The sequence below is a fragment of the Trachypithecus francoisi genome, unplaced genomic scaffold, assembly GCF_009764315.1.
Source record: "Trachypithecus francoisi isolate TF-2019V2 unplaced genomic scaffold, Tfra_2.0 Contig00181, whole genome shotgun sequence".
Taxonomy (NCBI): Eukaryota; Metazoa; Chordata; class Mammalia; order Primates; family Cercopithecidae; genus Trachypithecus; species Trachypithecus francoisi.
The window spans coordinates 284,638-356,726 of NW_022680500.1; the positions used below are offsets into that span (position 1 = coordinate 284,638).

A 72,089-nucleotide genomic window follows, 5' to 3' on the forward strand; every position below is an offset into this window, starting at 1 on the left:
TTCTGTTGAAGAAGAGTTCAAAGACCTAGATTTGGTTTAGGTACACACACACACACACACACACACACACACACACACACACCATATATCATCAAGCTAAATTCTCAGCCTCTTCCCTTAGCACAAAATTTCACATTCCATAATTGTCTTAAATACTTTCAGAATGCCCTCCTGAAATACACCCTTTATCAATAACAAAAAAGACTACAATGACATTTATTCTGGTGTTCTTACATCCAGAAGATGATTATTAGCTAGGTTTAGGATTGGTCTTAAATTTTAAAAATCTAATACACACTATTACATGTCAAATTACTTTTAATTATCTTCATTGTCACTTGAATGCAGCGAACAGTTTTTATTCAAAAGAACAACTCTAGACACTACCTGGAAAGAAAGTTGATGCCTTTTAAAGCAAGACCTGCATGGTGATATAAAGAGGATGAATAACATAAAATATAAAAATCAGAGATCAGGAAGGCACATGAAACAAAAGAAAATGGAGTGATGAAATTGTTCACTGACTCCATACTCCACTGAGTGATTAAGTGACCAATGCTTAACTACGTTCTTCCTTTAACCAATTATAAAGAAGCTTAGGTTAAAGGAAAACACTTCCCTATGGTTAAAGTCAAACAGTGAGAACGTTCTGGAACTTTCTAGATGCTTACACAGACAGGAAACATTAAGAGTGATTCTGGCATAGATCTAGATACTAAATCATATGCTAGGATATTTCCTTCAGACCCTCCCTAGGCTGACAAGATGTGTGTGTGTCTGTGATGAGGGTAGGGAGCAGAGAACAAGAATGAGAATATAGGAAAGTGTATACTATGAAACAAATACATTATGTATACACAGCTCTATTTTTATAAAAGTCTGTATAACTTCCTTTTCATTTAAATATATAGGTATATATGTTTGACAACATTTCATATCAATAAAGATAAATTTCTATAACTTCCATTCCTAACCAGGTACATCCTATACTATTGTAATTTTATCTATCACTACTACTCCTGAAACAATGGGGAAATACATGCATTAATTAGTTTATAGTTTCATCTTAAGCCTGACTTACCACAGGCTATCTACTCATGTATTTTCATATATCTTTCCAGATATATTTTATATGTGTTTTATATAATTCAAAAGCTATATGTTCATATGTGCAAATACGTTTTTGTTCAAATTGAGTCACATTATACATACTACTATTGTCCGAATGTCCCCCAAAATTCATATGTTGAAACTTAAGTGTTATTAATAGTATTAAGTGGTAGTGCCTTTGGGAGGTGATTATTTGTATATCTCAATGTATCTTTTTATTTGTCTTTAATTTTAGTACTGTTGAACAACTGTGGATGTTTGCCATTGCTTCTCTCTTTTGAATCATTTGTTATAAAATTAAACATTACTATTATACCTGGTCAGATTCATTCCTATGTCAGTCATTATACTTATATGCTATTAAATTCTGTTTGGATTATTTCTCCCATTTTCTGATGCCTTTAAATGCATTGTGTTTGTTGATATGGCTTTTCAATTTCCCCATATTATTCCAAATGAGGTATATTATATTTCACTATAAATATAGTGAAATGACCACCGGTATACTTTTGTTTTTTGCTGATTTCTCACATATGCAAAAATATTCTCTTTTATTTCTTTTTAGCACCTCTACCCCTACCTTACACCAACTTCCCTCCCCTAATCCCGCCCTTGTTTCCTTTCTATGATTTGGGGACTGGCAGTTGAAATTCATTTCAATTAATACAGTCTCCTCCCTGTGGGTCAATGATATAAACAGACCATTTTAATCAGTAAGTAAAGAACCATGGAGAAGTTATTTACACTGATGAGACTGAGTTTTGCATTTTTTTAAATGAAATTAATGAGCCCAATATAACATCACTGTTGTGAAAGACTGGGTAATTCTAGGAAACGTCTGGTCCATAGCAGGCTTTCCTCAATTGCTACTCTCTGCTATATTCCACCTCCTCTTTCCTGTGAGATAAATTACGTTGGCATTCACTTAACAACATTACTGTCCTAGAGAGCAATGATAAGTGTAAGAGGAGGAAAAGGAAGTGTGTGCTTATTGTCACAGTGCATGACTGAGGTTTGGTGGCATTTTCATGTTATGGCACGTCACCAAATGCAGTTGAAGGATGGGGAGAAAATTAATAATTTTATTTTATTTTGTGTATTGTCCTACCACTTCTTTTTACTGTTAAAATGGCAGAGACAGAATTTTCCATGGATCCTAAGGACAAATAATTCCATAATAATATATATTTGTTGACTGATAAGTTGTTACTGTCAGACAGAGGTCAGGGAACTGCAGAAAACCACTGCAATCTCACAGATCCTCCAAAGTCTTTGAGTACAGACTTACAGAAGAATGCTAGGACCATGAAAAAATTTGTTTTATATCTGCCAGATTCCACATAAAGAATGGTTTTTATTTCCTATGTAAAAAATATCATACAAATACACAGCATTGGTGATACCTAAACCATATCCTGCTGGCAAGAAGTTTAGGAAATGTAATTCATAGGAATCCAGCTTCTGCAACAAAGGAGAGAACATAGAAGAGGATGAAAAAGCTCTGCAACAAAGGAGAGAACATAGACGAGGATGAAAAAGCTTCCAACTGCCAGATAACCTTATCTGCGTAAGTCTCCTGGATTTTACTTCTTTAACCTTTCTGATTCTTTCAAGTACCTGATATTCTACATTAAATATTTTCTGTTTGAAATATTTAGTGTAGTTTCTTTTTTGCTGACTGAGTCTTGAGTGATGCCCACTCCTCCAGAGATTCTGATTGAATATTTCTTACATAAGTGGACTGTGATTCATATTTCAAAAAACAATGTTTTTGAGAGATCCCTCCATATCAGAAGGAATAAAATCACACCCCATTTGTATGCTTGCCTTGTCCTACTAGCTATTTGAGCAGATTATTTCTTGTGTCTAGCCTATCCAGTAATTTCCTTGACAAGTAAAATTTGATCTAACTTACATAAGGACAAGATAGAAGACTAGAGAAGCTACCCATTGACTCAGGTAATCTTGGGTAAATTACTGAACCACAAAAATCAACATAAAGATAAGTGCTTAAGAGCCCAGCACTCCAAGTCTCTCTAATTGGTTACTCAGTTCTAGCCAACTGTAGCCATTCAGGAATGCACAACCAGTACTGCCAAATCTTCGTGTTGTTAAAAGACTTTTATTTTGCATGAAATATCCCTTTCAAGTGTTGATGAGGACATGAATAAACAATTATGTATGTAGAAGAAAACATATCATAAGCCAGATCTAGGGACTTAGAGACCTGGGCCTAGGGATCCCTACCTTTCAACTTCTGTCCTAGGACTTTACTGGCCTGGAGCATGAGTCATCGAAAACAGACACTGTCTTTTGTCTCAATGGCCCCAGGTTATCGAGAAGTACAAAGTATATAATTCATTACAATAAAAAAATGCACCAGATATAGGTGTAGCACAAAAGGTGAAATTAAGGAGGGACAGAACAGGTTACCTGGTGAGGTGAGGTGTTGTCTGGATTTCTAAGGGTGTATAGGATTTCATTAGGCAAGTGCCTAATGTGGGGAAAAAGGTGTTTCAGGAAGAGAGAACATATACAATAACATTACATCATGAAATAACATGGTCTTCTCAGGAATCTAAGAAGACTTAGGGATTGCTAAATCAGAGTAAAAGCAGAGGGGAGAGATGGGGACAGTGGAAAGAGATGAGGTCAAAGAGGTGAATGGGGACACTAATAGTGCAAAACTGTGTCTTTTGACTTTGTCCAATAAGCGTTGGACAGCCAGTGATGACTGACAATATGGTAATAGATTGGAGGGATTGAGATCAGAGGAAAGAAGACCAGTGGGGTAGATGCCATACTGCTGACCATACATCATAAGTACTTGAAATACAGCAATGGATGTAAGACTGGAAAGGAGAAAATACTTAAGGGAGACTTGCACAAATGCACCAGGAGGTGTGCCCATCAATAAGGAAAAGGGTGAAACATTCTACAGCATCGACAGTGAATAACCACAGCTACAAGCAACAACACAGACGAATCTTAGAAACAGAATGTTGCGTGAAAGAAACAAGTTCCAGGCCAAGCATGGTGGCTCCTTCCTGTAATCCCAGCTACTCCAGAGGCTGAGGTGGGAGTATTGGTTGAGGGAAAAAAAAGCAGAAACAAGTCCCTGAATGCCACCTAGAAAAAGATTAAATGTTTGTGAAAATAATCAAAACTAATCAACACTATTAGGCACATATCTATGTGACAAGAATACATATTAAAATGCAAAGAATAAGAAATATAAATCAGGATATTGGTTTCTTTGAGAGGGGAGGTTGGGGAACAAGATGTAATTTAAATTATCAGTAACATTCCAGTTCTTCTATTGGGTGCTGAATCACAGGAATTTATTGTAATTAAGATGGGCAGATCGATAGATAAGCAGTCCTTTTAGAGGCCAGGAAAACTATGTCAGGACAAAAGATTCTGTTCTATTCTCTGTACTAAGTGCTTTAAGAAAGCCAGGGGCTGGGCGTGGTGGCTCATGCCTGTAATCCCCAGCACTTTGGGAGGCTGAAGCAGGTGGATCACGAGGTCAGGAATTCAAAACTAGCCTGGCCAACATAGTGAAACCCCATCTCTACTAAAAATACAAAAATTAGCTGGGCATGGTGGCACATGCCTGTAATCCCAGCTACTCGGGAGGCTGAGGCAAAATTGCTTGAACCAGGACCCAGGAGGCAGAGATAGCAGTGAGTGAGGTCGCACCACTGCACTACAGCCTGGGCTACACAGCAAGACTCTGCCTCAAAAAAAAAAAAAGAAAAGAAAAGAAAAGAAAAGAAAAGAAAAAAGAAAGCAAGCCAGGTGAAGATATATTGCAGAGATATTTTGGAAGTGGAATCAATAGGTTTTCAGACACTTTTCCCTCTTAAATTGGTTTTAGATTAGCTCTCCAAAGAAGCCTCACTGTGTGAAGCCCACGTGCTTTTACATCCCGCGCTTTTTGCCCTTTGCCCTTGGCCGTCATTGCTTCCCCTCCAAAGAGAGGTGGGGTGACGCAAGGCAGTGGGGGCGGGGGAAACGGCCGGCGGCCCTAAAGCTCTCCGATTGGTGGACTGAGGAGCGAGAACGAGGCTCGAGCTGAAGCGTTGAAAAGAGGGACAAAGGGGGTGGGGCTAACAGAAGGCGGGGCTAAAGGAGCTTAACGGAATCCAGACGCAAGTGCAATTGTCCGCGCGCCTCGCTGCGATGGCCGCGGCGCCGAGCACAGTCACCCCGCTGGCGGCGGAGTCTTCCCCTCAGGAAGCTACCGTCTCTGCCGCCTCCTCCTCCTCCTACACCGCCTGCGAGGCGGCGGCGGCGGCGGCGGCGGCAATAATTGTTCCTGCCTCCTCCGCCACCTCCGCCCCTGCCTGCCCGCCTGCCGGTGGCTGTGGCGACGGCGGCGGCGGCGGCTTTGGCTGCTCCACTATGGCGGCGGCGGGGAGGGGGGGCAGTAGTTTTAAAGTAGACACCCGCCCTTGCCTCAGAGAGGTGGTGTTCCCGTCCCGGGTGCGGGGGCGGGCCCCATCTCCTTCGCTGCCTCTCTTCAGCCCGTGCGAGATCGGGCTGGGCGCGGTTCGCCACTGCCCCACCCCCCACCTGCCGTGGCGCAGTAAAGGCCAAGCTCGCCCCGCCCCGCCCTGCCCTATTAGCCCCGAGTGTGCAAGATGGACTGAAGCAGAGAGGGCCTTCCCTACCTCTCCCACCTGTAAAGGATGGGGGACCCCAGGCAAAAGAATTGCAGGTACTCACGAAGCAGGAGTTTGAAGGGAAAAAAAAATACCACATAATTTATCTCCCAGCCAGGACACCTTAGTGTGCTGTAGGAAGCTGAGGTGTGATTTGGAAGAGAAGGCAAGGTAGAAGTGCTGTGGGCCAAGAGGGTCAAGGATAAGGGAAGGGGGACCGATGGAGAAACGGGCGGAGATAAAAGAGGAAATACCAAAGAAATAAGGGGGAGTAAACCCCCTTTTGGTGTTCAACGTCCTGCAGTGTAGAAACTTGAGGCAGAATACAGAGAGATGGCGTTAGAAATTTGGGCAGGTTAGAAGTGTATAGGTTTAAAAGATCTGTCGGATTTTAGGAAGGTAAGGTCTGGTGGAGGGCACTCTACTAGGGAAAGAGGAAGAGAGTGTGACAGAAGTACAGATTTCAGAAATCACTTTGGAGAGTTTTCTTTGGCTATTTGAGAATGTGACCTGGTAAAGCAAGGTTTACAGGTCCATCTTTAAGGTGGTTTGGCTTTTAATAAGTTCTGTTGTACCTTCCAACACATAATACTCCTAACATAAAAAGATATTTCTTGACTGTATCAATATAAGCGGTATTCACACAAAATTCTGTATACTTGTAAACAGCCTACTAATAGCAAACTGTAAAATTTGCCATTGAAATGTGTTTTAAAGCAGTTTGGGAAATGTTCTTAGCTGATGGAGACCATTCCACTGCAGAGCACCCCAGTAAAGCATTTTGCCATCGTAAATTTCGTAATTTCCAGAATTTGCTGTGTTACCTTATGTTGCTAACTTGCCTCCAAAGTGAAAGATTGTGGACACCAAAATAGAGGAAAATAAATTCCTTTTTCTTAGGAAGATATCCCATTAAAATTATCCCATAAAAATCTCTTCTTCACATTCTTCAATGATATATCCCTATGTGCTATTCCATAACCTTTCACACCTTTCACTTTGGAGGAATGGCAAAGTAGAAAAAAAAATCCCTTACAATATTTGTATAGGCACATTACATAAATGCCACTTATTAAATATGGAAGTTAGAAGTACACTGTAATGTTTTATTTATCAACTCTCTTACTAAAGTCAACCTTTGAAAGACTCCATTTAGTGTCTTCATTCAGCCTCAGTGGATGGAAACATGAAATCTGGTTTTTAAATTTTTATATCAACCTTTATGTCCATAACCACCTAGTAGGCAAGAGCAGTTTTATAGGCATCAAGATCACAATTCAATTTGGCTCTCATCGTCTGCTCACAGTAAGGTTTAAGACCAGTATCTCATGAAAAAAAAAAAATGGCTTTTTGCCTGGTGGTGTAAGTGGTTTGTTTGCAGTATCTTTGAATATATGCAAATAGTAAAGGCTTTCAGAGAGCTAATTTCATAAAGTAGGAGCAATACCTTACCTATATTATTGCGAGGCAGTAAAATGAGGAGCATCCTGGCATAGGAGTGTGATGCAATTAACGTAGGTTCAGTTGCTAATTAATTCACTGGACTTTGTGACCCTGAATAGGCCCCATGCCCCCTCGATTTGGGTTTTGACATTTTTCAAGTAAGGGAATAAAACTACCCACACTCCGAGGGTTGGTTTCAGATCTGAAAATATCAACCATGATTTTGCATTTCTGAATTGATATTCTTTCAATGACATTTCCATGGCTGTGCACTAGAACAATAACTCATAAATCGTAAGAAACCTGTTCTGATAGTTACCATCTGACATTCAGTGAATAATGAGATCTATGTTGAGTTAGTGTTGAGAAAATTTACTGGCATATGAAAAACCAAACATAATTGTTAACCTAAAAATTATCTCTTACCATTTCATTTTAGCTAAATGTCCTTCATTCACTATTCAGTCCAAACTACAATTCTCTCACCTTTTCACTTAACAAATGGCAAACATTTCATATATTGCACTGTTCCAAACACTATTAGGCCTCAAAATATTTTTGTTTATATGTATATAAAGGCCATAAATGGTTGTCAATTATGATGGTGGATAAAGGAGAAGAAAGGAAAATGTTACTTGGTGGTGTACCAGTATCTTTTGCTTAAATCCTAGTTAAGAGATTGCTCTAAAAGATGTCAAAGAATTGTCAAGATTCAATTATTGCAAGTCCACTCGTTATAGATGATTAAAAGTGGTTTGGAAAAGCATTTGCTGATCCATTTTGAACTGTAGCTGTTATTCTTGAGTATTTCATCTGTCTTGGGGTGAATAATGAACAAATGTCAGTGGACATTAGAAACTAGCAAACAGGGAATATTAGAAGCTTTCAAAGATTACAAATGGGACATTGAGCAGTAAACCTAGAAATAGAACAAAGAAAGAAAAGAAATGCCATGTGAAAAGACACATATACACTCAGAATTCACAGTAAAGGGAATTATGAGATTTTGTGGGACACTTCATCTTTCATTTTTCAAAAATGTTTAATGGCTCAAAAATGAATTTCAAACAACAATAACATTCTGGTATATTCATAGTAAAAAAAAAATTCTTGCTTATTTACCTCTTCCTTTTAAGAAAAAATATATCAAATGCATCCTGTTTTAGATTGGAAGACCTTCTGGCTTTTTATTTAGCTATTAATCCGTTTGTGTAGCAATTACCTAACAAGACTATCATTTGTCTCCATATTATTCAGTAAAGTTTCAAGTCAAATGATAGTAAGTCCACCATAAGAAAATCTAGTGAGTAGGCTGGGCGCGGAGGCTCACACCTGTAATCCCAGCACTTTGGGAGGCCGAGGCGGGCAGATCACGAGATCAGGAGATGGAGGCCATCCTGGCTAACATGGTGAAACCCCGTCTCTACAAAAATACAAAAAATTAGCCGGGCATGGTGGCACACGCGTAGAGTCACAGCTACTCGGGAGACTGAGGCAGAAGAATCACTTGAAGCCGGGAGGCGGAGGTTGCAGTGAGCCGAGATCGCGCCGCTGAACTCCAGCCTGGGCAACAGAGCGAGGCTCCATCTCAAAAAAAAAAAAAAAAAAAAAAAATGAAAGAAAGAAAGGAAAAGAAAATCTAGTGGGTTACCTTTCATGTATTCAGGAATTATTTATTGAATGTGTGTGCCAGGCACTATACTTAGTGTTAAGATTATACGGACAAACACAGCTATACTAAACAACTCAGTAATAGTGCTTGATAGTAAAATTATAAAATACTTAAATAAGGGAAGGAATGCAGTTTTAAATGTTACTAGTCAGAATCCTGAGCCACAGGACCATTCCATTGTTTATTATAAATCTGTACTCTGTAGCTCATAATATATACTACAGGCACAGTAAAGCAAATTATACTGTAAATCTAATGTTGATGTGAGGGAAGAATAGTAAACTGTTACAGAATTAGTTTTTAATTCTCTGCATTTGGCAGGTTGAGATGTCTGGAGAGAGGTAATTATTATTTGTTTGTTTCTGACCCTCTGTTAGATTTCAGTGTGTGAAAATACTAACTAAGCTTGTTTTAAAGACTAACTTAAGCATACCCCCTACTGTATTTATTACATATCGGTTAGGATAAAAACTTTGATTCTTTCCCATCTGAAACCAGCCTTGCAGATTCATTCACATTTACTAACCTGTTGGAATGAATGCCATGTATTTGGTGGCTTTCTGATGCAAAATAGCTGTCACGTGATCGAGTGTATTAATGGATTTACACAGTACCTTAATTCAGTTTCTGACTTCACAAGCATGAACCCTGAGCTGGCTAGCCACAAAGTGCTTATGATTATGAAGGTAGAGGACTTGGTTTAAATAAAGACAATGTAAATGTTAAACATATAACTAGTACTCCCAATTATTTTGTTAATTCTGTTGTAATTTGTAATTGTTAACATGCCATGGGAAACCCTTCATTATTTGATTGTGATAACTGTGTAAGGTAGCTAAAACTTGGCAAACTCATAAGTCAGGTGTTAATCTTATAAACTGAAAAACTAAGGACACTAGATAGCATTATAGCTGTGAGTGGTCATCATGCTGATAGGTACAGATCTGCATTTCTGCCACAGCTATTATTCATGAAAACTCCTTAAACAGAGTATGACCTTTAGGGGTAAAAGAGTTAAAACATTTTGTGTAAGTTAACTCAGTTCCCCCAGTCTCCTATAACTTAGTGCTGTGCTCTGCTCATTCTTTTCTAAGATTCTGATGGTATTAAAAGATTGCAAAGGGCAAGTCAGTTTTTTTAAAAAATTATATTTAATCAAGAATGCTTGAGGGAGTTTATCTCTAAAAGTGTAATCATGGAGAATATCGCACATGTGCTCTTTGCACAATTAAAATGATTATTTCTCAGATTTTTTAATGCCTGACTTTAAATCTGTGTTTGAGAATGAGATTTATGTTTATGATATTGCAGTCAGTCCAGAAGTTTGCTCCATTTTTGTTACTTTATTAAAATAGGATATACAACGAATCCTTTACAATGCTAGATGTTTTTGCATCAAGATCAGTTGGCCTGTGAACTTCGCACTTCAGCAAAGCATTAAAACATCTAATAGCAAGTTTTTCCCATAAACATCTGACAGGTTATCCTGAAGAGGAAATTTGGGGTTTTGTGCAACTCAACCTAATTGTCATTTAACAAATGCAAGTGAGATTCATTTTATTAAATATAGCCAGTTATATCTAAAATAGAGTCATCTAATTTGAATAGCTTAAACTTGGGGATTAACAAAGAACATTTAATTGGAATGAACAGAGAGTTCTCTTGCCCGGAACTGAAGAAATATGGTAATTTTCTGGTTCCTTTCCTCAGAGATTCTACATGGTTTATAATTCCATAAGCACGGGTGGACCAAATTCATTATTTTTACTCAAGCCATAATGTTTTATTTTTGTCATAAAAATGCATTTCATCTTAAATTGCCTGTTTTTATGTAGTAGCATTAATTAGGAGAAAGTTTCAAATACGATCATTTGGATTTCACACTCAGCTGCACTTTTGAATGCAGAAGTTAATGTTACTTTACTTTCACATAATAGTGCTGCTGTGTGGAGTAGGCCCAGTCCAACAAAAGTAGCCAAAAACTAAGTTTTTGTCAAGTCAACTTCTTTGCTTTTTATATCGTTGAAGGCAGATAGTCTGGTACAAAGTGAATTGAGTATTTTATATCAACATAAGGGATTTTAGTAATGCCCAAGTCTGTAGAACGTGAGCTGTTAGTACTCCTAATTGCATTTTATTGACTTAAGAATATCCCTCTGCTGTTACTATTGTCTCTTCCCAGACTACTAGAATTTTTTAATAGACCAAATCCACCTGAGTCTCAAATCATATATTTTACATTTTACCTCCCTCAGTTCTTTAATTCCTATTACCTCTCTGGGCCTTAGCTTCCTTATTATGAAATGAGGACATTAGACTAGATTGGTTCTAAACTGGAGGCAGTTTTGCCTTACAGGGGATATTTGACATTGTCTGGAGATATTTTGGTTGTCACAACTATGGAATGCAACTGGCATCTGATTGGCAGAGGCCAAAGATGCTGCCAAATATCCTACAATGTATAGGACAGGCTCCTCACAACAAAGAATTATCCGGCCCAAAGTGACAATAGTGCCGAGTTTGAGAAACCATGAACTGGATGACCTCTAAAATAACTCGGGTCTAAATAAAATGATTATGTATAATATTAAGTAAAAAGTTCAAAGCTTCTGGGTTAGTGAACAAGCATACTTTATCAAGTGCCTACATGTGTTGAACATTTTAAAAATTATTTCATTTAACATTCACCAAATCCTAGAATTAAAAATTACACATTGTATTTCTGTACTTTTTGGGTGAAATAAAAAACGGTCCATAGTGGTTACATAATTTGCTCAAGGCTGTATAGTTGTGGGTAAAGATAGGATTTGAATCTGTTTGACCACTCAGAATCTTATTTTTTCCTACATCCCAGTGCTGTAGGTCATAGTTTTTCTCCCCATTACAAATTATTATGAAATATTTATTTTCTTAGGTAATGAAAACATTTCTTGTAAGAGAGAAATGAAGAAGAAAAACACTCTTGTTTATAGAAAATTGGAGTTTACTCATTCTCCCACCAATTGCTGAAGGCACACTTAAATGTAATCAAATACATTACATGGAATATATGAGCTCTCTGATCAGATCCCATTTATAATTTGTCACAAAACTACCATTTCATTTCAATAACCATCATAAATGTTATTCAGAAGTGGATTGCTTATGTCATGGTTGCAAAACAACCATCACTTGCTCATGCAGTTTCCTTTGAGCAGCAGGTTGACTCTACAGGGCAGCTATCCTTCATGCAGCGATTCAGATGCTTTTATCTTTTATTTTTTTCAATATTTTATTTTATGTTTCATTGTGGTAAAATATGCACACCATAAACTTTGCCATTTTAAGTGTGAAATTCAGAGGCATTAAGTACATTTACATTGTCAAACAAGCTTCACCACTGTCCATCTCCAGAACTTTTTCATCATCCCAAATTGAAACTCTGTACATATAGGTCATAGTTTTGTTATATGACCATATTTCTCCACTCTGAAGAACTTTCTGATGTATTTAGTTTCTGGAAAGTAATATCTATTTAAAAGTTATGCTTAATTTGTTAACAGTTGGCAACTTGAATAGTTTCTTATTACCACAAAGCACAGCATTGCAAAGCAATTTTACCCTCTTATACCCTGAGTATAAATGGGACCATCTAGTAAACATTGGTTTTATCTTATCTTTTCCACATCCTATTATTTTTAAACCCTTATTTCATTATCAGATATAGGTTATCTTCCCATTTTGAACCTAGTTTTTGATAGTACTTCCTTATTCCCCATTGCTTTTGTTTCATGTTAAAATAGAAATAAATGATATCAGCATCAGAAATTCTTGTATATTTTAAAGACGGTATATTCCAGTCCATATTTGAGAGCATGCCTTTGTGTCATTAAGATCTCAATACCAAGTTTCAATAAGTAGGCTTTGATTCTGATTATAAAATCTTGCTCCTCGGCTGGGCACGGTGGCTCACGCCTGTAATCCCAGCACTTTGGGAGGTCGAGGTGAGCGGATCACCTGAGGTCAGGAGTTTGAGACCAGCGTGGCCAACATGGTGAAACCCCATCTCTACTAAGATTACAAAAATTAGCCAGGCACAGTGGCGCATGCCTTGATCCCAGCTACTCGGGAGGCTGAGGCAGGAGAATCACTTGAACTCAGGAGGCAGAGGTTGCAGTGAGCCAAGATTGCACCACTGCACTCCAGCCTAGGTGGCAGAGTGAGACTTTGTCTCAAAACACAAACAAAAAAAACTTGCTTCTCTATCCATATCTCTTTTCCAAGTTTATAGTAGCATAAAAAAATTCAAATGTACCAGGAAATGAAGAACAGTTGAAAACTTCTAGGCTAGAAATATTGAAAAAATACGCCTAAAATTAACCAGGAAGTATTTACTGTACCATGTTCAAAGAAGTGTATTTTTTCCAGATGTGACTTTAAATCATACTTCACAACATTCAGTATATTGTCATTTGATATTCTAATGTGTAATCTGTTTATATTTTTAACCCTAGCTCTCCTAATTTCTTACTTAATTAGATTGAAAGATAAAAGATCATCTGCCATGAATTTTTTACATTTATAATTGGGGAAAACTCACTATTGTACCTAAATCATAACCAAAATATTAATTTTGCAAAAAAATTTCTTTTTAACTCTAGTTGCAGTTATTAAAATATTACACTTGGTAGTAGAAATGCCTCATGGATTTTTACAAAGAGATATTTTTGAGAGAACCAGCTTTAGGGTTAGGACATAGACAAGAAAATAAAAATAATGGAGGAGTAGGAGAAGAAATATTGGGACCCTTTGATTTTTTAGGCCCTTAAAGGTTTGTATTAACTGTATACCTGCTTAAAACTTTAAATCATCTTCTGTGCTTCGTATTTGGAAGCAACTAAGGTATTTGGGTCCTCTGTAAGTACCCCACCAAAATTTTCCTTCTGTATATATTCCTATCTAAAATACATTTTTTCATTGATCACCATTAACCCATATAAAGGCAGGTAGAAACAGAAATCTGAAAGGCCGTGATACGTTCTTAGTCACACAGCTAGTTAATAGCAGGGTGAAAACTAATGCAGTCTCTCTCATCCTACTGCTTTTTACAACTCTTACTACTTTTGGAATTAAGAATCAGTATAAACCCACACTTAACAACCAACCAATAAAAATAGATTTATTTCATATTCTAATCAGTTAAGGAAAAGAAAAGACATGGTGAGAGTATAAAGAAGAAACAAAAAGAGAGGTAGATGCCCCCAAGTTTTTTCAGCTATCCCTTGGTTCCCATTTCTACTAGAATCAGTTCCTAAGTCCCAATTCTTTGCCAGAACACCTTTATTCCTGACAGGTAGTGAGTTCTCAGTAAACATTAGTTCCTGTCCCAGTCATCTTCCTCACAGTCAACATTATCTGCTCACCTATCCTCTAATTTAACGTCTGTTCCCTGAGGCTGACCTTTCCTCTAAGCTGTCACCCTGAAACAGGCTGAAAAACATCTGTATTGTCACCTGTTTCCTCTCGACTTCCAGAATTGGCTATTGGTCATTTTTTTTCTGGGAGTCCAACAATCATGTCTCAAATAGTGGGGGTTGGGGGTCGGGTCGATCAAAAGAAATATTTAGCATCTCTTGTGAATCAGACATAAGTTTCTTACATATGTCAAGCCTGGAGATGAAGTCTCTTTTTAAGATTAGCCTTGGCCGGGCGCGGTGGCTCAAGCCTGTAATCCCAGCACTTTGGGAGGCCGAGATGGGCGGATCACGAGGTCAGGAGATCGAGACCATCCTGGCTAACACAGTGAAACCCCGTCTCTACTAAAAAATACAAAAAACTAGCCGGGCGTGGTGGCAGGCGCCTGTAGTCCCAGCTACTCGGGAGGCTGAGGCAGGAGAATGGCGTAAACCCGGGAGGCGGAGCTTGCAGTGAGCTGAGATCCGGCCACTGCACTCCAGCCTGGGTGACAGAGCGAGACTCCGTCTCAAAAAAAAAAAAAAAAAAAAAAAGATTAGCCTTGCCTGTAATCCCAGCACGTCGGGAGGCCAAGGCAAGCGGATCACCCGAGGTCAGGAGTTTAAGACCAGCCTGGCCAACATAATGAAACCCTGTCTCTACTAAAAATACAAAAATTAGTCGGGCATGGTGGTGCATGCCTGTAGTCCCAGCTACTCGGGAGGCTGAGGCAGAAGAATCACTTGAACCTGGGAGGCAGAGGTTGCAGTGAGCCAAGACCACATCACTGCACTCCAGCCTGGACAACAGAGACTAGCCTTTTTAAGAGCGAGTTCTCAGGGAAATCTTGAGCAGACTTAGATTTGAATCCTGGCTTTGACACTTATCAACTGTGTGACTTTGGGCAAACTGCTTAACCTGTCCAAGCCTTAGGCATGACTTTCAGAAAGTAGACATCATCAAGTTCATGTCAAATTTAGGGGAAATGCAACCTGAGGAGAATTTGGCAGTATACAGTAGCCTCTGGTAAAGAACACCCATTTTATAAATTTGTTCTCAGTGGAAACCCCCCTTCCATGAGCCTCCTGGTGTCAGATTCTAGAAGATCCAAAAATATCTTGAAAGGCTGGAAATGATTGGTTGACTCTAACAAGGTAAAACTTAAATTCAAAAATATAAGTATATATTGGATCTGTTTTGGGAGCCAGAAAAATTTCTATCTATATAACTATGTCCTAGAGGGACATAGTTTAACCAGTTCCAGATCAAAAAGAACCATGTATTTAAAGTTAGCTGAGCGTGAGTCAGCAGTATGATATGACCACCAAAAATGATGACGCTATTGTAGACTACATTAATAGAAAATAAATATTCAAAATAAGGAGTTAAATATACTTAATACTACTGAACTCTACACTTAAAATGGTTGAGATAGTAAATTTTACATGGATTTTACCACAATTTAAAAAAATAAGTGCCCCACCAAAATTTTGCTTCCGTATGTATTCCCATCTAAAATATATTTTGTCATTGATTGCTATCAACCCATATAAAGTCAGGTAGAAACACAAATCTGAAAGGCTGTGATATGTTCTTAAGTCACACAGCTAGTTAACAGCAGGGTGAAAAAGGTGGTCCCATTTTACTTATTTGTTGTTATTACAGTATTAAAGTGATTGTGTTTAGGTTACACCTTGTGAGTGGCAGGGATTTAAGCAAACTAATAAAAGGATTAGAAATTATGACATACGAGGATTAATTCAAAAATAGGGTGGAGCAAGAAGGAAGAATAAATATGTCCTAAATAAATAAAGGTGTCTTAAAATATTGAAGGATTGTCATTTTAGAAGAAGGTTTACACTTACCCTTGTTGTATCACCTGGGAAGCTTTAAGAAACAAAACAATAGTAAAATATGACTGGGAACCACTCTCAGAGATTCTGATTAATTAGTCTGGAGTGGATCCTGGGCTCTGGTATGTTTTAATTGGTGGTTCTAGTATGCAGCTAGGCTTGAAAACAACCATGGTAGAAGGTTGAACAAAATGACTAGTTTGGCTAAGAGATTACATCCGAATATAGGCTAAAAGCAGAGATTATTTAGCCTCAACTTCGGAGAATTAAGTAGATTTGAAGTAGTGCAAAAAAGATGTACATTTATATACCTTTTTTTCCCAAAAATCTCTTCAAGTTAGACTAAAGCGTAATTTAGCTTGATAAGTACCATTCTAGATGACAAGACTTTTATATCAATCAACTTAGTCACCAATAGATATTGAACAGCTATTATGTGTAAGATTCTAAGCATGTCCTGTAGGGCAACGATTCCCATCCTAACTGATCATAAGAATCACTTATGGATGAATTGAACCACCCACAGATACTTTGATTTTAATTCAGTATGTATGATTTTGAAAAGCTATGTGTGTGGATGTGATAGAAAACCCTGATTAATAATTATTTTTACATTAGGATTTGTTCCTGAATATTTAAGTAGATATAAACTGTTTGACTGAATGAGGAAAGCGTGCGACTTAGAAAAAAATTGGATAAATCCTTTTAAGTACATTTTAATTTTTCTTTTTTTTTCCTTTATTTTCTCCTTGCGGAATTCACAGTCTACCTTTTAATTTTAAGTACATTGTAAATGCGAATCATCACTCCAATATCTTTTATAATTTCATATTTTCATGTATTTTAATTTCCAATTACTGAAATCAGAGCATCAACACATTTTATTACACCCACAAAGAGAATTTGTTACTGACAATTGTGGATGAATTTATTGGATCAGGAACAACATTACTAAGCTTAAATGTAATAGATCTAGGCCGGGCACAGGGGCTCACACCTGTAGTCGCAGTACATTGGGAGGCAGAGGCAGAGGCAAGCAGATCACTTCAGCCCAGGAGTTTGAGACCAGCCTAGGCAACATAGTGAAACCCGATCTCTACAAAAAAGACAAAAATTAGCTGAGCATGGTGGTGTGTGCCTGTAGTCCAGCTACTTGGGAGGCTGAGGTGGGAGAAACGCTTAACCCAGGAGGTGGAGGCTGCAGTGAGCCATGATTGCGCCACTACACTCCAGCCCAAGTAAAGAGTAAGACCTTGTCTCAAAAAAAAAAAAAAAAAAGTAATAGGTCTAAAGGATTATTGTATTCATAGCAAGTTCTAAACTCAAACTTCAATACTCTCTAGTTTTGATATACCTCTTCTATTTTTTCCTTCCATTCTGTGCCCACTGCCCTTCTTCTGGTTCAAGCCTGAAGCCTGAAACTGACCCCTGATATACCCATTTTAAGTCACTCCTTTGCTCCTGTTGAATGCAGAATTAAGTCCATATGCCCTTGTGATGCCCATCATGACTTGGTTTTATTCTAAGCTTTCCATTATTGTCCTTCATATCCTTGCCTCCCTTGAAATAACTTTTATTCCACTCTTTTTATTTGAATTTTACACATCTTTTAAAGTTTAGCTCAAAATCTGTTCCACTCCAGAAACCTCCCCCCCCAAATTCCTCAGCAGTAGCACACTCAACCTTCTTGTGTCTTATAACACTTCGACCATGTTGGTCTTGGGATCATAGTTCTTTCAATTCACATCTCATCTTCCTTACTAAATTGTCAATTTCGTGAAATTAGGAATTGCATCATGTAGTTTGTCATTTCCAACATGTGGAACAGTTATGTATGCATAATGAAAAGAGTCAAGATAATGCAAAGTTAAGTTCCAGCTAAACCAAATGACATGTGATAGGTTATTTTGATTTCACTGAATCCTAATTTTCTATTCTTCAAAATTCTTGAACATTCAGGCAAATGTGCCACTTACCTTGCATATTTGTCTTAAGGTCTAAAGGGATAATCTATCATTTTTGACATACAGAGGCTCTCATTAAATATTTGTTCTTTCTTATCTCTCAAAAATATCTACCATAATACTTTGAAACTAAGCTCAATACATAACAATAAAGCTATAGGATATCTAAGACACTGAGGGCCTGAACTAGGTAGTGTTATGAATTAAAAGGAAAAGGTAGATGTTGAAAAATGTTATAAGCTAGAATTGATATGAGTCAGTAATTTTCTGGGGAGAAAAATGACTGAGATTTTAATCCTGGGAATATTATGCCATTTGATTAAAAAAAGAGGGGCGGGCGTTGTGGCTCACACCTGTAATCCCAGCACTTTGGGAGGCCGAGGAGGGTGGATCAGGAGGTCAGGAGATTGAGACCATCCTGGCTAACACGGTGAAACCCCGTCTCTACTAAAAATACAAAAAATTAGCCGGGCGTGGTGGTGGGCGCCTGTAGTCCCAGCTACTTGGGAGGCTGAGGCAGGAGAATGGCGTGAACCCAGGAGGTGGAGCTTGCAGTGAGCCAAGATCGCGCCACTGCACTCCAACCTGGGCGACAGAGCGAGACTCTGTTTCAAAAAAAAAAAAAGAGAGAGAGAGAGACCAAGAACTTTTTTGAGGAAATGAGTCAAAGGAAGTAAGTGTAGGCAATGCCATTCTAAAGGAAAAGTTGTAGGAGCACTAGTATTTTCATAGGCTTCATGGAAATGATCTGGAGGGCCAGTCATGAAAGGGTGTGTTTAAACAAAATGCATTGATATTTATGAACTTGAATGTCAGTTTCAAACTTTGACTGTTAATAGTGGAGAAGTCTGGAATTAAGGGTTGATCTAGGAGATAAGTGTTAAATTTTAGGAATTCTTGAACCTTTAATAGTTTCCTTTTGTTTCCTCAAAAGAAATGGTTCTTCTGTAATAAGTTATATTGTAATCAAAGAATAATATTTACTTACTCTCTTTTTAATTTTTACTTTTCTTTTCTTTTTTTTTTTTTTTTTTTGAGATGGAGTCTTGCTCTGTCACCAGGCTGGAGTGCTATGGCGCAATCTCGGCTCACTGCAGCCTCCACCTCCTGGGTTCAAGCGATTCCTGCCTCAGCCTCCCAAATAGCTGGGACTACAGGCGTATGCCACCACGCCCAGCTAATTTATTTATTTATTTATTTATTTTTGTATTTTAGTAGAGATGGGGTTTCACCATGTTGGCCAAGATGGCCTCGATCTCTTGACCTTGTGATCCACCCACCTTGGCTTCCCAAAGTGCTGGGATTACAGGCATGAGCCACCACGCCCAGCCTTTACTTTTCATGGATACATATAGGTGTATATGTTTGTAGAATACATGAGATGTTTTGATAAAGGCATGCAGTGTGAAATAAGCACATGAAGAATGGGGTATCCATCCCCTCATTTATCCATTGAGTTTCAAACAACCCAATTACTGTTTACATTGTTTAAAAATATATGGTTATTACTGACGATAGACACCTTGTTGTGCTATCAAATACTAGGCTTATTCATTCTGTTTATTTTGTGCCCATTAACCATCTCTACCTCCCCGCTGTCAACCCCCCACTACCCTTCCCAGCCTCTGGTAACCATCCTTCTAATCCCTATGTCCATGAATTCAGTTGTTTTGATTTTTAGATCCCACAAATAAGTGAGAATATGCAATGTTTGTCTTTATGTGCCTGGTTTATTTCACTTAACATAATCTCCAGTTCCATTCATGATGTTGCAAATGACTGAATCTCATTATTTTATGGCTGAATAGTATTCCACTGTGTATATGTACCACATTTTCTTTATCCATTCATCTGTTGGTGGACACTTTGGTTGCTTGCACATCTTTGTTATTGTAAACAGTGTTGCAACAAATATAGCAGTGCAGATATCTCTTTGATATACTGATATCCTTTCTTTGGGGTAAATATCCAGCGGTGGGATTGCTGAATCATATAGTAGCTCAATTTTTAGTTTTTTGAGGAACCTCCAAACTGGTCTCCTTAGTGGTTGTACTAATTTACATTCCCACCAACAGTGTATGAGGATTCCCTTTTCTCCACATCCTCGCCAGCATTTGCTATTGCCTGTCTTAGATGTAAGCCATTTTAACAGGGGTGAGATGTTATTTCATTGTAGCTTTGATTTACATTTTGCTGATGATCAGTTATGTTGAACACCTTTTCATATGCATGTTTGCCATTTGTATGTCTTGTTTTGAGTACTGTCCATGCACATCATTGCCTATGTTTTGATTGGATTATTAGATACTTTTTCCATTGGAGTTCTTTGAGTTCCTTATATATTCTGGCTATTAACCTTTGTCAGATGGGTGGTTTGAAAATATTTTCTCCAATTCTGTGAATTGTCTCTTCACTTTGTTGATTATATCCTTTGCTGTGCAGAAACTTTTTAACTTGATATGATCCCATTTGTCCGTTTTTATCTTGTTGCCTGTGCTTGTGGGGTATTGCTCAAGAAATTTTTGCCAAGACCAGCGTCCTGGAGATTTTCCTCAATGTTTTCTTGCAGTAATTTTATGGTTTGAGGTCTTACATTTAAGTCTTTAATGCATTTTGATTTGAATTTTGTCTATAGAGGAGATAGGGGTCTAGCTGCATTTTTCTGCATATGGATATCCAGTTTTCCCAGCACCATTTATTGATGAAACTGTCTTTTCCCCAGATTATGTTCTTGGCACCTTTCTCAAAAATGAGGTCACTGTAGGTGTGTGGATTTGTTTCTGGATTCTCTATTCTGTTCCATTGGTCTATGTGTCTACTTTTATGTCAGTACCGTGCTGTTTTGGTTACTTTAGCTCTATAGTATAATTTGAAGTCAGGTAACAGAAGAACAATGCCTCCAGTTCTGTTCTTTTTACTTAGGGTAACTTTGGCTATTCTGGGTCTTTTGTGGTTCCATATAAATTTTGAGATTTTTTTCTATTTCTGTGAAGAATGTCATTGGTGTTTTGATAGGGATTGCTTTGAATCTGTAGATTGCTTTGGGTCCTATGGAGATTTTAACAATATTGATTCTTCCAATCCATGAACATGGAATATTTTTCTATTTTTTGGTGTCCTCTTCAATATCGTTCACCAGTGTTTTACTGTTTTCATTTTAGAGATCTTGCATTTCTTTGCTTAAGTTAATGCCTAGGTATTCAATTTTATGTGTGACTATTGTAAATTGGATTACTTTTTTAAATTTTTTAAATTTTACTTTAAATTCCAGAATATAAGTGCAGAACATGTTGGTTTGTTACATAGGTATATATGTGCCATGGTTTGCTGGACCTATCAAACCATCATCTAAGTTTTAAGCCCTGCATGTATTAGCTATTTGCCCTAATGCTCTCCCTCCTTTTGCCCCCACCCTCCAACTGGTCCCGGTGTGTGCTTTTCCCCTCCCTATGTCCATGTGTTCTCATTATTCAACTCCCACTTATGAGTGAGAACATGCAGTGTTTGGTTTTCTGTTCATGTGTTAGTTTGCTGAGGATGATGGCTTCCAGCTTCATTCATGTCCCTGCAAAGAACATGATCTCATTCCTTTTTATGGCTGCATAGTATTCCATGGTGTATATGTACCACATTTTCTTTATCCAGTCTATCATTGATGGGCATTTGGGTTGGTTCCATGTCTTTGATATTGTAAATAGTACTGTGATAAACATTCATGTGCCTGTGTCTTTATAGCAGAATGATTTATAATCCTTTGGGTATATACCCAGTAATGGGATTTCTGGGTCAAATGGTATTTCTCATTCTAGATCCTTGAGGAATCACTACACTGTCTTCCACAATGGTTGAAATAACTTGCATTCCCACCAACAATTTAATAGTGTTCCTATTTCTCCACAGTCTCGCCACCATCTATTGTTTCTTGACTTTTTAATAATCACCATTATGACTGGCATGAGATGAAAACTATGGAATGCTTCATGAATTTGCATGTCATCCGTGTGCAGGGGCCATGCTAATCTTCTCTGTATCATTCCAGGTTTAGTATATGTGCTGCCAAAGCAAGCATTTGAATTATTTTTTAATTTCTTTTTCGGATTGTTCACTGTTGGCATATAGAAATGCTAGTTCTTTTTGTGTGTTGATTTTGTTTCCTGAAACTTTACTGATTTTGTTAATCAGTTCTAATAGTTTTCTTGTGGAGTCTATAGGTTTTCCCAAATATAAGATTATATCATCATTGGCAAACAAGGATAATTTGACTTCTTCCTTTCCCATTTGGATGCCCTTTATATATATTTTTTTGTCTGATTGCTCTAGCTAGGACTTCTAGTATTATGTTGAATAACAGTTTTGACACTGGGCATCCTTGTCAAGTTCCAGATCTAGAGGAAAAGCTTTCAGTTTTTCCCCATTCATTGTAATACTAACTGTGGGTCTGTTGTATATGGCTTTTATTATGTTGAAGTATGTTCCTTCTATTCCCCAGTTTTGTGAGGGTTTTTATCACGAAAGAATGTTGAATTATATCAATGCTTTGTCAGCATCAATTGAAATGATCATATGGTTTTTAATCCTTTATTCTATTATTATGATCTATTAATATCTCATTGATTGCTTTGTATATGTTGAACCATCCTTGCATCCCAGGAAAAACATCCTACTAGGTCATGATGAATGATCGTTCTAATATAGTGTTAAATTCTGTTTGCTAGTATTTTGTTGAGGACTTTTGCATCAATATTCATCAGAGATCTTGGCCTGTAGTTTTCTTTTTTGGATGTGTCTTTGTCTGGTTTTCATATCAGGGTAATACTGGCATCATAGAATGAGTTTGGAAGTATTGCTTCCTCCTGTATTTTTCAGAATAGTTTTAGTAGGATTGGTCCTAGTTCTTTAAATGTTTGCTGGAATTCAGCAATTAGGTCCCAGGCTTTTCTTTACTGAGATTTATTATTATTATTATTATTACGGCTTCTATCTCATTACTTGTTATTGGCCTAAACGGTTTTGGATTTCTTCCTGGTTCAATGTCAGTAAACTGTATCTAACTAGGAATTTGATCAATTTCTTCTAGATTTTCCAAATTACTGGCATATAGTTGCTCATAGTAGCCACTAATGATCCTTTGAATTTCTGCAGTATTGGTTGTAATGTCTCCTTTTTCATTTCTGATTTGATATATTTGGATCTTCTTGCTTTTTTTCTTAGTAGTCTGGCTAATGGTTTGTCCATTTTGTTTAACTTTTCAAAAAAACTTTTTGTTTCATTGATCTTTCGTATTGTACTTTTATTTCAATTTCATTTATTTCTGCTTGATATTTATTATGTCTTTTGTTCTACTAATTTGGGGTTTGGTTTGCTGTTATTTCTCTAGTTCTTTAAGATGCATCGTTTGATTATTTGAAGTTTTTCTAAACTCTCTTTTAATGTAGAGACTTACAGCTATAAACTTCCCTCTGAGTACTGCTTTTGCTGTATTCCATAGGTTTTGGCATGTTATGTTTCTATTGTTACTTGTTTCAAGAAATTTTTCAATATCCTTCTTAATTTCTTCATTGAACCACTGGTTATTCAGGAGCATATTATTTAATTTCCATGTATTTGCATAGTTTTCAAATTCCTATTATTATTGATTTCTAGTTTTATTCCATTGTGGTTCAAGAAGATGCTTGATATTATTTCAGTTTTTTTGAATGTTTTAAGAGTTGTTTTGTGACCTAACATATGGTCTATTCTTGAGAAATACCTATGTCCTGAGGAAAAGAGTGTGTATTCTGCAGTTGTTGCATGACATGTTCTGTAAATATCTGTTAGATCCATTCATCTGTGGTGCAGATTCCATCTGCTCTTTCTTTGTTGACTTTCTGTCTGGAAGATCTTTCTAATGCTGAAAGTGGAGTGTTGAAATCTCCAGCTGTCATTGCATTGGGGCCTATCTCTCTCTTTCACTTGAGTAATATTTCCTTTATATATCTGGGTGCTGCAGTGTTGGGTGCATATCTATTTAAAATCGTTATGTCCTCCCTCTGGCTGAACTGACCCCTTTGTTATCATATAGTGTCCTTCTTCGTCTCTTCTTACAGTTTTGGTCTTGAAATCTATTTTGTCTGATCTAACTATAGTGACTCCTGTTCTGTTTTAGTTTCATTGGCATGGAATGTCTATTTCTATCCTTTCATTTTCAGTCTGTGTGTCTGTATAGATGAAGTATGTTTCCTCTAGGCAACAGATCGGTGGGTCTTGTTTTTTCATCCATTCAGTTAGTTAGTGTCTTTTGATTGGGAAGTTTAGTCCATTTACCTTCAGTATTATTATTGATAAGTAAGGACTTAGTTCTTCCCTTTTGATTTTTGTTTCCTGGTTGGTTGTGGTCTTCTCTTCCTTCTTTCTTTCATTGCTGTCTTAACCTAGTGAAGATGATTTTCTCTGATAATATGATTTAATTTCTTGCTTTTTATTTTTAGTATATCTATTGTATGTTTTTTGGTTTGAGGTTCCCATGAGGCTTGCAGATCCCTTCTTGTAACTTATAACCCATTATTTTAACCTGATAACAACTTAACACACTATTTACATAAACAAACAAGCAAAAAGAAAACTAATACAAACTCGCCCTAACTTCATTCCTCCACTTTTTAACTTTTTGTTGTTTTTACTTACATCTTACTGTACTGTGTCTTGAAAAGTTGTAGTTATTCTTTTTGATTGGTTCATTTTTCAGTCTTTCTACTTATGGTAAGAGTAGTTTATACACCTCTGTTACAGTGTTATAATATTCTGTGGTTTTCTGTGTACTTACTAGTGAGTTTTGTACCTTCAGGTGATTATTTGTTGCTCATTAATGTCCCTTTCTTTCTGGTTGAAGTACTCCCTTTAGCATTTCTTTTAGCACAGGTCTAGTATTGATGAAATCCCTCAGCTTTTGTTTGTCTTGGAAAGTACTTCTCCTTCATGTTTAAGGGATATTTTCACTGAATATACTATTCTAGGTAAAAGGGGTTTCTTTTTTCTTTAGCATTTAAATATATGATGCCACTCTCTTCTATCCTGTAAGGTTTCCATTGAAAAGTCTGCTGCCTGACATATTGGAGCTCCATTGTATGTTATTTGTTTCTTTTCTCTTGCTGGTTTTAGGATCCTTTCTTTATTCTTGACCTTTGGGTACTTGATTATTAAATGCCTTGGGGTAGTCTTCTTTGAATTAAATCTGCTTGGTGTTCTATAATGTTCTTGTACTTAGATATTGATATCTTTATCTAGGTTTCAGAAGTTCTCATTATTATCCTTTTGAATAAACTTTCTACCTTATTTCTTTCTCTACCTCCTCTTTCAGGCCAACAACTCATAGATTTGCCTTTTTCAATATATTTTCTAGATCTTGTAGGTGTGTGTCATGGTATTTTATTCTTTTTTCTTTTGTCTCCTCTGTGTATTTTCAAGTAGCCTATCTTCAAGCTCACTAATTCTTTCTTCTGCTTTATCCATTCTGCTGTTAAAGGACTCTAATTCATTCTTCAGTATGCCAGTTACATTTTTCAGCTCCAGTATTTCTGCCTGATTCTTTTCAATTATTTCAATCTCTTTGTTAAATTTATCTGATACAATTCTGAATTCCTTCTCTCTGTTATCTTGAATTTCTTTGAGTTTCCTCAACACAGCTACTTTGAATCTCTCTATGAAAGTCCACATGTCTCTTTTTCTCCAGGATTGGTCCCTGGTGCCTTTTTAAGTGTATTTGGTGACGTCATGTTTTTCAGAATGGTGTTGATGCTAGTAGATGTTCTGTGGTGTCTGGGCATCAAAGAGTTAGGCATTTAATGTAGTCTTCACTGTCTGGGCTTATTTGTAGCTGTCCTTCTTGGAAAGACTTACCAGATATTTGAAAGGATGTGGGTGTTGTGATCTAAGCTGTGTCTTCTTTCTGGGGCACCCCAGACCCTGTAACACTGTGGGGTTTCGCAGACTTGTAGAAGTGCTGCCCTGATGGTCTTGAACCTGATCTGGGAGAATTCTCTATATGACCAGGCAGAGACTCTTTTTCTCTTCCTTTACTTTCTCCCAAACTTACAGAGTCTCTGTCTGTTCTGAGCCACTTAAATTGGGATGGATTGACACAGGCATCCTTGTGGCCACCACCACTGTGACTGTGCTGGGTCACACCTGAAACACAGAGCTGGGTCTTGCCTAAGGCCCATTGTAACCACTCCCTCACTAATGCCTACGTTTTCTCAAGGCCCTGGGGCTCTACAATCCACAGGTAGCAAAGCCAGCCAGGCCTGTGTCCTTCCTTTCAGGGCAGTGAGGTCCCCTAATCTGTGGGTGAGTCTAGAAGTGTTGTCTGGGAGTCAGAGACTAGAGTTAAAAACCTTAGAAGTCTACCTGGTATTCTATTGTATTGCAGCTGAGCTGGTACTCAAACCACCACACTCCGTCTTTCTTATCCTTACTTCACTTTCCAAAGGCAGAGTAGCCTCACCCCATAGCCACAGCCACCCCTGGCCACAAGGCAAGGTGTACTGCCAGATTACCACTGGTGTTCCGTTAAGGCACAGGGGCTCTTAAGTGCACTTGGGGTGAATTCTGCCTGGCTTGGGACTCACGTTTCAGCTCTGTGAGCTCCCCTGTGGCCCAGGGCAGTCCCAGAAATGCTGTGCAACAGTCAACTCTAGAATCAGGGACCCCAGGAGCCTGCTTGATGCTCTACCCCACTGTGGTGGTATTGGTACCTAAGGGGCAAGACAAAGTCCTCTACTTTTCCCTCTGCTTTTCTAAAGCAGAAGGAGTTTGCCTCATAGCACCACAGCTGGTAATTTCCTGAGCCTCACCTGAAGCCAACAAGCCTCAGAGGCTCAACAAGACCATCAAGGTAGTCCTGGGTATCACTGCTGGTTTATTCAGGTCCCAAGGGCTCTTCAGTTAGCAGATGATGAACGCTGTAAGGATTGAGTCCTTTCCTTCAAGTCAGGGAATACCCTTCTGGCTCAGGGTGTGTCTTGAAATGTCATCTGGGAGATATGGCCTGGAACAGGGTCCTCACAGCTCTGACTGGTGCCCTATCCTTGTGTGGCTGAGCTGGTAACCAAGATGCAAGGCAAAGTCCTCTCTTCTCTTCCCTCTCCTCTCCTCAAGCAGAAGGAAGAGGTCTCTTTTGGAGCCTCAAACCATGCAGCCTGGGATTAAGGGAGGGGTGATTTCAGTCCTTCCTTGGCTGCCCCAGCTGGTGTCTCAATATGTCATGTGCCCCCCACTCACCCCAGTCCACTGTCTCTGGGCCTAGTTCAGTCCTAGGACTCGCCTATGAGTTGCAGTACTTACAGCCTAGACTGCCTTTCAAGTTTACTTAGAGACTGAGAGGACTTTGGCCCTCAGAGGTAAGGTTTGCGGGCACTCAACTTTGAACCACTGGAATCAGCAACTTCTCTCTGGCTAGGGCTGGTTTAAGTGCTCCTTCCCTGGTTGGGTACCAGCTGAGTTTGGTCTAGTTTTCCTTTCTGCTCTAACAGGACAGCACCAAGTTCACTGCCTAACAATTGCTGTGTTCTCCCTTCCAGCATCCAGAAATGCTCTCTGCACCAGGCTGCAGCTGCAGGATGGCGGAGGGGTAGCATCAGCTATTCAGGACCTTTTTTTTTTTTTTCTATCTCTTACGTGCATCTATCAGTGATCTGAAGTTAAAATTGGGTACTTTGAGCTTTCACCTGATTTTTGGTTCTTGTAAAGGTGTTTTTTTCTGTGTAGATAGTTGTTAACTTGGTGTCCTTGTGGGGTGGGGGGACAATCGGTAGAGCTTTCTGTTCTGCCATCTTGCTCTGCCTCCTATATTTACTTATTCTTATTAAAGGTTTTAATGGATGGAAAGTTCAAGATTATACCACTAAGCTCAATTTGCACATAGTAGTTAATCCTGAAAAAGGAAGTCCTGAAATGCATTTTAATTAACTTCTTTACAGTGCTGATGTTAGAGTCGGAGTTAGATAAATCCTATATTCTAAAACAATCTCAAAATAATTCAGAGGTGATACTATATGTAATAGAGATAAATTTATAACTATTCATTATGTTATGTTTTACATGTTTCTAATTACATTTATTCTTATCTTGAGTATGCACTTCTAAAAGTAAGCCTTTTTAGTCCAAGTAATGGTATTGAAAATTAAGCTTTGGTGAAGATATCTAACATAACTTTAAAAATAAGTATCTTCAATGGTTTCTATTTAATATAAGTATAGATACTCCTGCTCTAGTTTAGTTTTTCCTTTTCATTCTTTTCTTTTTTTCTCCTCTTACTGTATATTTTCAAATAGCTTATCTTTGAGTTCATAGATTATTTCTTTTGCCTGGTCAATTCTGAGGTTGAGGCTATTACATTTTTCATTTCATTCATTGCATTTTTAAGCTCCAGAATTTATTTGATAATTTTAAAATATAATTTCAGTCCCTCTGTTAAATGTCTAATTTTGGTCATTTATTGTTTTCTTGATTTCATTAAATTGTTTCTCTATTTTTTTTTTTTGATGTTTCTTGAGATTCCTGAAAACAGTTATTTTGAATCTTTGTCAGTTTGTATAGAGGTCAGCTACTAAGAAATAGTGTTCTTGTGGTAGTGTTTTGTCTCTTGGTTTTTCATGTTTCTCATTGTCTTACATTAATGTCTGCACATTTAAAGAAATGTAAGGACTTATTCCAATTTTTGCAGACTTAATTTTTCTGGGAAAGCCCTTTGCCAGTTAGCCCATGCAGAGATTCCCAGGCAGGCCATCTGGTATGATCCCTGATGCACTTGTTGCTGAAGTCCTTGGGCAGCCTGGCCTGCTAACTGGGTCAGCAGATGAGTGGGCCTGGTATCTGGGTCTTCAGGGTTGGCCCTGAAGCCTGAATCCACTGGGGTGGATCTGATGATTGGGTCTTGAGGAATGGGCCTGGAGCCTATGTCCACAAGGGCAGGCCTGGAGCCTGTATCCACAGGAGCCAGCCTGAAGCCTGGTCCACAGGGGCTCACCTGGTGCTGGGGTAAGCCTTGAACCTGAGTCTATAGGGGTTGGCTGAACACTGGATGGGCCTGACACCTAGGTCCACTAGCATGGGCCTGGAGCCTGAGTCCATGGAGGCTAGTCTAGTACTGGGGTATCTTGGATTATTGAAATGATCACTGAGGTGCCTGGTTCCTGGGATCACTGAGATAGACCTGGAGCCTGAGTCTGCAGGGGTGGTCTTGGAGCCTCAGTCCAAGGGGTCCTGCCTGGTACTGGGGTCTACAGGAGTGGGCATGGACCCTGGGTCTTCTAGAATAAGCCTGGAGCCTGGGTCCTCTGGAGCCTGGGCCCTGGTGCTGGGACCAGTGTGGAACCTGAAGCAGACTCAGCTCCAGTGGCTGGCCTGGAGCCTGAGTCTGCAGAAGCAAGCCTGGAGGCTGCATGTGCAAGGGCTAGCTTAGAGGCTAGGTCTCTGGGGGCTAATGTGGATCTTGGAGCCACCAGACCAGCCTGGGACCTGGGCACACGGGGATGGTCCTGGCACCTGTGTTCATGGGGGCAAGTCCAGCACTGTGGTCTACTGGAACTGACCTGGGCTCTGGGTCTGCTGGAACACTGAGATGCAAGAGCTCCAGCAAGGGCTACAGGAGCCAGCCTGGAGGGTTGGACTGTGGGATCCTGCCTGGTTCTGGGGTAGGCCTGGAGGCTCAGTCTGTGGGTACCAGCCTGTTGGGGCCTATATTAGTTCCCTCGAGGGGCTGGCCTGGAGGCTGAGTCTGCAGGTGCCAGCCTTATGACTAGGGCTGTGGGAGTTGGCCAGGTGCTGGGGCTGGCCCTGGCCTGAAGCCAGGAGCCTTGGGAGCTAGTCCAATGCTGGAGATGGTCGAGGGCACGGTGCTGCTAAGTTTGGCCTGATGTTGGGGTAACCTGGAGACCAAGTCCACTGTGCAGTCCTGGAGCTTGGGGTTGAATGATTCAGCTTGGCACTGGAGCAGGCCTGGAGGCTGAGTCCACTGGTACTGTCCTGGAGTCTAGGGCTGTGGGGGTCTTCCTAGCACTGGATAGTACTGGGGTGGGTCCAGTTTTGGAGTTGGAATCAAAGTTCAGTGCTCATCACTTCCCTCTCCTTCTCTCACACAGAGGGTATCTGTTTCCACTGTATGCTGGGGTTGGTAGAAGGCTGATGCTGATAGTGTAAAACTTTCTTTCCTACCTTCTTGAATGCACCTTATTTCTGTGCTACACCCAGGTACTGCTATAATCTCCTGCATATTTGTTTTGTGTTTTAGTTTTTTGGCTCTTGTGAAGGTATTTTCATTTGTGGATAGTTATTTTAATTGATGTTTCTGTAGAGGGATGAGTGCTGAAGAGTCTTATTCCACCATCTTGATGATGTCTGTCCTAATGGTTTTTTAATTAGAAAGTCCTGCATGCTTGCTTTTCTGCAAAAATTAAGACAGTTGTACAGAGAGTTAAACATTAAGTTGTCTCTCCTTGTTCCTTTTCTAGGCCCACTTACCAGAGTTAACCATTTTTAAATTTGGTTTATTTTATTCCAGATTCTTCTGTGCATATATTTAATTTTTGTTAGTATTGGGAATTTGATGTATTGTATTTGTTCTACAACTTTTTATTCATTTAATAAGCAATTGGCATCTCTGTGAAAGCATGTGGTACCAACTTATTCACTTTGATAGCCAAATAACAATGAGAATTTTGATGTTTGTGACTCATACTGTATAGAAAAATGGATAAACTTTGGCAGAATACGGTGTAGTTCTTAAGAAGTTTAGATGACAGTATAGACCTCAAGTGTAAATGCAGAAAGTTTTGGCATGTGTTACTTATTACAGTGAGAAACACTATAGTATACATTTCTAGATATGTATACGAACATTACATTATAGCTTTGAGGGGCTTGTGTGAGACTTGTTTGGCCACATTAGTATGCTAGTGTTTGTACAATGATGAAGGATGTTTGCCCACTATGGGCAAAGATACTTTGTGGTTCCTTGTGATTTCTAGATAACATTGAAGGCATAGCCTCATGTTTCTTGGACCTGTAAAATGAGAGTGGTAAAAATCTCTTGATTCTTAATGAGAATCCTGTGACAAGTGGCAGTCCTAAAACAAAGCGTTTCTTAGGATTGTCTGCTGTTAAACGCAAAATATCAATGCTGTTTTTTGTTTGGTTGGTTGGTTTTTGGGTTTTTTGTTTGTTTGTTTGAAACAGTGTCTTGCTGTCGCCCAGGCTGGAAGGCACAATCATAGCTCACTGCAGCCTTGACCTCCTGGGCTCAAGTGATCATCTCCGCCTCTGGAGTAGCTAGGACCGCAGGCGCTTGCCATCATGCCCAGCTAATTTTTATTTCTGTTTTTTTAGAGATTGTGTATTGGTCGGTTGCCCAGGCTGGTCTCAAACTCCTCACCTCAAGCGGTCCTCCTACCTCAACCTCCCAAAGTGCTGGGATTACAGGCATGAGCCACCGCACCTGGCCAAGGCTGGGTTTTTAAACCCAGCCTTTAATTATGGGTGTCCCAAGTCATTCCATGAAGCTCATGAAGTTACTGGTACCCCCATAATGATTCCTTTAGAATGCCATTGCCTAGACTTACCATACTAAATAAATAACTCTTGCCATATCTGTCATTAGAGGGATACCTTAGTATGTGTGTGTTAAATTGCATACTCGAACAAAGAGCTGTTACTCTAGCCTCACAAGCACTCAAATTTGAAGTGGCATATGAAATCATACATAGTTGAGGAATGAAAAATGATACCTCTAAATATTTATTCATGTGATATATTTGTCTTCCCTTTTTTATTCACAGATGCCATGTGGAATGAACAGGAGGAAAAGGCTGAACTTTTTACAGATAAGTTTTGTCAAGTATGTGGAGTGATGCTACAGTTTGAATCACAAAGAATTTCACATTATGAGGTAGGTTAAAAATAATGGAAATAGGTCTAAAGCAGGTTTTCAAATGTAGCAAGTAAACTTCCCGTAAGTCATCTTACTTGATTGCTATGAGAATCCTGTGAAAAAGGTAGTGTTATTTTCCTTTGATGGATGAGGAGACTGGCTCAGACAGGGATGGTAATATACTACTTTAAGTTTGGGGAATTCAGACTTAAGCTCAGTCTTTTTACTCCAAAGCTTGTTTTCTTTTCTTCACACCACTCTGCCTCACTTTGTATCCATCAAGCCATCCACCCTTGTATTAAATATAAGGGAGGCATTATGAAGCTTGCATAGGAAACTATTAATGTGAATCAAGGGATGTTATGTAGAACTCCCAGAGTCTTCCTTTATAGCAAATGAAGACTATAAAAACAAAACAAACCAGTCTTGCACTTGATTGAGCCATGTGTTTTTAGACACAGGAATGTAGAATCCTAGAGCTAAAAGAGAGAGTGTTTAATGTCCTTACTCTCTTAGTTTATAGATTGGAACACTGAGACCCAGAGGGTTAACACTTCTCCATGGCTAGTCACTGGTATAACTAAGCCTAAACATGATTATTCTGATTTCATATCCAGTGTTCTTTCCTTCATTTGGTGTTGCTTCATGTTTCTACATCATCTGATGAGCTGTTGGATTTCTTTCATATCTGGTATCTAGGTTACCAAAAATACTAGACATACTCAGTTAAAACTAATGTAATGCCAGTTCTACTTTTTTAAACACCTCATCTTGTTCTTCCTATTGCTAATCTTATTGGTAATTATGTTTTAGTCCTAATGTTGGTTGAAATTAATTTACTATAATTACAGATAGGGAAATTGTGTTGACTGTGCATTGAGAGGAGGTGGGGTTAAGTCCTAACTCCACCATTGACTAGTTACATAAGCTTTGGCAAGTCACTTTACCTTTCTGAGCATGTTTCTTGGACCTGTAAAATGATAGTGGTAAAAATCTCTTACTATACTTGTGAGAATTAAGTGAAATCAAATGTATGAGAGTGCCCAGCACATCTTTAGACTCCATAGATCAAAGATTTAGAATTAGTAACAGAGACAGTCAAGGGGCTCTGTGATAACTACAATTTATCCATTTGAACCATTTTAATTTACATTGGAAAGACAGCTTTTTATGGAATCATAAAGTACTATTCAGTCTAGAAAATAGGCAAAAATACAGGAAAATAAATATAAATTATAATTCTATCACTTGTAGTTAACCATTATTGAATTTCTCTTTTGCTTCTGTGATTCCAATATGATTTCTGAACACACACACACGTACACATGCATTTTTACAAAAAAAGATACAAAGACTCTCAGTATAGTACTGTAAAATATAACAGTATTGCAGAAGTTTTGAATCTTAATGAGGTTTTATTTATTAATATTTCTTTTGTGTCTGTGCTTATGTGTTTAATAAACCATTCTATACACTTTTGTCATATACTTCCCTCTATTTTCTTCTAAAACTTTGAAGGTTTACTTCTTATGTTATAATCCATCTGGTATTGATTTTTGTGTATGGAGGGTGACAACAGGTTTTTCATATGGATAGCCAGTTGTTCCAGCACTATTTATTGTATAGTCGATCCTTACCTCACTGATTTGTAGTGGCACCTCTATTGTATGCTAATTTCCACATACATATTGGTTTCTTTTGAGGCTTTTATCCTGTTTTATTTTATTGGCCTGGTTTCCTATATGTACAACAATTTCACCTTTAAAATAAGTCACGGCTTTCAAATAAGTCACAATATCTGTAGAAGAAATTTATATGACATTAAAAAATTTTGAATCATAAACTAAGTTAAAAATATATGCCTCACATTAGTTGATATTTATAACCTATATAACTAACAAAGGATTAGTGTCTAGAATATAGAAGGACTACAAATCAATTAGAACAAGAAGCAAATAGAAAAATTGGAAAGTGATGTGAACAGTCCATGGAATAGGATACTCAACTTCACTAGTGATCATACAGGACATGCAAGTTAAAGTGATAATAAACTATCATATAAGAACCATAATACTGAGAAAAATTAAAATCTAATAACACTTAACACTTCAAGATCATATAGGGAAACAGACACTCTCATCGCTGCATTTGGAGATGTAAACTGCTTCAAAATTTTATAATACCTGGTAAAGTTGAAAATCCACACTCCTTATAGGCCAAGAATTCCACTTCTAGGTATCTATTCTAAAGGAGCTTTTGAACATGTATATTGGGAGATCTATTTATATATGTTAATTATAGCAATGCTTATATTAGCAAAATAAACTGAAAGATAATTGTCCTAAACAGGGAACTGGATAGGTAGCATATGGAGTAGAATATTATAGCATGAATGAACTAGAGCTGTATGTATCAGTATCAATAGATCTTATAAATAAAATGCTGAGTTTTAAAAAGCAATTTGAAAAGGATATGTATCAAATGATTCCTTTTTTATAAAAAAAATTTACAAGATAGTAATAAATAAAACTGGATACGTGTGTGTAGTAAAAGAATAAAAGCATGAAAGGAAATCAGGTACACAACTTTAGAGAGAGAGAGAGGAAGAAAGGATTGTGAGCATGAGGATGTAGGATTGTATCTGTAAAATTTTACCTCTTTTAAAAAGGAAATTTGAGAGAAATGCAACAAAGTGTTAAAACTGAGTAGTGGGTATGGGTTTTGATTATATTGTTTCCTGTTCTTTCCCATACAATGGGTATATTTCACGTTTTAAAATTATGTAGACCATCTGTGACAAACCCACAGCTAATATAATACTGAATGGGGAAAAGTTGAAAGGCATTCCCTCTGAGGAATGGAACAAGACAAGAATGCCCACTCTCACCACTCCTCTTCAACATAGTATTGGAAGTCCTAGCCAGAGCAATCAGACAAAGAAAGAAATAAAGGGCATCCAAATCAGTAAAGAAGAAGTCAAACTGTCACTGTTTGCTGATGATATGATCGTTCATGTTGAAAACCCTAAAGACTTCTCCAGAAAGCCCCTAGAACTGATAAAAGAATTCAGCAAAGTTTCCAGATACAAGATTAGTGTACACAAATCAGTAGCTCTTCTATACACCAACAGCAACTAAGCAGAGAATCAATCAAGAGCTCAACCCCTTTTACAATAGCTGCAAAGAAAAATAATTTAGGAATATACCTAACCAAGGAGTCGAAAGATCTCTATAAGGAAAACTACAAACCACTGCTGAAAGAAATCATAGATGACACAAACAAATGGAAACACATCCCATGCTCATGGATGGGTAGAATCAATATTGTGTAAATGCAGTCTACAGTAAATCTGTGCCAAAAGCAATCTACAAATTCAGTGCAATCCCCATCAAAATACCACTATCATTCTTCACAGAATTATAAAAAACAATTCTAAAATTCATATGGAATCAAAAACGAGCCTACATAGCCAAAGCAAAGCTAAGCAAAAAGAACAAATCTAGAGGCATCACACTACCTGATTTCGAACTATGCTATAAGGCCATAGTCACCAAAACAGCATGGTACTGGTATAAAAATATAGGCACATAGACCCGTGGAACATAATAGAGAACTCAGAAATAAACCCTAATACTTAAAGCCAGCTGATCTTCAACAAAGCAAACAAAAACATCAAGTGGGGAAAGGACACCCTATTCAACAAATGGTGCTGGGATAATTGGCTAGCCACATGTAGGAGAATGAAACCGGATTCTCATCTCTCACCTTATACAAAAATCAACTCGAGATGGATTAAAGACTTAAACCTAAGACCTGAAATTGTAAAAATTCTGGACGATAACATTGGAAAAACCCTTCTAGGTAATGGCTTAGGCAAGGATTTCATGACCAAGAACCGAAAAGCAAATGCAATAAAAAAAAAGATAAATAGCTGGGACCTGATTAAACTAAAGAGCTTTTGCACACCAAAAGGAACAGTCAGCAGAGTAAACAGACAACCTACAGAGTTGGAGAAGATCTTCACAATCTGTACATCTGACAAAGGACTAATATTCAGAATCTACAACAAACTCAAATCAGTAAGAAGCAAACAAACAATCCCATCAAAAAGTGGGCTAAGGACATGAATAGACAATTCTCAAAAGAAGATACACAAATAGCCAACAAACACAAGAAAAAATGCTCAGCATCACTGATGATCAGGGACATGCAAGTCAAAACCACAATACGATACCACCTTACTCCTGCAAGAATGGCCATAATCAAAAAATCAAAAAACAGTAGTGTTGGTGTGGATGTGGTGAATAGGGAACACTTCTAACACTGCTGGGGGGAATGTAAACTAGTACGGCCACTGTGGAAAACCTTGTGGAGATTCCTTAAAGAACTAAAAGTAGAACTATCTTTTCATCCAGCAATCCCACTACTGGCTGTCTACCCAGAGGAAAAGAAGTCATTATTTGAAAAAGATACTTGCATACGCATGTTTATAGCAGCACAATTCACAATTGCAATATCGTAGAACCAACCCAAATGCCCATCAATCAATGAGTGGATAAAGAAACTGTGGTATATATACATTGGAATACTACTCAGCCATAAAAATGAATGAACGAACAGCATTTGCAGTTATCTGGATGAGATTGGAGACTATTATTCTAAGTGAAGTAACTCAGGAATGGAAAATCAAATATCATATGTTCTCTCTGATATGCGGGAGCTAAGCTATGAGGATGCAAGGCATAAGAATGATACAGTGGACTTTGAGGACTTGGGGGGAAGAGTGGAAGGGGGAAGAGGGATAAAAGACTACAAATATGGTGCAGTGTATACTGCTTGGGTGCTGGGTGCACTAAAATCTCAAATCACCACTAAAGAACTTATTCATGTAACCAAATGCCACCTGTACCCTAATAACTTATGGAAAAATACAATTTTAAAAATAAATAAAATTATGTAGAGAGAGTGATTGTCTCACATTATGTGCTCAGGAAATGTTAGTTTCCCTTCCCCCTACACCAACATCTTAGTTATTCTTACATATTTGGTTATATATTGTTAGAGATTATTTCTAATATCTCAAACCCAGGAGGATTTCTTTTCTCACATAAAAGAATTTGTGAGGTAGGTAGTAGAGGGCTGATATGACAGCTTTATAACATTATCAGGGACCTAGGCATTTTTTTTTTCTTTTTTTGAGACAAAGTCTCACTCTGTTGCCTAGACTGGAGTGCGGTGGCGCAATCTCAACTCTCTGCAGCCTCCACCTCCTGGGTTCAAGTGATTCTCCTGCCTCAGCCTCCTGAGTAGCTGGAATTACAGACGCATACCACCATGCCCGGCTAATTTTTGTATTTTTAGTAGAGACGGAGTTTCACCATGTTGGTCAGGCTGGTCTTGAACTCCTGACCTTGTGATCCACCCACCTCGGCCTCCCAAAGTGCTGGGATTACAGGCGTAAGCCACCACGCTCAGCAGGCATTTTCTGTCTTTTGTTCTGATGAACTGGTTTTCTTTCTCAGTGTCCACCATGGCATCCTTTGTATCTTAATTCCAAAAGCAGTAAGGAAGAAGGGTAGAATAAGGGATTATGGCCCAGTCATTTAAGGAGGCTTCCCAGAAGTTCCACATAACACTTCAAATTATATCTTATTGACCAGAATCTAGTTACATGGATACATCTTGCTGAAAGGAAGGCTGAAAAACACAGTCTTTTAGCTGGGTACATTGCTCAAGATCTGTAACTAAGTAAAAAGAAGGTATTTGATATTGGGCAGCAACTAGGAATCCATTTCAAAAACAAGAATCTAAAACTTGTTAGCTTCTAAATTTAGCATTATTTTCATTTTAACTGACATTTAGAGATTTGAAATCATGTGAGTTTGCTCCAAGTTTGACTAAATATATTAACACACGAGTGCCATCCTCAAATTCAGAAAGGTGTAAATTTTGAATGACTCTTTTATTGAATAAACAAAGTCATATTATATCTTTTTTCAGGGTGAAAAACATGCTCAAAATGTTAGTTTTTATTTTCAAATGCATGGGGAACAAAATGAAGTGCCTGTTAAGAAAATGAAGATGCATGTTGAGAATTTTCAGGTGAGTGATGTGTGTTGGTATTGTGTAATTCTAAACTTTGAGTTATTGCATCTTTCTAACAAGATTGTGCCTCTTTCAGGTGCATAAGTATGAAGGAGTCGACAAAAATAAATTTTGTGATCTCTGCAACATGATGTTTAGCTCTCCATTTATTGCTCAGTCTCACTATGTGGGAAAGGTCCATGCTACAAAACTGAAGCAATTAATGGAGGAACATGATCAGACATCTCCATCAGGATTTCAACCAGAGATGGGTAAGGTTCCATTCACCTCCTGATCTTCAATGAAGGATCTACCTATCATGTTTTGTCTAACTCTGCCATATCCTTTTTATTGGGGGAGACTTTCACCCCAGTTGAAATAACTTGATTATTATTCTTCTTCCCAGTTAATCTCTGTTTCTGTCTTTGTCATTTAGTATGGAGATTTTAATTGCTAGTTGATTTTTAAGAAATGTTATGACCTCTCCTTTTCAGTTCACCAAATTGAAACAAAAGCAAGTGATTTGCTATACCGCTATAAAGAAACAACAGTAAGCAGCTGGAGCTCTCTCCATTTCTAATCAAATAATAAAATCTTCACTTTTTACTTCTTCCCCTTGGCATCTTTTTTGCGTTAGTATTTTCCAAAACATCTCATATGAGTGTTCAAATCAATGTCTTCACCATGATATAATTATGTGTTTCCTACTAACAGTAGGCAAAAAAAGTTACTGACTCTTTCTGTTATAACAGCCTATTTCTTTTGTCCTATGAATATGAAGTACTACTAGCATCATCAGTTAGTTACTGAGTACTTATTTTATGTTAAATCCTAAATATACAGGGAATTATAAAACATTGCGTCTTTCCTTCTTCCAGTGATGTTGGGTCACCAGCACATATGAGAAAACTGACTCAAAGTTGCCCAAGATGTCAGAGTATACCCTGGAAAACCCAACTTGTATTTTTATAAATGCATGTGCTAGAACAAAAAATGATGATTAACCCTCTGTAATGAATAATTTACCACATTCTTTGTAGCTTCAACACTTTAGGACTAAGGCATGCCTGGCATGGAAAATTCACCAACATCAATTTTGAACTCATAGTATAATTTGAACTTACCAATTTTGAACTCATAGTCACCCAGCAAAGTCAATGCCACGAGATATGTTATTAAAACTTTTATTTTCTTAATAAATGAAACCAGAATTATTTTTTTAAATTTAGTCTCTAATTTTTATACATTTTTTCGGCTTGTCATTCAAAAGATAAGATAGCATCAGTGTGCCCTAAAAGAAAAACCATCTTATAAAACTTTTATCTTCAGTCCCAAGATTTATCAACTTGGGCTCAGAGAGGAGGATAAATAAAAGAGCTATGAAATACTGGAATTGTGGGAACATATATAGTTTTATAGTCTTAAACAACTGCATAGATTGTATTCTGATGCAGACATCACAAATGTAGAATGAATAGGTGCCTTACTTTGTTACTCAAGAAAGACTAACTTAGAAGTTAGTATCATATGTTTTATCCTCACTATTTTCAAAGAATCATAAGATGGCTATCATACTTTCACTGATTTTTATATGAATATAATTAGGCAATGCCTAATACAGAATACTTCTTCCTTCTCATATCAAACTTGGTGACAAATTCATATTCACATTTCCATTCTCACAGAAGGAAGTTCTTTTTTTACTTTAGAAGCTTTATCCAGCAGCTGTCTGTTGAAAAAAAAAGTCCAGGGAGTGGGTTTTTAGAGAATTCTAAATTTCCCTAGTACTTTACAATAAATGCAGTTCTAATATCTGAAAATGTGTTTATCCCTTCTTATTACAACTATTTCAGCAGGAGTGCCTCTTACTACTTCCGCAGAGTCAACCTTCCTGAAGCCCCTTCCTGTCAAGCCTCCTCCAGGTGGGATTAAAGACAAGACTATGCCTTCCTCTCCCAGCAGTGATTTGGGTTTGAGTAATCCAAACAAATTTTGCAAGCTCTATCCTGCTTCCTTTAATAGTCAGTAATGACCTAATAACATTATGTTGGGAAAAAACACACACACACACACAAAAATATGAAGCCAGGGAGACATTTGTAGACAAAATAAGAGAGAAATCTCTTCCGGCAAAATCAAATGCAAATGGTAAACATAAAATTATCCCAAAACTTTTTCATAGGAAGTTTGTATTTTATAAAGCATACTAGCTTATTTGCATACCATTTTACTCTTATTCAGTGAGAGGTTGATAGTATCATGGAATCATAGCATTTTATAAGGACTTTCAAGTCCATCTAACTTGATCTGTTCATTTCCTAGGAAATGAGAACCTGAATGGTTTAGATGACCCCTGTCGGTTTTAGTATCAATATAGGAATTCTCATGGTTTCACGTTATTTTAGGTAAATAAGGATCCTTAGGTATATACATAAGGAAGCATTTTAATTAATATCATGTGGTTATATCGTTTTTTACTAAGTATGTTTTAAGTGTCTCTTTGGTGCTAGGCTAGTCATTCTTGGGAATACATTTCCCTAAAGGAGCGAGCGTGTAAACTAGTTAGGTTAATAATACTTCACTGAAAGAGCCGACAGAAGCCTTTTTGTGTACATTTTTTTGTTAACTAGATGAGTGAAGCATAATGGTCCAGAAAAATCTTCATATATTTAGATGATTTTCAGTGGATAGAAGTGGAAGAAGAAAGGATGAACCAAAGGGCTTGGAGCTAAGAAAGAGTGGCAAAAATTCAGGCACAGTAAAGAGACTGATCCTGACTGGAGTGATCCACTTGCTCTTCTAACCATATTTTTTTTTCATTTTTCCCCCCACAGGCACCTTCTCACTACTAGTGTATTTTATTCCCCTTTCATATCCTCTCTTCCACCCACTTCTTTTCCTCCACTTACTATTATTTTTCAGTTCTTTCTTTACCCAGCCTTTCTCCTTCATGTGAAAATGTTCATTCTTCTCTCCTCCTTGAAGCTCTATTCTTTGTCATATGTAACTCTTTATGCTCTGGTTCTTCTCTATTGCTGTTTCTTTTTTCTCTATGGACTCTTGTTTTATTCATTACCTAGATGTAGGTATTCCCATGGTTTCATCCTTGACCTTACTCTGCAAACACAATTTCTATTTCCCTGGTTTCATTTCTCATCTGTATGCTTATGACCTTTCTGTCAAGCATTAGATTCACATATTCAAATGGCAGCTACTGCTTCACCTGGATGCCTCATAGCCATTTCACATCCACCTAGTCATTCAAAGTAGAAACCGGCAGGTAACTATGAACCCCCAAACACCACCTTCTTCACTTTGTGTATCTAATGAAGCACCAAGCTGTGACTCTTTTACCTCCTGAATACTACTCTCCCCTTCTCTCCAGCCCTACGCTTCCCACATTAGTTCAGGTCCTCAAGATCTTTCCTAGAGGTTTACTACTCAGAGTGTGGGTTGTGGATCAACACCATTGGCATCACCTGGGAATTTGTTAGAACAAAGACTCTCAGGCCCCACTGCAGACCTACGGAATCAGAATCTGCATTGTAACAAGATCTGTAGGTGATTTGTACTGAATAAGTTTTGAGAAGCAATTGCCACAACCTCCTACTACTCTTTCTGTCTCCAGTTTTGTTTCCCCAAACCCACCCCCAATTTAACCACTAGAGTGTTTCATTTAAAGTGTAAGTATTTCCATGTTATTCCCCTTGTTTAAAACCCTTCATTGTTCCTTCATCTTCTAAATATAAAATCTAAGCTTCATAGCTCTCCACCATCTTGTTTCTGCCTGCCTTCTCCAGGCTTATCCCCTGCTACTTCCTGGCATGATTTATGTGGGTCAGTACCTGCAAACCACATATGGTTTCCAGAAACTGTTACCCTATTTTTTGTGTCTGTGTCCTCGTTCATGCTGCCACTTTGTCTAGAATATCCCCATAACACTTCTCCTGGCTAACTCCCACTCATTCACTTACTTCAAGGTTAATCTTCTGTGCTTCCTTAACCTGCATTTCTAATTATCTCTTCATGTGTCTGTCTCCAATTAGAATGTATGGTGTTTGAGGCAAGGGACTTACCTAATTCATCTATATTTCCAGTGCTATAGATAGAAACTGGCACAGAAATAGGCCCACTTCAGTAGAGATTAGCTTAATATATGTATCAGAGAACTATTAATTATCTTTATTTGTTGAGTGTTTATCCTGTTTTCTACTCTTCCAGGTTTCTACTTAGTGTGATTCAGCATATCCCAGCAAGTTACATAGAGATATGTGTTTTTATCTAGTATTATGAAGAATGTTGATTTAGGCAAGTGTAGAAATGGAAGTGATAGGTTTCTGAAAATAGGAGTATATGTTCAGAGAAATGACAACTTTCACTTGTTAAGGTATTTCTCCTGTTGCTAGGTTGAGTGTATCTGAAATAAGTGGCTTCTAATTTTGTAGCATTAGGTAAATTTGAACTGAGTTTTAACTATGAGAAGTGTGTGCACTCCTGTCACTTCTAAATGGGGAGGGCCATTTTGGCACTCTGAAGTTTTAATGTTATTAGAATGAGGAAAGAAGGATTTTGATGAAATTCTCATCTGATGGTGGAGGAGAGGGGATGATCATCAGCATAATTTTATCCAGTCATTGGAATCACTTTACATTAGCCTCTGAAGCAAGAGCTCAGCATATTTTCAACCCTACCTTGGCTCTTTCATTTTGAGAGTAGTAAACATTTTGAACATTTAAAAATACCTGGAGAATTTTAATTAGCTAATGAGAATTTCAAACAACAGTAACAGCAGATGCCCTCATTACAAGTGAGCAAGTGGTAATAATTTAACATATGCCACCTTAACTGTTTCACTCATCACCCATTTTCTACTGTCTGCCTTCCTCTCCATCTGCTGTTGTTTATATATGTTTCTCCCATATCTAATCTTTCTCTTTTTCTTCATCATTCTCACTGCTTTCTTTATATCCCTCATTCAGCTCAGATCTTATTAGCACAGGAATGGCTACCATAACGATATGGAACTAAAGTATGTATGTATTTTTTATTTATTGTATTTGTTTTGTTTATCTTACTAATTTTTGGCCCCATTATTGCACTTAGATGCCTCACATTCACCTGTAACTCAACATACCTGAAACGGATTAATAATCTCTACAATCACCTTGAATTTCCCGAATTTTCTGTCTTTGCTAGTAGTTCCAATGTTTATTATTCACCTACACTTGACTCTTCGAGGGTATCTTTGACTACTTAATTGTCTATATTCTATCCATTAACAAATCTTAGACTATTTCTCCTTTCTGTAGCCCTTCATTACATTTCTCCTACCATCACCTCACACCTTAATGCTGTAACAACCTTCTGGAAAGCTTTACTTTTACCTCATTGTTATTCTCTCACTCCCTAGTAGCAGGATTTCATCCCTGGATTAGTTCCACCCTGTACATTTTCTACTTCTGCATAAAGCCTACTGAGTGATGCTATGGAAAATTATAAAGTATAGAGATTGGGTATGTTTTCAGAGTCTTGGTACCTAACCTCTTTGGGCCTTTAGTCCTACTTAATCTGTTTCTTTTTCCTTCACTTTCCCCTTAGCGACAATTTTAAACCTATATCATTCTTCAAGACTCTCTTCCCCTGCTCTACACTCCTTCTCCTCACACTTCTCAGACAAGCTCCTTTGTGATTTCATCGAGAAAAATTTGGCCCTCAGTTGTGGATTACTACCAAGTATCTTGGTTTAACCAAATCCTCCTGTAATCCTGAGTTTTCCTTTAACTACTACATTCTCCCCTTCCCTTCTTAACCAAGTTTTTTTTAAATCTAGTCCACTCTTACTGTCTTCACTTATTATTTACTCAACTCACTGCCATTTGTTGGCACTTCTTCCCTCAGCCTTCACACCGCCAGTCTACCACCTCACTGTGACTACTGCTCACAGTGCCAAAGTGACTTCTAAATTTGTAAGTCTAATGAGCATCTTTATTTAGCTCCTTTGACATCACTCTCTCCTGTTCATTCTTATAATTCGCTGTCCTTTGCTTTGGTGGACTTTTCATAGGCTCATCTTTTTCTACCATCTTTCTTTAAAGAATGGCATTCTCCAGGGTTTTATCAGTATGTTGCTATTCCTGTGCCCGCCTATACATTATCTTCAGGAGATTTCATCCACTCTGATTATTTTGACTATCCACCCGCATGTTCTGACATCTCCAAAATCTCTCTGACCTATCTTCTGCCTTTCATACTCCTGTATATAACTACCTGTTGGACACCTTTACATGAAAGTTTTATAGATATCTTAGACCCTGTGTTCAAACTTACACTATTCACCATTGCCTACTCTCCCACCCATTAAAACAACACATACTTGTTTGAGTTCTTTGTAGATTCTGGATATTAGCCCTTTGTCGGATGAGTAGATTGCAAAAATTTTCTCCCATTCTGTAGGTTGCCTGTTCACTCTGATGGTAGTTTAGTTTCTTTTGCTGTGCAGAAGCTCTTTAGTTTAATTAGATCCCATTTGTCAATTTTGGCTTTTGCTGCCATTGCTTTTGGTGTTTTAGACATGAAGTCCTTGCCCATGCCTATGTCCTGAGTGGTATTACCTAGGTTTTCTTCTAGGGTTTTTATGGTATTAGGTCTAACATTTAAGTCTCTAATCCATCTTGAATTAATCTTCGTATAAGGAGTAAGGAAAGGATCCAGTTTCAGCTTTCTACTTCTGGCTAGCCAATTTTCCCAGCACCATTTATTAAATAGGGAATCCTTTCCCCATTTCTTGTTTCTCTCAGGTTTGTCAAAGATCAGATGGCTGTAGATGTGTGGTATTATTTCTGAGGACTCTGTTCTGTTCCACTGGTCTATATCTCTGTTTTGGTACCAGTACCATGCTGTTTTGTTACTGTAGCCTTGTAGTAGTTTGAAGTCAGTAGCGTGACGCCTCCAGCTTTGTCCTTTTGACTTAGGATTGTCTTGGCAATGCGGGCTCTTTTTGGTTCCATATGAACTTTAAAGCAGTTTTTTCCAATTCTGTGAAGAAACTCATTGGTAGCTTAATGGGGATGGCATTGAATCTATAAATAACCTTGGGCAGTATGGCCATTTTCACGATATTGATTCTTCCAATCCATGAGCATGGTACATTCTTCCATTTGTTTGTGTCCTCTTTGATTTCACTGAGCAGTGGTTTGTAGTTCTCCTTGAAGAGGTCCTTTACATCCCTTGTAAGTTGGATTCCTAGGTATTTTATTCTCTTTGAAGCAATTGTGAATGGAAGTTCATTCCTGATTTGGCTCTCTGTTTGTCTTTACTGGTGTATAAGAATGCTTGTGATTTTTGCACATTAATTTTGTATCCTGAGACTTTGCTGAAGTTGCTTATCAGCTTAAGGAGATTTTGGGCTGAGACAATGGGGTTTTCTAAATATACAATCATGTCATCTGCAAACAGGGACAATTTGACTTCTTCTTTTCCTAACTGAATACCCTTGATTTCTTCTCTTGCCTGATTGCCCTAGCTAGAACTTCCAAGAATCTAGAAAGAACTCAAACAAATATACAAGAAAAAAATAAACAACCCCATCAAAAAGTGGGCAAAGGATATGAACAGACATTTCTCAAAAGAAGACATTCATACAGCCAACAGACACATGAAAAAATGCTCATCATCACTCGCCATCAGAGAAATGCAAATCAAAACCACAATGAGATACCATCTCACACCAGTTAGAATGGCAATCGTTAAAAAGTCAGTCAGGAAACAACAGGTGTTGGAGAGGATGTGGAGAAATAGGAACACTTTTACACTGTTGGTGGGATTGTAAACTAGTTCAACCATTATGGAAAACAGTATGGCAATTCCTCAAGGATCTAGAACTAGATGTACCATGTGACCCAGCCATCCCACTACTGGGTATATACCCAAAGGATTATAAATCATGCTGCTGTAAAGACACATGCACACGTATGTTTATTGCGGCACTATTCACAATAGCAAAGACTTGGAATCAACCCAAATGTCCATCTGTGACAGACTGGATTAAGAAAATGTGGCACATATACACCATGGAATACTATGCAGCCATAAAAAAGGATGAGTTTGCGTTCTTTGTAGGGACATGGATGCAGCTGGAAACCATCATTCTTAGCAAACTATCACAAGAACAGAAAACCAAACACCACATGTTCTCACTCATAGGTGGGAACTGAACAATGAGATCACTTGGACTCGGGAAGGGAACATCACACACCGGGGCCTATCATGGGGGGGGGGTGGGGGAGGGATTGCACTGGGGTTATACCTGATATAAATGATGAATTGATGGGTGCTGACGAGTTGATGGGTGCAGCACACCAACATGGCACAAGTATACATACGTAACAAACTGCGTTATGCACATGTACCCTAGAACTTAAAGTGTAATAAAAAAAAAAGTGATTATAAAAACTAGAAAATGACAAGGGAAAAATAGAGGAATAAAGTTTTACATAAAGTATGATTTCCACTATGTTAAAAATAAACAGAGACATCTTGGGGTTGAAAAAAAAAAAAACATATACATCTGAAGTTCCAATTTCAGTTTATGGGATCACCACCCACCCACTTACCAAATTAGGTTCTGGGAATTATTTTAGACTTCTCTAGATTCTCTCCTCCACTATCCCTACATTCATTCCATCACTAACTTTTGCCAGTTTTAAAGTTAAATGTTATACCAATCTCCCTGCTTCTCTCTACCCCTACTGAGACCTATCTAGTCCATGTTTTCATTATGTCTTGCCTGATCTCCTTACTTCTAGGTTTACTCTTCTTAAATTAATCCTTTGTATTGCAGCCACAGAAGAGACTCATCTAAAACACACAATTGACCAACCACATCACTTAATACACTTCAAGGTTCCCAAAGCACAGAATAAAAAATTCGGGCTCCTTAGCATAACATATAAGTCTCTCTTTGACCCATTTTGCCTCTTCCCATCTCTTTCCCTTATGTTTTACTCTACAACAATTCCAAAGTTTAAGAAGTTCGTGTAAGCACTTCTATGCTATTTTCATGAATTTTTGTCCCTAAAACAGTCTTCTCAACTCTTTTCAGGTTAACTATTCATCATCCCTCCAAGTTTAGCTAAGACATTATCTCTTCCAGTAGCCTTTTTCAGACCCCCATAGTATGCTAAGTGCTCCTGCTTCTTTGTGCTTGCATACCTCTTAAACATACCTCTCTTACTTTTACCAAGTGAGACTGAAATATTTTGTTCATGTATCTTTCTCACACTGGATTTGTGAACAACTTGGCTGTTTTATTTATCTTGTATCCCTGACATCTAACCTGATGCTTGGTGCCACATAAGGTATTCAGTGTTTGTTAAACCGATTATTTGGATTCAACATATTGTGCTCATTTCTATCTCTGCCATACAGGAAATTATTTTCATCCCCAGAAATGCCCTTACCTGCTTTCTTACAAATTCAAATCCTTTCTGTCCTCAAAGATCCATCACAACTTCCCTTACTGTTCTCGTTCTTTGTGTTCTCTCCTTTCTCTGATTTCTCATAGGCTTTACTGTTCATTGACAATTGCATCAGTTATAGCCCCTCAAGGGAATTAGCTTCCCTGAGAAAAAGGATTATATTTTATTCTGCAGTATCCTTCTTAGTACTTTATATGGTAATGAGGACATAATTTTTTCTCAATTCATATTTGCAGATTGTTTATTGAGAGGCAGTGTTGTATAGAGGGATAAACATAGATTTGGAGATATAGTCACTTGCCAAGTTGCACCACAGATTCCTCTGGTATAAAATGAAAATAGTGTAACTCTACAAGATTGAATAATAATTAACTGAAGTAGTGTATATATAGTACCTATCACAGAATAGGTTTGTAACAAAGGTTAGGTTTGTAAAAATGTTTTGTCCGGTCATAATTTTAAAATAGGTAAATTGGACATTTTCTATTTTTCTTTATAACATAAATTCCATATTCACATGCAGTTTTTTTCCAACTTTTATGTTAAGTTCATGGGTACATGTGCAGATGTGCAGGTTTGTTATATATGTAAATGTGTGCCATGGTGGTTTTGCTGCACAGATCATCCCATCACCTCGATATTAAGCCCAGCATCCATTAGCTATTCTTTCTGATAGCTGCGGTTTTGATTATGTGCAGCTCTCAATTGGCTTTTCCCCATTTAAGATGTTAGACCAGTGGTTCTCAGCCTTGACTAATTAGAATCATGTGAGGAGCTTTTAGACCTCCCATTGCTCAGGCCATCCCTCCAATCAATTAAATTACCGTCTCTGTGAATTTAACATTCGTGTTTTGTTTTCTCTTTTTTAACTCCCTAAGTGATTTTTATATGGAGTCAAGATTGAACATAGTATTGGACATGCACTTTCCCAATTTATACTTTGAAAACAAAGACCTTAGTTCAGAGACTTATGAGATAGGGGTATGATTAGGGGAAGAGTAGGCCCCACAAGTTTTAGGTTAGTGAAGATTCTGAAAGGTACAAGCTGCAAAGGAGCCTGAGTTTCTGGGTGAACTCCGAAACAACGAATCCTAGAAGGGCTGAGAGCAGAACAGCCAAGAACAGAACAGAACCGTGGAGCAGTCTCTGGAATAAAAGAGTGAAGAGTATAAGAAACAGAATGGAGGCAGGCCCCAGGAGGATTCAATCAGAAATTCTGACCTTGGGGCCATGAATAGGTTTCATATCTTCACAGAAAGGGTTTACACAACTTTTAGATATCATTTTCTGAGATGTCTGAATCCTATAAAAAGATAAAGAACATCAATATGTGAAAAAGCCAAGGGCTAAGGTAATGCTAATCAGACTACAGTTCTAGAAATGCCCCTCTGGATCTTTAATACATGACTGGCAGCTCTTCTAAACCTCTGTATTACCTCTATTAGAATATTATTTCTGATGTAATTTGTAGAGAAACAAAGCAGGAACTGAGGAGAACACTATATACAGTATACTTTATAAGCACTAAATAAATATGTAAAAACTCTGAAATTAATCTGAATTTATAGTCATAATGAAGATTATTGGCCCAATAATCTAGGGTAGAGATGTCCAATCTTTTGGCTTCCGTGGGCCGCACTGGAAGAATTATCTTGGCCACACATAAAATACACTAACACTAACAATAACTGATGAGTTTTAAAAATCACATAAAAATCTCATAATGTTTTAAGAATGTTTGTGAATTTGTGTTGAGTCACATTCAAAGCCACCCTGGGCCACATGTGGCCTGTAGGGTACAGGTTGGACAAGCTTGATCTAGGGCAAGTGTTCAACAGTGGCTGCACAGTTAAATCATAAGTAAAGCTTTCAAAAAGTAAGGATGCCTGATTCTACTCCTAGAGATTCTGATTTAATTGGTCTGATATGGAGCTGTAACATCAATATTTTTAAATTTTTCATATGATTCTAATGTGTAACCAGCATTGAGAAACACTAATCCAGAGGAAACCAGGACTCCTGCTTATCTTGCACAACTTGGGTGCCCTCAAAATATATGGTATTGGCAAAGTTAATCTGAGCCTAAGTTCCAGCACCTGTAAAAGATGGTAAGAATTTCCTAAAAGAGGTTGTTGTGAATATGTCCTCTCCTAGGTTTAGTCCTTAGCTTTGCAAGAAGTCCAATATCTTCAAGTTGATCAGCCTCAAATCAGGGACGCAGTAACCACAAACAAACTTGAAAGTGGCTGATAAAAAACTAACTGGAAAGATAGTACTTTAATATGTTTCTGACAAAGCCTGTGATAATCATTTGCCATATTTGTGATCATAGAAATTTCTTGTCCCTGCCCCAGAAGCATTGTATCATGTTCTCCAGGGGAGAGCCTGGGAATTTATATTTTTAACTGACATCCCAGGTGATTTTTATCAGAGAAGTCTGGGAAACATTGTACTTAAGTTATTGTATTGTCATTCTGGTATTGATTTATGGTAAGAGGAGATACATATTTCCATTTCCTAGTTTTTCTTGATGTCTGTCATCCAGGGTATCCTTTTCTTGGTATCAAAGAATATGAAAAACCAATTATAATCAGAAAGTGACTTAGTACACATGAAATTAGAGCATAGAAAAGGATAGTTTTGAGGGATCACTTCATTCAGATTTTGACATAACCTGCTGAGTTTTCCTAGGCCTGCAATAGTCAGTAGTGTGCAGCCTCACGTTCTTCAAAGTCAGCATCTTTCTTCCCCTTTGCAAGCAGTCTCCTGTTTCTATGAATAGTCTTTGCTCAGACAAGGCCAATATACTTGATAATAATTAATTTAGCTTCTTTTAAATGATTAGGTGACCTTTTGGTTTAAAAGAAGATTACCATTGTTGTCCCTAAAATCTTTGCAGGTACCAATTTACTTCCTCCTCCCTAGGGTCAGAATGATTTTATATTTGGCTTATGAAATGTATTAATTTGCTTTTTCTGATCAAAGATAAAGTGAAAGGATGATGAGATTTTAAAAAAATTAATGTATCCCTTGCTTCTAATTCTACCTATGAAGCAGAATAGTGTGCTAGTTACTGTATAGTTGGCTAGTGTGTAGTTTTTGACTCTTTTGAAGTGGTAACTAGTAGTTTTGTTTTAGAATTTTGCTTTCAGCTTTTATCCTGAGAGTGGGGCTCACTGAACCTCTCTCCTTTCTAAAATCTGTGGAAATTACTTTTGGTAACTAAGGCACTGCAGTGATCTCAGGTAAGAGAGTAAAAAATTTGCCTTTATTTGTTTTTAATGTTTTGGGACGTTTCAGGTTTTGGTTGGGGGGAAACAGAGTTGGGGCAAACAAAAAGAGGTTGGTTAAGAGATTCAGAGGCAAAGGTTGATTGGCCATGCTAAATTTCAGGTGCCTGTTGCACCTCCATGTAGCAACAGTCAGTAGACAGATAGCAGATTCTTAGGGAAGAAGTTAAGCTAGAGAAGCAGTGTGGTGTAGTGAAAATAATTTTGGGCATTCAATTAAGAGGCATGGGCTCTGAGAGGCTAACACTACTACTAACTTGCTCTGTGACTTTGACAAAGTCATTTGACCTCTCTGGGCCCCATCTTTATTGGAAAATGTCAAGTAGATGGTCTCTAATAATTCTTGTCCAGTTCTAACATTATGTGATTTGAAATGTATACTGACCTTCTTAACTTGAACTCTTTGTTTTTTCAGCATTTAGTATGAGAACCTATGTTTGCCATATTTGTAGTATTGCTTTTACATCTTTAGATATGTTCCGGTCCCACATGCAAGGAAGTGAACATCAAATTAAGTAAGTATTTTGCTAAAATTTTCCTATGATGCCAAAGACCAGAGCTTCTAGTCAAGCACTCTTCAATGTATTTTACAAACTTCTTAGGCATTCATGTCCCTATGAGTTAAACCTGGATGTGGTTGGCAATATTCGCAACATGTTGCATACTAGTGTCCCTCAGGGAGTTCTAGTTTTAGTTCTAGTAATGATAGTGTACTAGCGAAGCTGGCTAACTGGCAACCCTCCTGACTAGAGAGCAGTGTTCTTTGGAGAGATGCTGAAGGATCACTCTCACACTAACCACACAAATTCAGAGAATTTCTGGAAGGTTGGCTTGGTTCCAGGGATTCAGTGATCCAGTCACCATTTTTCCAGTGCTGTATAGTGGTTAAGAACAAAGGTCTTGCTATCAGATGGACCTGGATTAGAATACCAGATCCATTTTTCTACCAAGTGTGTAACTTTGGTCAGTTCTTACATAAGATTGTTATGATGAAATATAATATGTGTAAGGTGCCTGCCCTGGCACATAGTAGGAGTTCAGTAAATATTTAGTCCATTTTATTCTGTTATTTCAAGGAGAGGAGAATTGAATGGACAGTCGGAGATTGGGTAGTTCAGGTAGCAGAGGGCATTTGACTATCTTTGTATTGATGCTTTTAAAGTCAAGACATAGAGCCAGGTCTGGTGACTCATGCCTGTAATCCCAGCACTGTGGGAGGAACAGCCAAGGAGTTTGAGGTCAAGTCTGGGCAACATAGTGAGACCTTACCTGTACCCAGGAAAAAAGAAAAATTAGCCAGGTTTGGTGGCATGTACCCATCATCACAGCTCCTTGGGTAGCTAAGGTAGGAGGACTGCTTGAGTCCAGGATGTTGAGGCTGCAGTGAACCATGATCACACCACTGCACTCTAACCTGGGCAACAGAATGAGACCCTGTCTCAAGAAAATAAATAAAATGAATAAAATAAAATCAAGACATATTTTTTCTGTTACACTGTTTTATTGTAGTAGAAAATATTTCTATTATTTGTATCTGAATATTTAGAAGCTAAATTGTCTGACTTACCCAATTAACCTAAATTTACATTCCTTTTTTTCAGAGATGAGTTCCTGCTGTCTTGCCCAGGATGGAGTCCAGTGGCTATTCACAGGTTCCATCATAGTGCAGTACAGCCTCAAACTCCTGGCTCAAGAGATCCTCCTGCTTCAGCCTCAGTAGCTGGGAATACAGGCACACACACCACACCTGGCTAGATTTATAATTTAGATTTTTAAAAATCTCAAGATTACAGAATAAACACCTATCACATTTATAAGATATATATAAAGAATTAATGAAAACTTTAAAAATGATATAACATTCAAATCAGAGCATCTGTCAGGACATTACATATTATTATTCCCTACTCATACATTGCAACATGCCTTAATATTTTTAGTGCCACAACAACATCAGATATATCTGCTACTTTATACCCTTCTTCCCTTTCTTCCTGGGCCTGAGGAATTTCCTTTTTTTTTTTTTTTTTTTTTTTTTGCATAAAAATTGTGAGGTACCTGGGAGATATATCATTGTCCATGCTCCTTTTTGGGGGCATAAAAAGTCATGATTTATGGCTTTATAATGAGGTAGGTCCTCACTGTCCATGCTGCTTTTTTGGCATAAAAATTCACAATTTATAGCTTTTATAATGAAGTAGGTTTTTTAAATTTGGGTATTTGTTGTTTTTCTTTTTTCAGACTAATATTTTTAAGAGCAAAGAAAATACTTAGAATAAAACAATCTAATAAGAATTTTCTGCTGTCTTCTTTACAGAGAATCCATTGTTATCAATCTAGTGAAGAATTCAAGGAAGACACAAGACTCTTACCAAAATGAGTGTGCAGATTACATCAATGTGCAGAAAGCCAGAGGACTAGAGCCCAAGACTTGTTTCAGAAAGATGGAAGAGAGTTCTTTGGAAACCCACAGATACAGAGAAGTGGTCGATTCCAGACCCAGACATAGAATATTTGAACAAAGACTCCCATTTGAGACTTTCCAAACATACCCAGCACCATACAATATTTCACAAGCAGTGGAAAAGCAGTTACCTCATTCAAAGAAGACATATGACTCTTTCCAAGATGAACTTGAAGATTACATCAAAGTACAGAAAGCCAGAGGACTAGATCCAAAAACTTGTTTCAGAAAGATGAGAGAGAACTCTGTGGATACTCGTGGGTACAGAGAAATGGTTGATTCTGGACCCAGATCCAGAATGTGCGAGCAAAGATTTTCACATGAGGCTTCCCAGACCTACCAACGACCATACCATATTTCACCAGTGGAAAGCCAATTACCTCAGTGGTTACCAACCCATTCAAAAAGGACATATGATTCTTTCCAAGATGAACTTGAAGATTACATAAAAGTGCAGAAAGCCAGAGGACTAGAGCCAAAAACTTGTTTCAGAAAGATAGGAGATAGCTCTGTAGAAATACATAAGAACAGAGAAATGGTTGATGTCAGACCCAGACATAGAATGTTGGAGCAAAAGCTCCCATGTGAGACTTTCCAGACCTATTCAGGACCATACAGTATTTCACAAGTAGTGGAAAACCAGTTACCTCATTGCTTACCATCTCATGACAGCAAACAGAGACTAGATTCTATTAGCTACTGGCAACTCGCCAGAGACTGTTTCCCAGAAAAACCAGTACCCTTGAGCCTTAATCATCAAGAAAATAACTCTGGCTCATACAGTATAGAATCTGAAGTTTACAAGCACCTCTCCTCAGAAAACAATACTACTGACCATCAAGCAGGTCATAAACGGAAACATCAGAAGAGAAAACGACACCTGGAAGAAGGCAAAGAAAGGCCAGAGAAAGAGCTGTCCAAGCATAAAAGGAAAAAGAATTATGAAGATACAGATTTAGACAAAGACAAGAGCATCAGACAAAGGAAAAGAGAGGGGGATAGAGTCAGGGTCAGTTCAGGAAAGCTTAAGCATCGAAAAAAGAAAAAAAGCCATGATGTACCCTCTGAGAAAGAGGAACGTAAGCACAGGAAAGAGAAAAAGAAATCTGTTGAAGAAAGGACAGAAGAGGAAATGCTTTGGGATGAGTCTATTCTTGGATTTTGAATGTTTAGTTTTGTTTACCCAAGGTTGAATTAAAAAAAATATGGATTTAGAAAAAGACAGGAACATCTGATGAAGGAAAGGAGAAGTAGATACAGTCAGTGTCACTTGAGGACACTTAGTTTTTGTATAAAATTTTAAATTGAATTAAAAGGAGGAAAAAGAAAAGCCTAAACTTAACTTCTGAGAAAGAACATAACTCAAGGAGAACATAAGAGAAAAGGTAACCTGTTAAAAAAAAGACAAGAATCTGTGTTTTGGAATGAGTCTACTCTTGGGTATTGAACTTTTAGTTTTGTTTGCCCAAGAATTAATTGAGGAAATCAGCTAAGAAACTCGACTTAGACAAAAGCAAGAAGATCAGATGAAGAAAAGGAGAGGTGGATACAGTCAGTGTCACTTCAGGAAAGCTATTTAAGAAAACTTGAAATTTAATTGAAAGAAGAAACAACAACAACAAAAAAGCCTAAACCTAGCCTCTGAACAACACTAACACGAGAACACAAGAACTTAAGAGAAAAAGAAACCTACTCAAGAAAAGACGGAAGAGACAGTGATTTGGGATGAATCTGCTGTAGGATTTTCAACTTTTTAGTTTTGTTCCTTCAAAGTTGAAGGGAAAAAAGTTTGGTTTTATAAAATTCATGTTATTGGAATTTTTCTAGGTGGATGACTACTTTAACCTCTGAAAAAAGCCAAGTGAAGTAAAAGTATTCAATATGCCTTTTCCTCAAGTTACTTTCCTTCATTTTCTTAAAAAAGAAAAAAAATTATTAAATGCTTCTCACATATCTCACATATAATGTAATTTCCCTAAATGAAGTTGTCTCTACTTCTGCTCATCAAATTGCTGTGATAGTGAATTATTTACTCATGGGAGATAATGTATTTTAAAGGACAGCATTACCAAGCATTACAAAATCAATTCTTTGCTTGGTTTTGTGTTAGTGATGGTGGTATTTTATTGTTGTTTTTCTGTGTTAATGTGTCTCAGCTTTCTCCAAGGAATATGTATGAAATAACTTAAACTGATTTTTTCTTTGTTAAATCTAATTGCAGTGTATTTTTGCATTTTCTAGTTCTGAAAGTGGAAAATGAAACAGTCTATAATAAACTTAGATGACATATAGTTTTAAAAAGCTCTCAAAAAGTACTGATATAAAAAGTCAGTCTATATTCTGGAAATGTTTATATTAAAGTGTTTTGATTTCTACATATTGTTTTATGTAAATGGTCATTTCCCATCCAAAATTATTATTTTGGGAGTTGGAGGGGCAATAATTAAACACTTGGCACTTAATACCTCTGGGGAGATCACACTGTGAAATTGTAATAATTTTATATTTTCTACATCTTATCTCATAGAAGCTGATATTGATTCTCAAACTCAGTTTAAGGTTAGGAAAATATGACCAATTAGATACTTGAAACCGAAGAAAGAAGAATTTGTAGTGGTAGAGGACCAGAGGGTGTTACCTTTGAATTGTTTGATTTTGACAGATTTTTTACACTGGTTCTCCCTTTATTTGTGAGCAGTACCACTAAGTATTTGAGGATCACAATGGGATAGTAGAAAGTGCAATGGTCTGTGAATGCAAATTCCAGGATTCTGGTCTCGGTTGCACTGTGATTCCAGAATCCAACTTGGAATCACCAGGAATATGAAAAATAGGCTTCGTATTCTCTTTATGTGTTAATCCTAACAAAAAATAAATTTATGCTCTACACAGTGACTCATGCCTGTAATCCCAGCACTTTGGGTGGCTGGGGCAGAAGAATCACTTGAGTCCAGGAGTTCAAGAACTGCCTGGGAAGCATAGTGAGATCCTGTCTCTATTTTTTAAAGATAACAAAATCTAAATAGTGACATAACTGCATTTAGGCAAGGCGTTTAATAGGTGACATGTCTGCATTTGGGCAAGGCATTTAATAACTGTTCTTTGCAATTTAAGTAAAATAGTAAGTGTGAGCTGAAGCATAATATGATTAATTGGGTGTATACCCAGTTGAATAAATAGTCCTAAATGGAATTAGATGGTTCCCAAATCAAATTTTCTTCCATGAGACTGTTATAAGATTATTTTATGCTACAATATCATCCCCCATTTTAAACACATTTGTTGCATTGGTGAAAGGAGAGGGGAAATAAGAACTAGAGTAGAATACATAGACTGTGAATCACCAAGCACAAATTGGCCAGTTACCATTTTTGAGCACACCAAGAACTGCAGCACCTTTTCACAAAGTGCAAGATAAGATAAATTGAATTGCCAACATCTGTTAAATTGACGAATTCTTTCATAGAAGTTTGTGTTTAAAGTTGGAGAGGACTCAAAACTATATATTATAAGAATATTCACTAAGATACAAAATTACTCTGATCTTTTAAAAATAGATACAATGATTCATAAAAATACACCCATTTTTAATCTATAGTAGATAAATCATGCAAACTTTAAAAATCAAAACTATTTAAATTGTTGATGGGTTGAGTAGACAGAAAAGGATGTGGTATTGATTACAGTCTAGAGACATGAACCAGTGACTTGCTCTAGAAAAGTGGTTTTCAAAAGTTTTAAGACAATTTTTTGCCAAAAGTAAATGTGACGTTAACCTCACCATAAAACAAATTTTACATTAACCTAAATACGTAATTTTCTGGTTGAAGGTGGGGAAAGGGTCTGGAGCCCAATTTTGGCACATTTGTTAGGCTCCCAACTTCTTTCTGCCTTTGAGCACTTAGAGGTGAGAGTATATGTAAGTCAAGATGTTAATGTGTGGGATCCCAAATGATCTCCACTTCTGGAATTAAGTGTTGAATTCACTAAGGTGAAATTTAATGATATAAATAGTAAATCCTACATTTGGGTATTTCAATACAAAAACATACTTGAGGAGACATAATTTAAGATACATGTGAAAACAATGTTGAGGATTTTATTACGTTTGATTTGAAAGACTAATATGCTCACCCAGACATAAAAATCTCATATGGTCTAAGTCAAATATATAAGAGAATATTTGGAACAAGTTAAAAGTATCTAACTACAGAGATAAATCCTGAACTGGGTAGAAGATACAGGGAGGCAAGTACTGGGCAAATTTGGAGAATAGTTTTCAAAAATTGGAGCTGTAGAAAAAAATAGAATTGACTGTCTTGTGTGCATGCATTGAACAAATAAGAGCTGACTGTCAGCACTGTGTCAGGAAGGAACCTGAAAAAAAATGAACACAGATTGTTTTTCAAAAAGCTCACAGTCCAACAGAGGAAATGGACCAATAAGCAGGCAATTACAAATAAGTTTTATAAAGGCTTCAATCAAAGTGATGAAGGATGCTGTGGGCAGCAAAGGTAATGAGCCTAATGGGATGGGAAGAGGGCATTCAGAAAAGGCTTCCCAAAGGACATCTAAGCAGACCATTTTGTCTCAGTTCAAAGATTTATTTATTTGATTTATCTACATGATTATCTAACAGGTGCTGCAAACTTAATATAGCCAAATAGAATGCCGCCTTCTGTCATTACCAATTGTTCATCTAGTTTCCCTTATTTCTGTAAAACCATCTAATTGCCTAAGCCAAAAACCATTTTTGAGAATCTCTTCTCTCCTACATTAGACCATAAGCAATTCCTCTTAATTATATCACCAAAATATTTCTTCACCAAACTGGGAAAATAGGTTTGAGAGCAATTGAAACACTGGAAGAAGTGATCACAGGTTCTGCATGACAGATAAGAAAACTGCACAGAATCATCAAGAGATCAGAGAGAGCTGTGGTGAACTAGTCCCTTAAGGATTTCACAACTATCCAGCATATGTTTTCTTCCAGAAGAAAAAAATCCACATACAGAAAGAAAACTGCTTATTTCAGAAATCAAATTGAACAGGGAAGAGAGATTGTGGGTAAGGGAAAAGGAAAGTTCAGATAGTAGCAGATGGAGGAAGAATCCAGAGAAATCAAATCCCAGAAAGTATGATGACAGCAAAATAAACATCAAAAGGTGAGTGTAACACCTTAAGAGACAAGACCCATAGGATGTGAACACACAGAAACATGCACACACAAAGCAGATAAAAACTCTGACATAGTATTTCTAAGTGAGCTGAAAGAAAGTAAACATTTAAACCTTTGAAACAGTATAAATCAGAAAAAGAACCCAGAAATAACAGAAGGCTATGAAACAAAAACCGACAGGACTAAGGAAATAATAATAACAAAAAAAGTGAAGATTAACTTGGAAGGAATACATGATAGTAGAAACTGGTAACGAGAGAAATGAAGAGGAAAATGAAGATAAACACACAAAACACTAAAGATCGATAAAAGTAATAGATAAAAAAGCCAACAGAGAGACAATTAAATTTGTTGAAATGGAGGCTGTGTTATGCTGCCCAGAACCACTCCTCACCCCTTGCCATACCTTCTCAGGTCAGGGGCACCCTCTTATCCAATTCTGGAGAACTGCCCTTATCTGAAGGCAACTGCTGCTTCTAAGGTTATGCAGCCCGCATCCACTGATGGAATGATGTAGATAGACAAAAGCCAGAGCTCCTGGTTCAATTTTGGGCAACTTTGAAAGGCCATCTCAGTTCCCAAACTCCCCATAGGATCAGCTGAGGCCTTCGTTGTGACTGTATCAGCTCAATTTTTTCTTGCTATTCTTTCCTCCCTCACCAATTCACAAGGGTTCTTTTGAGCATGCCCCTATAAATTGTCTGCAATCGAATTTTTATCTCATAGTCATTTTCCCTTAGAACCTTACCTAAAACAGGGGATAACAGAAGTGATTCTAAGGAACAGACCCCAAAATGGGATTTTCAGAGCAGGCAATAAGGATTCTGTCATTGGTAATAAATAAAATACTGATAGTAGGTAGTCCCTGGCAGGCTATGGCAGTACAGTTGTTAAAACTTTCAAGTGATACTAGTAGAAATGAATGTACATGCAAGTGTAATATCTCAAGTAATTGAGAGGATTAGGGGAAATGGCAATTATATACAATTTACTGACTTTTTAGATGCCATTGATGCATTGTAGGAAAAAGCTGATAAAATGAATGACAATTTAGGGAAAAACATGAAAGTCAGAAGGCATCCTTGGTGACATATAAAGAGACTTATCTCTTCATCTTCATCCCACATTCACCTGAACCTTCTGAGCTCTAGGATTGTCAAATAAGATACAGAATGCCCAGTTAAACATGCATTTCAGATAAAGAACTAATTGTAATAAATATGTTACATGTAATACTTTAGTCAAACTTATACTTTAAAAATTCATTATTTGAAATTAAATTTAACTGAATATCTTTGTATTTATTTTTTCTTTTTGCTAAACTGGCAACCCAACCCATTTCTCCCAATTAAGGACTAGCATCTACTTCTTACATGAGGCTAGTATTTTGCCATCTGCCTTACAAGACAAGTTTCCTCGCTTAGCTTCTGTCCTCATCTCTCCTGCTGGCCACTAAACCATTATGATCAAATCACAGCTTAACCTGACCTGAGAAGTACTAGTATCATAAGGGAAAAGGGAAGGACTATGTCCATTCTAATGGAAGGAAAAAGATAGGAAGAGGTAGGAAGAGGCTTGGTGCGATTGGCCTCAAAGCTTAGATAATTTGTGGCCAAAGTCTAAGAGCAGTAAGACTTTCCAGGAGGAGCTCCATGTGTGTGTGTGTGTGTGTGTGTTGAGGGAGGGCGGAAACGGAGCAAAAATGGACTTTCTGTAGAGAGAACAGCCAATCTGAGTGTATAACAGAATATGCAAAGGGAGGATAGGGGATAGGGTAGACCTGGAAGACTGACAAAGAGGATTATAGTCTTGACCTGTTTGGAAACATGAGTTGCTATGGTTTGAATATTTTTGTACCTTCCAAAACTCATGTTGAAACTTAATCCCCAATGCAATAAAGTTGGGAGGTGGGGCCTAATAGGAGGTGTTTAGGTTATGAGGGCTCTGCCCTCAGGAATGGATTATGTTCACAATAAAAAGGGCTTATGGGAATGGGTTTGCTCTATTCTGCTCTTCTGCCATGAGAGGAGTATTGTTCATCCCCTTTGGAGGATGCAGCATTCAAGCACCCTCTTGGAAGCAGAGATTGAGCCCTTACCAAACACCAAACTTCCAGTGCCTTAATCTTGGACTTCCCAGACTCCAGAACCGTAAGAAATAAATTTTTGCTATTTATAAATTACCCAGTCTAAGGTATTCTGCTATAGCAGCACAAAGCAGGATAAGACTGGAGTCACTGAGAATTTGTGAGCAGAAAAAAATGAGAGAAAGTTGAACTGAATTGTCTCTGGTAGTCTTAATGACTGTAATGTGTTCATTTAAAAAGTTAGTGTGAAAATGGAAGGGTGGGCAGAAAAGGAGACCAGACTGTATTGGAATCCAAATTTGACACTAGGGACTAGGAGGGTGTCAGAGAGAACTGGAAGTAACAGACAGATGGGAGAGACTATGAAGTTCTCTTGACCAGGCTCTGAAATGCTAGGCTTGGTCATGGACGCCTGGAAAAATTCAAACTGAGAGGCAGGATCATGGGAAAAGCAAAGCCTTGTTTCATTTCCACAATGTCCAAAATTAAGAAAGGCAAACTAAGGTCATGCTGTCATTAAAGGAAAGAGATAGTCTTCAGATGAAAAGAAACCTAATAATTTCATTACAAACCCAAGTTTCCTGTGACTTTTAATTGAGAACAAAGAGGATAAAAAAAAACTAAGTATTGCCGGGCGCGGTGGCTCAAGCCTGTAATCCCAGCACTTTGGGAGGCCGAGACGGGCGGATCACGAGGTCAGGAGATCGAGACCATCCTAGCTAACCCAGAGAAACCCCGTCTCTACTAAAAAAATACAAAAACTAGCCGGGCGAGGTGGCGGGCGCCTGTAGTCCTAGCTACTTGGGAGGCTGAGGCAGGAGAATGGCGTGAACCCGGGAGGCGGAGCTTGCAGTGAGCTGAGATCCGGCCACTGCACTCCAGCCTAGGGGATAGAGCGAGACTCCGTCTCAAAAAAAAAAAAAACTATTTAATAATTGACCTGTAGAACCTGGGGACAATAAAGTTTCACTCTGAGCTTCAATTTAAGTTAGGCACTTGAAAAACATGTTTGGGAGTAGGAATGACTAATCATATTCCGGAAAGGTCAAAAATGATTCCCCACAGATCTGCTATTCTATAAACAAAATCATTAGCACAGACTCACTAAAGGTTTGGCCCATTTATATTTCAATCTCTGTTTTTTATGAGTATATTGATACAATTCTTAGGTATAGACTTGCAATATTTAGGAGGGAACTTTCACAAAACCTATTTATTTATTTATTTATTCATTCATTTATTTATTCCATCCTCTCAAGCATTTATACTTTGAGTTACAGACAGTGAAATTATACTCTTTAAATTATTTACAAATGTACAATTAAATTATTATTTACTGTAGTCACCCTGTTGTGCTATCGAATAATAGGTCTTATATTCATTCTTTCTAACTACTTTTTTTTTAACTTACTAACAATTCCTGCCCCTCCTCAGCACCCCCATTACCCTTCCCAGCCACTGGTAACCATCCTTCTACTTTCTATGTTCATGAGTTCAATTGTTTTAACTTTTAGATCAGTGAGAACATGTGATGTTTGGCTTATTTCACTTAACATAACAATGTCCACTTCCATCTATGTTGTTGCAAATGACGGATTTTCATACTTTTTGTGGCTTAATAGTATTCCATTGTGTATATGTACTACATTTTATTTATCCATTCATCTGTTGATGGACAGTTAGGTTGCTTCCAAATCTTAGCTGTTGTAAACAGTGCTGCGGACAAACAGGAATATCTCTTCAATATACTGATTTCCTTTCTTTGTGGTACATATCCAGCAGTGAGATTGTTGGGTCATATGGAAACTCAATTTTAAGTTTTTTGAGGAACCTCTAAATTGTCCTCGATAGTGGCTGTACTAATTTAAATTCCCACAAGCATTGTACAGGGTTTCCTTTTCTCCACATCTTCACCAACATTTGTTATTGCTTGTCTTTTGGATATAAGCCATTTTAACTGGGATAAGATGATACCTCATTGCAGTTTTTATTTGAATTATCTGGTGATCAGTGATGTTCAGCACCCTTTCGTATGCATGTTTGCCACTTATATGTCTTTAGAAAAATGTCTATTCAAATCTTGTGCCCATTTTTTATTGGATTATTATTTTTTTCCTACAGAGTTGTTTGAGCTTCTTATATCTTCTGGTGATTGATCCCTTGTCAGATGGGTAGTTTGCAAATATTTTCTCCCATTCTGTGGATTGTTTCCTCACTTTGTGGACTATTTCCTTTGCTGTATAGAAGCTTTTTAACTTGATTTGATCCCATTTGTCCATTTATGCTCTGGTTGCCTATGTTTTTGGGGTATTGCTCAAGCAATTTTTGCCAAGACCAATGTCCTGGAGATTTTCCCCAATGTTTTCTTGTAGTAGTTTCAGAGTTTGAGGTCTTACATTTACGTATTTAATCCATTTTGATTTGATTTTTGTATATGGAAAGATATGTGTATGGGGGTCTAGTTTTTTCTTCTGTATATGGATATCCCGTTTTCCCAGCACCGTTTATTGAAGAGACAGTCTTATCCTCAGAGTATGTCCTGATCGCCTTTGTCAAAAATGAGTTCACCATAGGTGTGTAGATTTATTTATGGGTTCTCTATTCCATTCCATTGATCCGTGTGTCTGGTTTTATGCCAGTACCATGCTGTTTGGGTTACTACAGCTCTGTCAGATAATTTGAAGATAGGTAATGTGATTCTTCCAGTTTTATTCTTTTTGCTTAGAATAGCTTCAGATACTCTATATACTTCGTGGGTTCACATGAATTTTAGGATTTTCTATTTCTGTGAAGAATGTCATTGGTGTTTTGATAGGGATTGCATTGAATCTCTTGATTGCTTTGGGTGGTATGGACATTTTTACAATATTGATTCCTCCAATTCATGAACATGGAGACTTTGTTTCATTTTGTGGTGTCCTCTTCAATGTCTTCCATCAGTGTTTTATAGTTTTCATTATAGAGATCTTTTCTTCTTTGGTTAAGTTAATTTCCAGGTATTTAATTTTATGTGTGGCTGTTGTAAATGAGATTTTTTTCTTTTTTTTTATTATTATACTTTAAGTTCTAGGGTATGCTGTAAATGAGATTACTTTTTTTTTCTTTTTTTATTATTATACTTTGAGTTCTAGGGTACATGTGCACAATGTGCAGGTTTGTTACATGTGTATACATGTGCCATGTTGGTGTGCTGCACCCATTAACTCGTCATTTACATTAGGTATATCTCCTAATGCTATCCCTCCTCCCTCCCCCCACCCCATGACAGGCCCCAGTGTGTGATGTTCCCCATCCTGTGTCCAAGTGTTCTCATTGTTCAATTCCCACCTATTAGTGAGAACATGAGGTGTTTGGTTTTCTGTCCTTGCGATAGTTTGCTCAGAATGATGGTTTCCAGCTTCATCCATGTCCCTACAAAGGACATGAACTCATCCTTTTTTATGGCTGCATAGTATTCCATGGTGCATATGTGCCACATTTTCTTAATCCAGTCTATCATTAATGGACATTTGGGTTGGTCCCAAGTCTTTGCTATTGTGAATAGTGCCACAATAAATATACGTGTGCATGTGTCTTTATAGCAGCATGATTTATAATCCTTTGGGTATATACCCAGTAATGGGACGGCTGGGTCAAATGGTATTTCTAGTTCTAGATCCTTGAGGAATCGCCCCACTGTCTTCCACAATGGTTGAACTAGTTTACAATCCCACCAACAGTGTAAAAGTGTTCCTATTTCTCCACATCCTCTCCAGCACCTGTTGTTTCCTGACGTTTTAATGATCATCATTCTAACTGGTGTGAGACGGTATCTCATTGTGGTTTTGATCTGCATTTCTCTGATGGCCAGTGATGGCAAGCATTTTTTCATGTGTCTGTTGGCTGCATAAATGTCTTCTTTTGAGAAGTGTCTGTTCATATCCTTTGCCCACTTTTTGATGGGGTTGTTTGATTTTTTTCTTGTAAATTTGTTTAAGTTCTTTGTAGATTCTGGATATTAGCCCTTTGTCAGATAAGTAGATTGCAAAAATTTTCTCCCGTTCTGTATGTTGCCTGTTCACTCTGCTGGTAGTTTCTTTTGCTGTGCAGAAGCTCTTTAGTTTAATTAGATCACATTTGTCAATTTTGACTTTTGTTGCCATTGCTTTTGGTGTTTTAGACGTGAAGTCTTTGCCCATGCCGTACTGAATGGCATTGCCTAGGTTTTCTTCTAAGGTTTTAATGGTTTTAGGTCTGACATTTAAGTCTTTAATCCATCTTGAATTAATTTTTGTATAAGGTGTAAGGAAGGAATCCAGTTTCAGCTTTCTATGTACGCCAGCCATTTTTCCTAGCACCATTTATTAAATAGGGAATCCTTTCCCCATATCTTGTTTTTGTCAGGTTTGTCAAAGATCAGATGGTTGTAGATGTGTGGTATTATTTCTGAGGGCTCTGCTCTGTTCCATTGGTCTGTATATCTGTTTTGGTACCAGTACCATGCTGTTTTGGTTTGTAGCCTTGTGGTATAGTTTGAGGTCAGCTAACGTGATGCTTCCAGCTTTGCTCTTTTGGCTCATTGTCTTGGCAATGCGGGCTCTTTTTTGGTCCCATATGAACTTAAAGTAGTTTTTCCCAATTCTGTGAAGAAAGTCATTGGTAGCTTGATGGGATGGATTACTTTTTTAATTTCTTTTTCAGATCATTCACTGTTGGCATATAGACATGCTACTAATTTTTGTATGTTGATTTTGTATCTTGCACCTTTACCAAATTTGTTTATCAGTTCTAATAGTTTTATTGTGGAATCTTTCAGTTTTTCCAAATATAAGACCATATCATCTGCAAACCAAGATAATTTGACTTCTTCCTAAAACCTACGCAGTACCATTCAGGCCATAGGCATGGGCAAAGACTTCATAACAAAACTCCAAAAGCAATTGCAACAAAAGACAAAATTGGCAAATGGAATCTAATTAAACTAAAGAGCTTCTGCATAGCAAAAGAAACTATCATCGGAATGAACAGGCAACCTACAGAATCGGAGAAAATTTTTGCAATTTACCCATCTGACAAAAGTCTAATATCCATAATTTACAAGGAACTTAAACAAATTTACAAGAAAAAAAAAGACGTGAAAAAGTGGGTAAAGTGAATGAACAGACACTTCTCAAAAGAAGACATTTACACGGCCAAGAAACATATGACAAAAGGCTCAATATCACTGACCATCAGAGTAATGCAAATCAAAACCACAATGAGATACCATCTCATGCCAGTCAGAATGGCGATTATTAAAAAGTCAGGAAACAATAGATGCTGGCGAGGCTGTAGAGAAATAGGAATGCTTTTACACTGTTGATGGGAGTATAAACTGGTTCAACCATTGTGGAAGACAGTGTGGCGATTCCTCAAGGATCTAGAACCAGAAATACCATTTGACCCAAAAATCCGATTACTGGGTATATACCCAAGGGACTATAAAGACACATGCACATGTATGTTTATTGCAGCACTATTTACAATAGCAGAGACATGGACTCAACCCAAATGCCCATCACTGATAGACTGAATAAAGAATATGTGGTACATGTACACTATGGAATTCTATGCAGCCATAAAAAGGAATGAGATCATGTCCTTTGCGGGGACATGGATGAAGCTGGAAGCCATTATCCTCAGCAAACTAACACAGGAAAAGAAAAGCAAACACCAAATGTTCTCCATCATAAGTGGGAGTTGAACGTTGAGAACACATGGACACAGACAGGGGAACAATACACACCAGGGCCTTTTGGGGGGTGGGGGTTGAGGGCAGGGAACTTAGAGGACAGGTCAATAGGAGCAACAAACCACCATGGCACACGTATACCTATGTAACAAACCTGCACGCTCTGCACATATATCCCGTTTTTGTGTTTAGAAGATATGAAGAAAAAATAAATAAACAAATAAATAATATAACCCCCACCCAAAAAAAAATGAAGATAATCTGACTTCTTCCTTTCCAATTTGGATGCCCTTTATAATTGTCTGATTGCTCTAGCTAGGACTTCAGGTACTATGTTGAATAACAGCATTGACGCTGGGAATCCCTGCTGTGTTCCACATCTTAGAGGAAAGGTTTTTCAGTATGATACTTGTGGTGGGTCTGTCATATAAGGTTTTTGTTATGTTGAGGTATGTTCCCTCTATACCCAGTATTTGGAAGATTTTTATCATAAAACGATGCTGAATTTTATCAAAATGGCTTTTCAACATCAATTGAAATAATTATATGATTTTTATCCTTCATTCTGTTAATATGATGTATCACGTTGATTGATTTGCATATGCTAAATCTTTGCATACCAGGGATAAATCCCACTTGGTCATTATGAATGATCTTCTAAAGTGTTGTTGAATTGAGTTTGCTAGTATTTTGTTGAGGATTTTTGCATCAATATTCTTCAGAGATATTGGTCTATAGTTTTCTTTTTTTGTTGTGTTCCTGTCTGAGTTTGGTATCAGGGTGATATGGCCTCGTGGAATGAATTTGGAAGTATTACCTTCTTTATTTTTCAGAATAGCTTGTGTAGGATTGTTATTCATTCTTTAAACGTTTGGTAGAACTCAGCAGTAAAGTCATCGGGTCTCAGCCTTTTCTTTTTTGGGAGACATCTTATTACGGCCTCAAACTCATTACTTATTATTATTGTTCTGTTCAGGTTTTTTATTTCTTCCTGATTCAATCTTTGTAGGTTGTATGTATCTAGAAGTTTGTCAGTTTCTTTTAGATTTTCCAATTTATTAGCATATAGTTGCCCATAGTAGCCACTACTGATCCTTTGAATTTCTGCAGTATCAGTTGTAATGTCTCCTTTTATTATTCCTGATTTTATATATTTGGATCTTCTCTCTTTTTTCTGTTAGTCTTGTTAAAGGTGTGTCAGTTTGGTTTAACTTTTCCAAACACCAACTTTTGTCTCATTTATCTTCATTTTTTATTTCAATTTTATTTATTTCTTCTCTAATATTTATTTTTCTTTTGTTCTACTAATTTGGGGTTTCATTTGCTCTTTCTTTTCTAGCTCTTTAAGATGTATCACTAGATTGTTTATTTGAAATTTTTCCTCATTTTTGAAGTATTTCCTCTTTTTTTGATGAAGCTATATACTTCCCTTGAATACCACTTTTGCTGTATTCCATAGGCTTTGGCATGTTATGTTTGCATTATCATTTGTTTTGAGAAATTTTTCAATATCCTTCTTAATTTCTTCATTGAACTACGGGTTATTCAGGAGCATATCATTTAATTTCCATGTATTTGTATAGTTTCCAAAATTCTCTTGTTATTGATTTCTAGTATTATTCCATTGTGGTCAGAGAAGATTCTTGATATTATTTAATTTTTCTCAGTTTTAAGAGTATTTTTGTGACCTAACATATGGTCTATCCTTAAGAATGATCCATGTGCTGAGGAAAACATTGTACTCTGCAGCCATTGGATAAAAAGTTCAGTAAATATCTCTTAGGTCCATTTTATCTCTAATGCATATTAAGTCTGCTCTTTCTTTGTTGACTCTCTGTCTGGAAGATCTATCCAATGCTGAAAGTGGAATGTTGAAGTCTTTAGTTATTACTGTATTGAAGCTTATCTTTTCCTTTAGCTCCAATATTTACTTCATATATCTGGGTGCTGTAGTGTTGGGTGCATATATATTTAAAATTGTTATGTCTTCTTACTGAATTGACCCCTTTATCATTATATAGTAACCTTCTTTGTCTCTCCTTATACTTTTTGTCTTAAAAGTTATTTTGTCCCCGGAGCAAGATGGCCGAATAGGAATAGCTCCAGTCTCTAGCTCCCAGCACGAGTGACACAGAAGACGGGTGATTTCTGCGTTTTCAACTGCGGTACCAGGTTCATCTCACTGGGAAGTGCCAGACAATCAGTGCTGGTCAGCTGGTGCAGCCCGACCAGTGAGAGCTGAAGCAGGGTGAGGCATCGCCTCACCTGGGAAGCGAAAGCGGGGAGGGAATCCCTTTTCCTAGCCAGGGGAACTGAGACACACAACACCTGGAAAATCGGGTAACTCCCACCCTAATACTGCACTTTACCAAGGGTCTAAGCAAACGGCACACCAGGAGATTATATCCCACACCTAGCAGGGAGGGTCCCACACCCATGGAGCCTCCCTCATTTCTAGCACAGCAGTTTGAGATCTAACTGCAAGGCAGCAGTGGGTGTGGGGGAGGGGCGCCCGCCATTGCTGAGGCTTAAGTAGGTAAACAAAGCCACTGGGAAGCTTGAACTGGGTGGAGCCCACAGCAGCTCAAGGAGGCCTACCTGTCTCCATAGACTCCACCTCTGGGGAAAGGGCATAGCTAAACAAAAAGCAGCAGAAACCTCTTCAGATGCAATTGACCCTGTCTGACAGCTTTGAAGACAGCAGTGGATCTCCCAACACGGAGGTTGAGATCTGAGAATAGACTGTCTGCTCAAGTGGGTCCCTGACCCTGAGTAGCCTAACTGGGAGACATCCCCCACTAGGTGCAGACTGACATCCCACACCTCACATGGTGGGGTACACCCATGAGATGAAGCTTCCAGAGCAAGAATCAGACAGGAACACTCACTGTTCAGCAATATTCTATCTTCTGCAGCCTCCAATGCTGATACCTAGGCAAACAGGGTCTGGAGTGGACCTCAAGCAATCTCCAACAGACATAGAACTGAGGGTCCTGACTGTTAGAAGGAAAACTAACAAACAGAAAGGACACCCACACCAAAACCCCACCAGTACATCACCATCATCAAAGATCAAAGGCAGATAAAACCACAAAGATGGGGAAAAAGCAGGGCAGAAAAGCTGGAAATTCAAAAAATAAGAGCACATCTCCCCCTCCAAAGGAACGCAGCTCATCGCCAGCAATGGATCAAAGTTGGACGGAGAATGACTTTGACGAGTTGAGAGAAGATGGCTTCAGTCCATCAAACTTCTCAGAGCTAAAGGAGGAACGACGTACCCAGCGCAAAGAAACTAAAAATCTTGAAAAAAGAATGGAAGAATGGAAAACTAGAATAATCAATGCAGAGAAGGCCATAAACGAACTGACAGAGATAAAAACCATGACACGAGAAATACGTGACAAATGCACAAGCATCAGTAACCGACTCGATCAACTGGAAGAAAGAGTATCAGCGATTGAGGATCAAATGAATGAAATGAAGTGAGAAGAGAAGTCTAAAGAAAAAAGAGGAAAAAGAAATCAACATAGCCTTCAAGAAGTATGGGATTATGTGAAAAGGCCAAATCTACGTCTGATTGGGGTGCCTGAAAGTGAGGGGGAAAATGGAATCAACTTGGAAAACACTCTTCAGGATATCATCCAGGAGAACTTCTCCAACCTAGTAAGGCAGGCCAACATTCAATTCAGGAAATACAGAGAATGCCAAAAAGATACTCCTCGAGAAGAGCAACTCCAAGACACATAATTGTCAGATTCACAAAAGTTGAAATGAAGGAAAAAATCTTAAGGGCAGCCACAGAGAAAGGTCGGGTTACCCACAAACAGAAGCCCATCAGACTAACAGCAGATCTCTTGGCAGAAATTCTACAAGGCAGAAGAGAGTGGGGGCCAATATTCAACATTCTTAAACAAAAGAATTTTCAACCCAGAATTTCATATCCAGCCAAACTAAGTTTCATAAGTGAAGGAGAAATAAAATCCTTTACAGACAAGCAAATGCTAAGAGATTTTGTCACCACCAGGCCTGTCCTACAAGAGACCCTGAAGGAAGCCCTAAACATGGAAAGGAACAACCGGTACCAGCCATTGCAAAAACATACCAAAATGTAAAGACCATCAATGCTAGGAAGAAACTGCGTCAACTAACGAGCAAAATAACCAGCTGATATCACAATGACAGGATCAAGTTCACACATAACAATATTAACCTCAAATGCAAATGGACAAAATGGTCCAATTAAAAGACACAGATGGGCAAATTGGATAAAGAGTCAAGACCCGTCAGTTTGCTGTATTCATCTCACATGCAGAAAATACATAGGCTCAAAATAGAGGGATGGAGGAAGATCTACCAAGCAAATGGAGAACAAAAAAAAGCAGGGGTTGTAATCGTAGTCTCTCATAAAATAGACTTTAAACCATCAAAGATCAAAAGAGACAAAGAAGGCCATTACATAATGGTAAAGGGATCAATTCAACAGGAAAAGCTAACTATCCTAAATATATATGCACTCAATACAGGAGGGCCCAGATTCATAAAGCAAATCCTTAGAGACTTACAAACAGACTTAGATTCCCATACAATAATAATGGGAGACTTCAACACCCCACTGTCAACATTAGACAGATCAACGCCACAGAAAGTTAACAAAGATATCCAGGAATTGAACTCAACTCTGCACCAAGCGGACCTAATAGACATCTACAGAACTCTCCACCCCAAATCAACAGAATATACATTCTCCTCAGCACCACATTGCACTTATTCCAAAATTGACCACATAATTGGAAGTAAAGCATCCTCAGCAAATGTAAAAGAACAGAAATTATAACAAACTGTCTCTCAGACCACAGTGCAATCAAACTAGAACTCAGGACTAAGAAACTCAATCAAAACCACTCAACTACATGGAAACTGAACAACCTGCTCCTGAATGACTACTGGGTGCATAACGAAATGAAGGTAGGAATAAAGATGTTCTTTGAACCAATGAGAACAAAGATACAACATACCAGAATCTCTGGGACACATTTAAAGCAGTGTGTAGAGGGAAATTTATAGCACCAAATGCCCACAAGAGAAAGCTGGAAAGATCTAAAATTGACACTCTAACATCACAATTAAAAGAACTAGAGAGGCAAGAGCAAACACATTCAAAAGCTAGCAGAAAGCAAGAAATAACTAAGATCAGAGGAGAACTGAAGGAGATAGAGACACAAAAAACCCTCCAAAAAAATCAGTGAATCCAGGAGCTGGTTTTTTGAAAAGATCAACAAAATTGATAGACTGCTAGCAAGACTAATAAAGAAGAAAAGAGAGAAGAATCAAATAGATGCAGTAAAAAATGATAAAGGGGATATCACCACCGACCCCACAGAAATACAACTGCCATCAGGGAATACTATAAACATCTCTACGCAAATCAACTAGAAAATCTAGAAGAAATGGATAATTTCCTGGACACTTACACTCTCCCAAGACTAAACCAGAAGAAGCTGAATCCCTGAATAGACCCATAGCAGGCTCTGAAATTGAGGCAATAATTAATAGCCTACCCACCAAAAAAGTCCAGGACCAGATGGATTCACAGCTGAATTCTACCAGAGGTACAAGGAGGAGCTGGTAGCATTCCTTCTGAAACTATTCCAATCAATAGAAAAAGAGGGAATCCTCCCTAACTCATTTCATGAGGCCAACATCATCCTGATACTAAAGCCTGGCAGAGACACAACAAAAAAAGAGAATTTTAGACCAA

At 37.8% G+C, this 72,089-nt stretch overlaps 1 protein-coding gene and 1 non-coding gene across 8 annotated transcripts; one reads left to right on the plus strand and one right to left on the minus strand.

The window, feature by feature from the left end:
• Nucleotides 1-22,104: 22,104 nt before the first annotated feature.
• Nucleotides 22,105-22,207, minus strand: LOC117075740. The gene has a single exon (XR_004434101.1). It is a non-coding gene; the product is annotated as a U6 spliceosomal RNA (small nuclear RNA).
• A 9,747-nt stretch (nucleotides 22,208-31,954) lies between these two features.
• On the plus strand, nucleotides 31,955-55,729 carry ZMAT1 (zinc finger matrin-type 1). Of its 7 annotated transcripts, none has more exons than XM_033197810.1 (6): nucleotides 31,955-32,060; nucleotides 38,043-38,144; nucleotides 38,224-38,398; nucleotides 39,980-40,048; nucleotides 51,308-51,407; nucleotides 53,210-55,729. In XM_033197810.1, exons 1-6 carry the CDS (start codon nucleotides 31,956-31,958, stop codon nucleotides 54,519-54,521), a joined length of 1,863 nt encoding a protein of 620 aa, XP_033053701.1. In that variant the 5' UTR covers nucleotide 31,955; the 3' UTR covers nucleotides 54,522-55,729. The 7 variants fall into 7 exon arrangements, with proteins under 7 accessions (XP_033053701.1, XP_033053787.1, XP_033053858.1 ...); XM_033197896.1 differs by having other exon boundaries at nucleotides 39,983-40,048; XM_033197967.1 differs by lacking the exon at nucleotides 39,980-40,048.
• The last annotated feature ends 16,360 nt before the right edge of the window (nucleotides 55,730-72,089 follow it).

Coding starts and splice junctions, on each gene's coding strand:
- ZMAT1 (XM_033197810.1), top strand. CDS start 31,956: ATGTGGAATGAACAGGAGGAAAAGGCTGAACTTTTTACAGATAAGTTT. Junction 40,049..51,307: donor TCCTGTCAAGCCTCCTCCAG/GTGGGATTAAAG, acceptor TTGTTTTTTCAG/CATTTAGTATGAGAACCTAT. Junction 51,408..53,209: donor GGAAGTGAACATCAAATTAA/GTAAGTATTTTG, acceptor TCTTCTTTACAG/AGAATCCATTGTTATCAATC.